Genomic DNA, 72,089 nt, shown 5'->3' on the forward strand with positions numbered 1-72,089 from the left:
CGGTGGAGTTAAGAAAAACCAACCCAGTGGCAACCAAGAAGCCAGTGTCAGAAGAAGAGGCTGAAGACTTCCTGAGGAAGATGAAAGTACAAGACTATTCTGTGGTTGAGCAGCTGAGAAAAACACCTGCCCAGATCTCACTATTGTCATTACTCCTCCATTCCGAGGAACATCGTCGGGCCCTGTTAAAGATATTGAACGAGGCCCATGTACCCAGTGAGATTTCTGTAAACCACCTGGAAACCATTGCTAGCAAGATTTTCGAGGTGAACAGAGTGACATTCTCAGATGATGACCTGCCGGTGGAAGGTACGGAGCATAACAAAGCTCTATACCTAGCTGTCAAATGTGAAGACTCGGTGGTAACCCGAGTATTGGTGGATAACGGCTCAAGCGCCAATATTTGTCCATTATCCACCCTGGACCAGTTAAAGATTGACCGTGGAAGAATCCGGGAGAATAGCATCTGTGTCCGGGGGTTTGACGGAAACGGAACCGCCACTGTGGGGGATGTTGTACTTGAATTAACCATCGGTCCGGTCCTATTTACCATGGAATTCCAGGTGTTGGACGCCACGGTATCTTACAACTTGCTGTTAGGACGACCTTGGATTCATGCAGCTAAAGCGGTGCCTTCCACCCTACATCAGACAGTGAAGTTCGAGTGGGAAAGACAAGAGGTCGTGTTGCACGGCGAGGATACGACATGCACCATGGGCGGAACCATTGTGCCTTTCATAGAGACCACTGATGACAAGGGTCCCTGGGTCTACCAGATTCTCGATACAGGGTCGGCCAACAAAATTTCTGAAGGAGAAATCATCCCGCACCCTAGGGTGACTGCCGCAACAGTAATGATGGTATCAGAAATGCTGGGTAATGGGTTTGTGCCGGGAAAAGGCCTGGGAGTTGAACTTCAAGGGATAGTCCAACCTGTCTCCCTTCCTAAGAATCTGGAAACTTTCGGGTTGGGGTTCAAACCAACCGCAGCAGACAGGAAGCAAGCGCGAAAAATGAAGAAGATAGTCTGGTCCCTGCCTAAACCAGTGCCACGCCTCTCAAGGTCTTTTGTTAAAGCAAGTGCCAAGGGGTCAGCGATCCCAAAGATTCGAGGACCTTTGATTGGTATAAATGAAGACCTGAATCAGAGTTTTGAGAGGCTATTTGTGGATGTCAGTATGGTGGAAGCTGGAGAAGGTTCCAGCCGAGCAGAGATACAATTTGTGGGGCCTGAGGCCAAGACCAACAATTGGACGGTTACTCCTCTTCCTGTCCGAGGGGAGTCTTGGTAGTAGGCTTTGATTAATGTTTTGTTTGTTTGTTTGATCGGATTATTCAAGGGTGTAATCCCAATTTTACTTTCGTTTTGTAAAAGTGTGAACCCTTTTTATCCTGCAAATTTAATAAAGTTCTTTTCTTTTGTCCCATTTTAATTTCTTGTTTTGTTCCTTTTTTTTTTCTGAACAGTTCTCTTTTTACTGGTCCTAATGACATGGCATACACAGCGGATCTTCGACCTAGTCTAATAAATCAATCTGAATCTGACTCAATGATGCAAGAGGTCGTTTGTGATAATGAATCCGAATGTGACGAAGGGGAAGCCTTCGAAGAAATAAATCGAGAACTGTGCCAATTTGAAGAGAAACCCAAGCCTAACCTAAATGACACTGAGGCTGTGAACCTAGGAGACGCTGATAACATCCAAGAGACCAAAATTAGCATCCACATTGAGCCGAATGTCAAAGCAGAATTGATCGAAACTCTCAGGGAATTCAAAGATGTTTTTGCATGGTCATATGATGATATGCCTGGATTGAGCACCGATTTAGTGGTTCACAAATTGCCCACTGACCCGGCATACCCTCCGGTCAAGCAAAAACTAAGGAAATTTAAAACAGAAATGAGTGTAAAGATCAAAGAAGAAGTGATTAAGCAATTACAATCGAAGGTCATTCGGGTCACTCGGTATCCCGAGTGGTTGGCCAATGTGGTACCAGTCCCAAAGAAGGATGGAAAAATCAGGGTGTGCGTCGACTACCGCAACCTCAACAAAGCAAGTCCCAATGACAATTTCCCGTTACCCAATATTCATATCCTGATCGATAATTGCGCTGGGCGCGAGATCGGATCCTTTGTGGATTGCTATGCGGGCTATCATCAGATCCTAATGGACGAAGAGGATGCTGAGAAGACAGCATTTATTACGCCATGGGGAACCTACTGCTATCGGGTAATGCCGTTCGGTTTAAAGAACGCTGGGGCAACGTACATGCGAGCAATGACTGCTGTGTTTCATGACATGATACACAAAGAAATAGAGGTGTACGTCGATGATGTGATCATCAAATCTTGGCGTCAGGAGGACCATGTGGCAGACCTAAGGAGATTTTTCCAAAGACTCCGGAGGTATGATATCAAGCTTAACCCGGCCAAATGCGCATTCGGGGTTCCATCAGGAAAGTTGCTAGGATTCATCGTCAGTCGACGGGGGATTGAGTTAGACCCATCCAAAATTGAATCCATCCGAGACTTGCCACCGCCAAGGAACAAAACAGAGGTAATGAGTTTGCTGGGTAGACTCAATTACATCAGCAGGTTCATCGCTCAACTCACGGCAACTTGTGAGCCCATATTTCGGCTACTGAGAAAGGATGCTGCAGTAGGTTGGACAGTAGAGTGTCAGGAGGCCTTCGACCAAATCAAAGGGTATCTGTCTAATCCACCCGTATTGGTCCCACCTAAGCCCAGGAAACCCCTAATCCTTTACCTGACGGTCTTGGAAAATTCATTTGGTTGTGTACTGGGGCAACATGATGACACAGGGAGGAAGGAGCAGGCCATCTACTATCTTAGCAAGAAATTCACAGTGCATGAGGTCAAGTACACTCAACTCGAGAAAACATGTTGCGCCCTAACTTGGGTAGCTCAGAAGTTGAAGCACTACCTGTCTTCATACACTACTTATCTCATATCCCGTTTGGACCCGTTGAAGTATATCTTTCAGAAACCTATGCCCACGGGAAGGTTGGCAAAATGGCAAATTCTGCTCACAGAATTTGATATCATCTACGTGACAAGGACGGCCATGAAAGCCCAGGCACTGGCAGACCATTTGGCAGAGAATCCCGTTGATGAGAAATACGAGCCCTTAAGAACGTATTTTCCTGACGAAGAGGTGATGCATACGAATGAGTTGGAATTACCCGAGGAACCGGGTTGGAAGCTTTTCTTCGATGGAGCGGCAAACGCAAAAGGGGTTGGAATAGGAGCAGTACTCATTTCTGAAACAGGACGGCATTATCCTGTTACGGCTCAACTACGCTTCTATTGCACCAACAATATGGCCGAATATGAAGCTTGCATTCTGGGTCTGCGCTTGGCTGCTGACATGGGTGTCCAAGACGTCTTGGTCTTGGGAGACTCGGACCTCTTGGTACATCAAATTCAGGGTGAATAGGAAACACGAGATCTAAAGCTCATACCATACCGACAATGCTTGCATGATCTGAGCAAGAAATTTCGATCGGTAAAGTTCAAACATATCCCGAGAGTTCACAATGAGGTTTCGGATGCCTTAGCCACCTTAGCATCAATGTTGCACCACCCTGACAAAATGTATGTTGATCCTCTACACATCCAGGTCCGTGATCAGCACGCCTACTGCAATGCCGTAGAAGAAGAAGCAGATGGCGAACCCTGGTTTCATGATATCAAGGAATACCTCAGGATGGGGATATATCCAGAACATGCTTTTGGGGACCAAAAAAGAGCCCTTCGGCGTTTGTCGAATGGTTTCTTCCTCAGTGGAGGAGTATTGTACAAAAGAACCCCGGATTTGGGATTGTTGAGATGCATAGATGTCGGGCAGGCAACGACGGTTATGGCGGAAGTACATGCCGGAGTTTGTGGGCCACACATGAGCGGATATATATTGGCAAGAAAGATCCTTCGAACAGGGTGTTATTGGCTAACCATGGAACACGACTGTATCACTTTCGTAAGGAAATGCCATCAGTGCCAGATACATGGAGATTTGATTCATTCTCCGCCAACAGAGTTACATACGATGTCAGCACCCTGGCCGTTTGTAGCATGGGGCATGGATGTCATTGGGCCCATCGAGCCAGCAGCGTCCAACGGTCATAGGTTCATTCTAGTGACCATTGATTACTTCACCAAATGGGTTGAGGCTAAAACCTTCAAATCAGTAACTAAGAAGGCAGTGGTGGACTTTGTTCACTCCCATATCATCTGCAGATTTGGGATCCCAAAAGTGATCATCACGGATAACGGTGCGAATCTTAATAGCAGCTTGATGAGAGAGGTATGCCAACAATTCAAGATTACACACCGCAATTCCACCCCATATCGTCCTAAGGCAAATGGAGCAGTCGAAGCAGCCAATAAGAATATCAAGAAGATACTGCGAAAAATGGTGGAAGGGTCCAGACAGTGGCACGAGAAATTACCCTTTGCTTTATTGGGGTACCGCACTACCGTCCAGACCTCCATAGGCACAACTCCTTACTTGTTGGTATACGGAACTGAGGCCGTGATACCAGCGGAGGTCGAAATTCCGTCCCTCCGAATTGTCACTGAAGCCGGGATTGATGATGATGAATGGGTAAAAGCTCGATTGGAACAGTTGAGCCTGATAGATGAGAAAAGATTGGCAGCAGTGTGCCATGGTCAACTGTATCAGAAGAGAATGGCAAGAGCATATAACAAGAAGGTGCGCCCCAGGAAGTTTGAGGTAGGGCAGCAGGTGTTAAAGAAGATCCTCCCACATCAGGTCGAAGCAAAAGGCAAATTCGCCCCAAATTGGCAAGGGCCTTATATCGTGACCAGAGTATTGTCCAACGGCGCTCTGTGTTTGACAGATATCGAGGGTAGATGTGTCGACATGGCTATCAATTCAGATGCAGTCAAGAGATATTATGTGTAATTTCTTTAAATTATGGCAATTTTGGTTTATTCGTTTGTATTTGGCATTTATCGAATAATGAGATGACAGAGGCAATTCTTTCTTCTATCCAAACACTTTTAACCCTCGCTTCCCCCTTTGAGCCTTAAGCAAATTCTTTCAATACCCCTCTTTTGGAATCACTAATGGGAAAGATATGAAAAAAAAGAGAAAGAAAAGAAAAGAAAAGAAAAAAGACATGAAAAATGAAAAGAAGGAAAAGAAAAAGGAAGAAGATAAAATCACAAATGACAAAACCGTGGGAACTACGTTTGACCTGATTCCTCAAAGAGGATACGTAGGCGCCTCACGGCTCGGTCATAGTATGCATCATAATAAATATAGGATGCATAATGTACATAGTGTGCATAATAGACACAGCGTGCGTAACGCACGTAGCACAACATAAGAGTAAAAAATAAATAAATTCCCCAAGCAAGAAAACTGGGGCAGAAGTTATGTTTTAAAAAATTCCAACAAAGGTTTGATTCCAAAAGTTGTAGCACATCACCCATCAAATGATTTTCATTTTTTCATAGCCTTTCTTTAACTCCACACTAGAACCAACATCAACATCAAAAAGTCCTCCCGATCAATGTTCGAGAGATGCCAAATCCGGCAAATAAGGCCAAGAGTAATACACTGATCCCCAGCAAAGAAGAGGATCGTAAGACTAGGAATGAGTTGATAGTCAAAGGAATCCCCGGAAGAGAGGGTCGTATCTACAACACCCCAGATCCTCGAAAGAAATAAAATGAGAGAGTCTTATTGGTGAAAACCTTCACAGGCACCATAAGGCGCCGGGAGATGAGAGAAAAGAGAGAGTCTCATTAGTGAAAACCCCTCGAAGGGCACTATGGGGCGACAAGACAGATCAGCAAAGCTACCACATTCGAAACGAAGTGAACACTCCTTTATCATCCCCAGCAAGTCAAACCATCGAGCAGATCAATCGATACAAATAGACTGGGTCGGAATCTATGGTGCACGCCATGATCACGGGGACCAGTTTTGTCCTCCAGATAAGTTCTGTGGATTGTCTCCTCCCACAAAATATTGGTTCAGGAAGTTTTTCTCTTTTCCATATCTTTATTTCTTTTCCTAAAAAAGTGTCTTTAAAGGATTTTTCAAAGCTTACTACCAGGAACCAAAGGGGAATTCATCCAGTGCAGGATAATACAAACAGTCTTAAAGGCTGGTCCCGGGCAATGCAGTGATTGTGCCCTGAAATTTTGGAAGAAGTAAGCTCCAAAAGGGAGTGGTTTCAGGAGTTAGAAGCAGACTCCCACATCATGTGTTTAAAGAGAAAGCAGAGTAGGGGATAAACTGAAAGCCAATCCCCAGCAGGCTAGAGACCCCCAACAGGCAACTTTGCCCGCCAACCAATTATGGGGACAAAGAGCAAGAAAAGAGGAAGAGAGAAAAATTGCTCGCCAGGAAGGCACCCTCTACCACCACGATAAAAACTAATTAAATCCTTTTGTCTGTTGCAGGGGAACAGAGGATTGATGAGGGCAGCAAGATGCAATGCCATGGAAGTCACCAAAAACCGGGGCAGAAAATTTTCTGCCGATTGTCGAAAATTTTCTCGGAAGAACGGGGAAACAATTTCAATACATTTAAGTTCTAGGTCGTCCACCAGTATAATGCGGGAATACATTTAAGTTCTAGGTCGCCCACCAGTATAATGCGGGAGTACATTTAAGTTCTAGGTCGCCCACCAGTATAATGCGGGAATACATTTAAGTTCTAGGTCGCCCACCAGTATAATGCGGGAATACATTTAAGTTCTAGGTCGCCCACCAGTATAATGCGGGAATACATTTAAGTTCTAGGTCGCCCACCAGTATAATGCGGGAATACGTTTAAGTTCTAGGTCGCCCACCAGTATAATGCGGGAATACTTTTAAGTTCTAGGTCGCCCACCAGTATAATGCGGGAATACATTTAAGTTCTAGGTCGCCCACCAGTATAATGCGGGAATACATTTAAGTTCTAGGTCGCCCACCAGTATAATGCGGGAATACATTTAAGTTCTAGGTCGCCCACCAGTATAATGCGGGAATACATTTAAGTTCTAGGTCGCCCACCAGTATAATGCGGGAATACGTTTAAGTTCTAGGTCGCCCACCAGTATAATGCGGGAATACTTTTAAGTTCTAGGTCGCCCACCAGTATAATGCGGGAATACATTTAAGTTCTAGGTCGCCCACCAGTATAATGCGGGAATACATTTAAGTTCTAGGTCGCCCACCAGTATAATGCGGGAATACTTTTAAGTTCTAGGTCACCCACCAGTATAATGCGGGAATACATTTTAAGTTCTAGGTCGCCCACCAGTATAATGCGGGAATACATTTTAAGTTCTAGGTCGCCCACCAGTATAATGCGGGAATACATTCAGCTCTAGATTTTGGAATCAGTCACCCCACCTGAAGACAGAAGGTTACAACAGAGATCCCCAAACGGGAAAACAATAAAATCCCCAGCACCAAGAAGCAGACAACTGCAGAGGCAAGCGCGCAATTCAAAAGGAAAAGGAACGCATCTCAAAAGAAGCAGTTTGGGAGCGTTGTAGCATGCCCAGTATGGCAATACTGATGAAGAGCCATACCACTGAAGAAACCAGTGGAAGATTTAAAGAAGAAGGCCATGTTCCCAGCGGACCAGGCGAAGTGGTGAAAACTGGCATTCAAATGTCAGCAAAGGACCAACATCCTCTCCCAAAGTCACAAGATAAAGCCATAAGAGGAAAGCGTTAGCCGACAAGAAAGCAAGGCAACAAAAACAAGGGGAAGATGGATAAGATCTCATGATCCTCAGTCTAGCTTAGCTTCTTGTTTTTCCCTTTTAGAGCAATGTAACAGGGAGATCGGTTGAGCAGTAGCATCCTACATCAGCATACAACAGCGCACAACAACAACAAGCACTACAGTCACACGGTAGTCCCAGCTACCAAATTTCCCGAACTACATTGACCTGATTCCTGTTTTCAGCCCAGGATATGTAGGAAACCTCTGAAGCAAAGGTTCGGTCAAATCTTTTTCAAAAATGCTTCACACGGAGTATTCGGACGGGCAAAAATCGCTCGCTTATCTTTGCGCGAAAACCCTTCGTGTCTTCGTGCAAAGAGGGACAGCTGTAAGCACGTGATTTTTGCTTTACGAGCAATCACTCCAAAAGAAAATAAAAATAGTGACAAATGATTTCGCTGTACAATTGTTCGAGTTTTTCGTGACATGTGTTGTTAATCATTTGTGGATCTGTCCATTTTGCATTTAATCATTAACAAACAAAATACAAAATATGCATGTCAGGGTGATTAAACCATAATTCGGTCAGTAAAAGAAAATTCAAAAAAATATATGTGCGTCGTTCGTTCTAGGTTGTGATTTAACTTACTTAAATATTTTGTGATAATTATGTGGAAATGTCACAGTGTTGTTGATTTTAATTTCACTATTTTATTTATTATTAGAAAAAAAAAAGAGAAAAAAAGAAAAGTAAAAGAGTGAGGGAAAACCGGTTTGGGCCCAAAAGAAATGAAATAAAACAGGCCCAAACCAGCACTCTGATCCAGTCCAAAACAAGCCTGCCCAAACACAGACTCAAACGACGCCGTATCGGCATCCCTGCCAAAGCCGTTGATCTGATTCAAACGAACGGTCCAGATCAGGCTGTTCAACTCGCCTCAACGACGTCGTTTCAGGCAAGATGATCTAAGCCGTCCAACCCCATTGATCCAACGGATCCAGGCCCTCCTCTAAACCCGTCAACATGGCCCGATCCATGCCCTTTACCCGGTCTCACCCACCATCACGCCCAAACGACACCGTCTTTCCTAAGTGGATGGATCCTGGCCATAGATCTCACTTGATCCAACGGCCAGGATCTAAATCCTCAATACATATATAAGTTCTCCATTACACCCCACACCCCCCAAACCAAACCCCACCTTCCCCACTGTACACCCTCGTCCTAAACACAGCCCCTTCTCATCCTCGAACCCTAGCAGCCGCCCCAGTATCCCTCGCCATTAAAACCGGCGGCATGGATGCCGGTGGCCACCTCCTGAACACCCTAGGACCACCTCACTGTCCTGAACACAAATCCACTAACCACGAGCCTCGAATCACTTCCGTTCGTCTCGAATCTTCATTTGAAGATTTGAGTCGAACCCGGATCTATGCCAAACCATCCCATCTTCATACCAGACACTCCCCTGACCTTCCTCGTGACCAAACCAAGCTTGGTTTGGTCCGAATCTACCCACAACTCCTAAAAATCCAGATCTGGAAATCCAGAACTTGAAACACATGCACCTGGGGAACCCGGCCAGTTTTGACATGGGTTTGAGGTCTAATAGACCTTAATCAAGGTGTTCTCATGTGAGAACACCCTGATTAAAGTTTGTTCGGCCTCAAAAATTCGAAGTTGAATCAGATTTGGGTCTGTTTGATTTAAACATTTTGGTAAGTTTTCCTTTCTTTTGTTTTATTTCTAAATAAGTTGTCAGCATATCTCTTTGTGTTTGGTTGTTATTTTGTTATTTTTTGGATTTCTTTCATCTCTGTAAAGACCTTTTATTTGGTCGATTGTCTTCTGTTTGTGTTCTGAATACACTCTGTGAAAAGCATGTCCGATTAGTATAGTCGTCGCATAAATAATTCATATAGGCCCCAGTAATTGAACAAAAGTTGTCTGATACCCTTTAGGTCCCTGAACGTATTATTTATATGAGCGACTGATTATTACCTGTTATAATTAGTATAGTCGACTCGATAAATGTCGTCGATTAGTTTGCTATAACTAATGAATCGAATGAGCTAGTATTTTCACGTAACTAATTGAACTCGGCCACTGACTGAATGCCCCAGTAATGTTTGAAATGGTTTGTTGGCATTGTAAAAATGACTAAAAGGATTCAGTCGAGGCAGTCTTGAATTTGAACTTTCATCAGTTCAACAATGCCATGATGCTGCAATAGGTAGGGGCAGTAATAATCAAGGTTGACAGGGGTAGTCTGGGGTTTGCAAAGAACAAAAATGATTAGTTTAAATGAACTGACAAGTAGGGTACTAATTTGGGATTAAAATAATGTCAATGGGGGGACAAGACATAAGAGTATGGGGCTTAAAATGAATAAATAAAACGAGCCCATAACTCTTGATTAAACAAAGACCAGGCGTGGGGAACAAAGGGGCTGGCACCAAAGATGCTTAGGCATGGGCTTAAAGAGTATGGGCATTCTGCCAATTGGCAAGGCAGGCAGCTCAGCTGTACTGTTTCATTTGGCCTATAAATAGGCCATTTGATAACTTAAACAGGGCTGGACATGTTTTAGTCTTCAGAAAAGAAAAACAAGAAACATAAAGTCTCGGAATATTGTAACCAAATACTGTCTGAAAATTACATAAGAGTTTATGTTGGTTTAGCTGTCTTGGCCAATTACTGTTGTTTGCCTGTTTGAGCCACTTGTAGTTATTGAATTGCTGGGGTGTTTACATTGAATACTCTGCTGTCTCTGTTGGTTCCTACTCTGTTTCTGGGATTTGTTGTTTGTTGCTCGACTACTCGGGAGCTTCATCTTTGTTGGTTGATTTTGTTGCTGTGTTGTTGCTGTGTGTCTGCTGCTGCTATATTCGTGCATACTACTCAACTGATCACTTTCTTTCTTCCTTTCCTTCCTATACCAGGTACACACCCAATACACTGTCAGATGTAGCTGGAAATTTGAGCATGAATGTAAATGAAAGACCTGAAGAATTTTGTTTATATACATAGTTTGCCCTTTTAAATATCATGTAATGTAGGAAATTTTATGCCTGTTTTGGATGTTGGAGATAGCCTTCAGGCCTGATAACTATCAATGAATGATAGTTGAATGTTAGATTGTGCATATAGGATGGTGATAAGAGTATGCTTAAGGCAACAGGTTGTATCTCAGATTTAGTGCAATAGTGTAGTATAAGCATGTAATGCATGCCAAGCCTAAAATTCGTACACTAAATGAGTTCTTTCCTTTCCAGTAAATTGCTATATATAACTCTTAAAACCATGTCTTAAGATCAGGAACACAAATTCAGGGCCTCAACCTCACAAGGGTCGAGTTCAGGCCAAGCCAGCCTGCTTCGAACAAGCAGTGGTCCAGGTCTGGCCAATCACACTGGGCTGGATTTGGGCCTGTGATTACTTGTTCGGACAGCCTCGTTTCTGATTTTAGGCATTTCTGAATGTTGTTACAAACAACTTGCAAGCATGTAATTAATTAGGACTATCTACTGTTTTCAATTGATAAGGACGAACGCGATAAGAAACGTAGTTGCTATAGGATATCCTTTTAAAATAAGAACGAGATGAGCCTCGATGAAAATAAACAAAACGTGCAAATGCGGGGCCCTTGTTAAATGTATATTATTGAAGCATTTAGTTTCCAGGACGGGTTGCTTAGCAAATCTCACAACCCTCCTAAAATAACAACACGTTAGTCTCTTTAGGATACGCTTTAATAAACCTTACCTTCTTAAACTCGGGTGCACATTTATGTGACCCAAATCCAAATCTCGACGGATTCGAAATGTATTTCTAATCACGGGTACATTGATTGTGACGTGGTTCGAGATGCGTGTCCATGACGTTGCAAATTCATTTTAAAAAATAAGAATGAGATGAGCCTCGCCAAATAAAATACAAATTGCGGGGCCCTCAGTAAATATTTGCTTTAAAAATTATTTGGACTTCGGGATGGACCGTTTAGTAAAATTCCACGGTCTTACCCAAAATAAATACGCTAGTCGCTTTAGGCGCGCCTTTAATAATTTAATTTCCTTAAACTCGGGTGCACATTGATGTGACCCAAATCCAAATCTCAACGGAGTCAAAGTGTGTCGACGACCACGGGTACATTGATTGTAACGTGGTTCGAGATATATTTTTATAACGTTGCAATTCTTGATAAAAATAACAGTAAATGATAAAAGCGGTTGAAAGATAAAATTTGCACATAAGTTCATATTGTATTTAAAATCAGATAAATAAGCCAAATATAACAGTTGAGCGACCGTGCTAGAACCACGGAACTCGGGAATGCCTAACACCTTCTCCCGGGTTAACAGAATTCCTTATCCGGATTTCTGGTACGCAGACTGTAATATAGAGTCATTCTTTTCCTCGATTCGGGATTAAAATTGGTGACTTGAGACACCCTAAATCTTCCAAGTGGCGACTCTGAAATAAATAAACCAATCCCGTTTCGATTGTCCTTTAATTGGAAAAAACTCCCCTGCGCCCCCGCGGGCGCGAAAAAAGGAGGTGTGACAACGACCTGATTGTTTCAATCCGTATAAAGATTTCTGAAGCTTTATTGAGCAAGTTTCTCGAAAACCTTTATATGCTTCTGGCACTTTAAATCCCTCAGGTACTTTCATAAAAAATTTGTTGTCTAATGATCCATACAAATAGGCTGTGCCTCCGGCAAGCTAAAGCAGGCACCAAGAACCAGTTACGTCGATTGCTGAACCTGACTTTACTTTGACGCGTTGGCAGCTCGACGGGGAGCTTGCCCGCCCGCCCGGTTTTAACATCCATTAGATGCATATCAAGTTTTTCTTGCACTGCCATATTTATGAGATACCTGAAGGTGATAGCATCCACTACAGGCTAATATGTCTCCATATAATCAATTCCAGGCCTTTGGGAAAACCCTTGTGCCACAATTCGCGCTTTATATCTAACGACTTCATTTTTATCATTTCGTTTTCGCACAAAAACCCATTTATACCCTACTGGCTTTATGCCTTCAGATGTTCGAACTATGGGTCCGAAGACTTCACGTTTTCCAAGTGAAGTTAACTCTGCCTGGATAGCGTCTTTCCATTTTGGCCAAACATTTCTCTGTCTACATTCATTGACAGATTTTGGTTCAAGATCCTCATCTTGTTGCATTATTTCAACAGCAACATTATAAGCAAAAATGTTATCGATAACAATATTATTTCGGTTCCATCTTTTCCCGATTGAGACATAACTTATTGATATCTCTTCATTTTCATTATTTTCAGGTATCAGGACCTCTCCTAAGGTCTTATCATTTGTTACGTCTTGGGACTCTTCTTGAGCCACTACCTCTGTGTTATGTTCACTTTGATCACTTGCTCCTTTTCTTCTTCGAAGATTTTTATCTTTAGAACTGATTGGTCTACCACGTTTCAAGCATGGCTTAGACTCATTTGCTTTAATTAATTGTCCTGCCGGGATATCAACACGAATTGGAGCATTAGCAGTTGGAATATGTGACTTAGTCACCCTTGGTAGGTCAGTGAATGCATCTGGCAATTGATTTGCAATATTTTGTAAATGAATAGTCTTTTGAACCTCTTGTTCACATTGATTTGTTCGAGGATCTAAATGAGACAGTGATAATGCATTCCAATCTATCTTCTTTTTCAGCTGCTTATTTTTCTCCCCCTAATGTTGGATATATTGATTCATCAAAATGACAATCAGAAAATCTTGCCGTAAATAAATCTTCAATCATCGGCTCTAGATATTTTATAATAGAAGGAGATTCATATCCAACATATATCCCCAACCTTCTTTGAGGACCCATCTTTGTGCGTTGTGGTGGAGCAATTGGAACATATATCGCACAACCAAAGATCCTAAGATGGGAAATATTTGGCTCCTGACCAAAAGCCAATTGCAATGGGGAGACTTTATGATAACTTGTGGGCCTTATCCGCACAAGTGTTGCTGCGTGCAAAATAGCATGACCCCATACTGAAATGGGAAGTTTTGTTCGCATAAGCATTGGTCTAGCAATTAATTGGAGGCGTTTGATCAATGATTCTGCTAGACCATTTTGTGTATGAACATGAGCAACCGGATGCTCAATTGTTATCCCAGTTGAAATACAATAATCATTAAAGGCTTGGGATGTAAACTCCCCAGCATTATCAAGACGAATTGTCTTAATTGCATAATCTGGAAATTGTTCTCTTAGCTTTATTATTTGAGCCAATAATCTCGCAAATGCCATATTGCGAGTTGATAGTAAGCACACATGTGACCATCTTGTAGATGCATCTACCAAAACCATATAATATTTGAATGGTCCACATGGAGGGTGAATGGGCCCACATATATCACCCTGTATACGTTCCAGAAATGCAGGGGATTCCATCTTAACTTTAATAGTTGATGGTCTAATAATTAATTTTCCTTGAGAACATGCAGCACAAGAGAATTCCTTAAATTGAAGAATCTTCTGATTCTTAATTGCATGTCCATGTGAATTCTCAATTATTTTAGGCATCATATTAGAACCAGGATGGCCCAACCGGTCATGACAAATAATAAAATTATCTTGATTAGTAAACTTCTCGTTTACTATGGCATGTGTTTCAATCCTGCTAATACTTGTGTAGTATAAGCCGGAGGAAAGAGCAGATAACATTTCAAGCACATATTTCTTACCGGACATTATTGTAGTAATATAAAGATATTCAATCTTTTCATCATTTGTAGTCTCAATATGATAGCCATTTTGGCGAATATCTTTGAAACTTAATAAGTTTCTTTGAGATTTACTACAATATATTGCTTCATCAATAGCCAAATTTGTTCCTCCTGGTAGTAATAAATTGGCTCTTCCAGAACCTTCAATTAATCTTGTACTACCGGATATTGTATTAACATTCGCTTCTTTCATTACCAAATAAGAGAAATATCTCTTATCTTTTAAAATAGTGTGTGTTGTAGCACTATCCACAAGACATATATCATCTTTATTAATCTTGAGTCCAACTGAAGACTGAGGAATTTTCATATTCTTCATAAAAAAACAAATAATACATCATAAGAAATATGAAAGACAAGCGGAAAAAAACATTAAGAAATACATTAGGAATGTAGAAACTAGCAACACATGATGCATTAGGAAAATACACTCAAGAAAAATAAACTAGTTGCAAACATAAAAATAACAACTTTTATAGCTTCATTCCCCAGTAAGATGATTAGTTCTTCAGTCAATATCCTCAAAGAAGTCTCCAACTTCTAAATGAGTAATATTTGTTAGGCCTTCAAAATCATCATCTTTATATGCAAGATGTGCCTTTGAATCATATTTATTTGAGGGACCTGCTTCATCATCATTATTTTGAAAGGTCAAGTGTGTCTCCACATTATTTTCTTTTTTCTTGAGGGAGGCTTAATAAAGTTAGACAAAATATTTTGGCGTACGACAAATGCATGCCCAATGACCTCTCATACCACATCGGTGACACATACTAGCTTTACCTTTTGAATGATTAATTTGAGAACCCTTATTGTTCTCCAATTTATTTCCACCATAATGACGATAATTGTTTCGCCCCTGCCACGTCCACGTTTACAACCATGTCCACGACCACGATAATTATTTTGTTTTCTTTCAAACTTATCATATGTTGCTACAGCATTCACTTCCGAAAATAGAGCTGACCCAGTGGGACGAGCTTCATGATTTTTCATTAATAGAGTATTATTCTGCTCAGCCACAAGTAGGCATGTGGTTAACTCAGAGTATTTCTTAAAACCTTTTTCACGGTATTGTTGTTGTAGCACCACATTTGAAGCGTGTAAAGTAGAAAATATTTTTTCCAATAAGTCCTCATCTATGATGGTGTCTCCACATAATTTTAATAGAGAACTTACTTTAAAGATAGCAAAATTATACTCACTTACGATTTTAAAGTCTTGCAACCTTAAATGTATCCACTCATACCGAGCTTTCGGTAATACCATAAGTTTTAGGTGGTCATATCGATCCTTCAAATTAATCCATAATTCAAGTGGATCTTTTACGGTTAAATATTCAGTTTTAACCCTTCATGTAGATGATGACGAAGGAAAATCATGGCCTTCGCTTTATCCTGATTTGATGCTTCATTTTCTTGTATAATAGTATTTCCAAGACCTTTAGCGTCAAGGTGAATTTCAGCATCAAGAACTCATGATAAATAGTTCCTTCCGGTGATGTCAAGTGCCACAAATTCAAGTTTTGATAAATTTGACATAGTGAAAACTATCATAAAAGATGAATAAGTTAGAGAAATAATTATAATAATAAACAATTAATGAAAACAAAACAATTAAGGTAAAAGAAATGAAAATAGAGTTATATCATGTTAACAATCTACTATTTCATTTTATTCTTGCCATAAAGTAGAAATTACATACTTGTTTCATTTTACTTTATATTATTCATATATATGTGTTAATAGAATTGAACGTGACTAACATTATTTATATGTTCCAATAAATATAAAGTAATTAAAAAATTATTGCTTGTCAATTCATTTCACACAGTTCTTCAAAATGCCTTAAAGATATGTTTTGATCCAGGGAGTCCATGACATTAGTGCATAGCTAGTTTGATGACTTTGAGGTCCTCTAAGAGTTGAGCACGGAAGGAAGTAGTTATTTAATCACTGCAATGTACTTAAACTATTTAAGATGCCCAAGCGCACAAGTAATCTGCAAACAGTGAGCATATGATATGTACTGCCATAAATAAGATGATTATAATGATACATACCTTAATAAAATATGGTTCAACTTAGCGGGAGTTAAGAATAAAATTAGAGCTTCGTGCTGATACGTGTTATAAAATAAAAGTAATGCAATAAAATGTAAATAAGAAGAGATAGAAAGAAGGGAGAAGTGTTTTCTTCTTTCACTTTGGTGTATTTTTCCATTGCAATTACATGACCTTTTATAGGCATAAAAAGTAAAGATGGTGGACATAAAGTAGGAAATTTAATCTTTAAGTTATTCACAACATGAGCATCCAATTTAGCATCCAATGTAGTATCCAAAGTAGTATCCAATGTATAAACTATTCATAACAAAAACAACCAAAAAAATCACTTATTACAAACCGAAAGAAGTATATATTTACTGAATTAATGTAAACATTCTATGTAATTAGTGAGTATTGCTCCTTGATATTTTGGGAATGCATTTAAAAGCGTCCGGTTTGAAATGAATGCTTGGTATGACCAAGATTTGAATCGATTCATATCTTATCCAATACAGTAATAAGAGGGTGTCGGAATTGATTTTTAAGCCGGTCAAATTAGTTTTTAAGTTTTTTTTTCTTTAATGTTTGGCAAAGATATAAAGTACTTAAAATAAATTTAAAACTATTTAAAATAATTCAAAAGTAATAAACTGAGCAATCCTAATTTATTATTTTTTGGCTTAAAAATAATTTCTACTGAAAAAATACTTTTTTAAGCCAACCCAAACGTACTCTAAATTGGTCAAGTTGTTGTAAATTGTAATGATAGCTCTTGCCTCTTTGTTCATCCCTTTTTGCCTGTTTTTTCTTCTTTACCTTTTTTCAAAAGTTTCATATCATTTATTTTTATTATTTTTGGAAGTTTTTAGGATTGGGAGTGAGTCATGAATAATATGGTTGAGAAGAATAAAAATGTTTTTAAGCGAAATTAGATTGATACACTCTATTAGTGACATAAAGTGAAGTTCTCACTATACACTGAAACTCTTAATTTGATTGATGGTATTTTATATAAAATAATAATTAAGGGTTTAGTTTGTTTGAATACGAAAAATTGATTGACGTTCAACTAGTGTTGCATTTGGTCGGCCGTATTAAATAAGTGTACGCATATAAATTTTATTAGAATTAAATTCTTGGATTATATTTTAAAATTCAAGATATATTGGTCCAAATAAATATTATGAGCTAATATAATTGGATTAATTATATAAGTCCAATATTATTAGGCTAGCTCATTTAATTGGGCTACAAATGATGAGCCCATCTCATTAGGCCGAAGATATCATCTTCCTAGAGGCCCAGTTTGGTGCCACATGTCAAATGACGCGGCACGGCAAGTCAAACGGAAAAACCAATATGATCATGCCACATGTCAAAATAACAAGGCATGTCAAGTCAAATTAAAAGGTCAATGGTCACGCCACATGTACAAGTGACATATTCTGGCCAATCAAATGCGGTCTTATCACGCTTCAATCTGATTGGTCGGGAAGAGTTTGTTCTCATCATAACTCTTCCCTTCCACAACTATAAATATGGGTCTTCATAACCCAGAAAAGACACCAGAAGTTATAACAAGAAGCAAGAGAGAGAGCTCATGGATCAAACGCTGCAGATTTCTCTAAAAGCTACAAGCATTCAAGTGTTCTAAGGATTAAAAGATTAAGACAAAGATTCAAGAACAAGCTGCAAGCTCTTGGATTAAAAATACGTCAAGATCAAGATCAGACCTCAAGCACTTGGATTAAAATAAAATAAAATTCAAGATCAAGCTCGAAGGCTCTTTCATTTACTGTTGAAAGGTAGAATCAGTGGATTCATAGAGATTGTAACACTCAAATATTTGAAATAAAAATACTACGATTGTTGTGATATTTTTCGGTCTTGATTTTATTTTCTCGACGCAATTTTATTATCTACAAATTCTGGCACGCCCAGTGGGACAATCTCTACCTCTCATATCAAGTTTTCAATCACCAAAGTTCTAGAACATCGAAATGGCTTCAAAGAAAATCAACTCCAGATCAACTTCCACTAAAGCTGCTAATTTCAAGCTCTATGGTGACGTGGAAAACATCCTCAATATTACCTTTGAAAGCTTTGGGCCAGTCACAAGGAGCAAAGTAAGCTCTTTGGGACAACAAACACTTCAAGTGTCATCCGCATCAAGCCCTATTGTCGGATCTTCATCCTCAAAAGGAACAAGATCCTCTACAAGCGCGACCCAAAAAGGGAACGATGTCGCCAAAAGGATCGAAGAGGTTCTTGCTCAATTTAGTTTATCTAAGTCCAAGAAACCTTTCATGCAAGCCGATGATGTTGACTTGAGTATTGGAACTCCTCATGTGACCTCTAAGCTGTATTCCTACAATGATCCATATTATTCTTCATCCTCTATGGCCATCATGCAAGCAATGGTTATTGAAACTTCTACTGTAGAAGAACAACTTGCAAATTTGATGAAAGAAATTGAAAGCTTATCAAAGCACATGCAAGATCAAGATGCTAAACTTTCCAAGTTAACAAATACATTGGATAGCATAGTAGGGGGAGAATCCGCAGAAACACCTTTAAATCTTCAAAATCACAAGAGAAAGAAGACTCATTCGAAAAGCAAGTAACGACAACCAAAGAGAATCAAGTCTCGACTGAAGGTCTGATTCCCGTTGAAAGATTAAAGGACTTCATCGTGGAGACTATCAAAGATAAGCCCGAGTCATCCAAATTATCTCTCACATATGCAAAGCCGTATACACGAAGAATTGATAACTTGATGATGCATGTTGGTTATCAACCTCCTAAGTTGCAACATGACGGCAAGGGAAATCAGAGAGAACATGTAGCACACTTTGTTGAAACATGCAACAATGCTTAAGCATGATTGAACTTACAAACACTCATCAAAGAAAGGGTGATCCAATTATTGACTTTATCAACCGTTTGAGGAGCTTAAGCCTCAACTGCAAAGATCGCCTTAGCGAAACCTCTAGCATATAAATATGCATTCAAGACATGTGTTGGGATCTTCGCTATATCTTACAAGGCATAAAGCCCAAAACATTTGAAGAACTAGCAACTCGTGCACATGATATGGAACTAAGTATGGCCACAAGTGGAGACCAAGATCTATATGTCTTTGAGCCTTACGATGAAGAAGAAGAACAAGAAGACGAGGATGGGGGCAAGTATTCATCCGAAGATGAAGCTGAAGAGTCCATGCATGTTGTAATGCTCCTTAACGCACGAGCCTAAACTGCAAGTTATAATTCTCCTCGACGCATGAGCCTAAATTGCAAGTCGTAACGCTCCTTAATGCACGAGACTAAACTGAAAGTTATATTACTCCTCGATGCACGAGCCTAAAATTGCAAGTTTCAATGCTTCTTGGTACATGAGTATATATTGTATGTCACGATGCTCACCAATTTTGAACTAAATCTTTAAGGTGTAAAGCTCTTCGAATTCGAGCAAAGTCTTCAAGTTGTAAAGCTCTTCAAATTTGGGCAAAGTGTTCAAGTCGCATAGCTCTTCAAATACGAGCAAAGACTCAAGTCGAAAGCTCTTCAAAGTCGAGCAAGGACTTCAAATCATAAAGTTTTTCAAATTTGATCCAAACTTCAAGACATAAAACTCTTCAAATTCGGCAAAGTCTTCAGTTGTAAAGCTCTTCAAAAATCGAGCAAAGTCTTCAAGTCGGAAAGCTCTTTAAATTCGAGCAAAGACTAAAGTCAAATGCTATTCGAATTCGAGCAAAGACTTCGAGTCGCAAAGCTCTTCAAATTCGAACCAAACTTCAAGTTGCAAAGCTCTTCAAATTTGAGCTAAATCTTCAATTCACAAAGCTCTTCAAATTGGAGCCAAACTTCAAGTTGCAAAGGTCTTCAAAAATTGAGCAAGTCTTCAAGTTATGAAGCATTTCGAAATGTAAGCTAAATATTCAAATTACTATGCTCCTGGACGTACGAGCCTAAACTGTATGTCATGAAGCTCTTCAGATTTGAGCAAAATCTTCAAATTGCAAAGCTCCTTAAAATACGAACTTAAACTGCAAGTCACTATGCTCCTTAACGGAAGAGCATAAACTGTATGTTACTCCTAGCCCCAAGAGTATAAACTATGTACGACCCAAAAAATAAAAAAAGAAAAAGAAAAAACTTACCCATTCTGAACTATGATTGATGGTTCAACTGGGGCAAGCCTTCATAGGAGATTGGCGTCTCCAATGGGATGGTTGTAGTCTTCTAGTAGGAGACCAAGTCTTTAAGTTAAAGTATTCAAGGCCTTCTAGTCTTCAAGTTGATCGGTCTTTAAGTTGAAGTCTTCATGTTCGTCGGTCTTCAAGTTCGTCGGTCTTCAAGTTGAAGTCTTAAAGTTTACCTCTCTTCGAGTTGAAGTTTTCAAGTTCACCGCTCTTCGAGTTGAACTCTTCAAATTCACCGCTCTTTGAGATAAAGTGTCAAAGTCAGCCTAATCTTCAAGTTCGTTGATCTTCAAGTTTGACGCTCTTCAAGTTGAGGCATTTAAGCCCTCCAATTCTTCAAGTTCGCCAATTCTTGAAGTTGAAGTGTGCAAATTCGTCGGTCTTCAATTTGAAGTCCTCAAATTCGCTGGTCTTTAAGTTGAATTATTTAACCCTCCAAGTCTTCAAGTTGAAGTCTGTAAGTCTGCTAATTTTTCAAGTTGATCTAAAAATCCACTGCTCTTCACGTTGAAGGCATCAAAGTCCACCAAATTTTTAAGTCCGTCAAATCTTCAAATTTGTTGGTCTTCAAGTTGAAATCTGCAAAGTCCGCCAAGTCTTCAAGTTGAAGTTTTCTAATTTGCCAATCTTAAGGTGGACATGTTAGTCCCTTTGCACCTTAAGTTGGCCTCTTCGAGGGTTTGTCTTTAAAAGGAACTATGAGTTTCCAATCTTAAAGTGGAAGTTTAAATCTCTTTGCACCTTAAGTTGGCCTCTTCGCGGGTTTGTCCTTAAAAGAAACTATAATTCTAGTCTTAAGGTGGACATTTAAGTCCCTTTGCACCTTAAGCTGGTCTCATCACGGATTTGATCCTTCTATATGTTGTGGTGGATTTCTCCTTCTATAGGTTGCCATGGATTTATTCTTCTATATGTTGTTGCAGTTTGATCCTTCTATATGTTGTTAAGAATTTGTTCTTCCATATGTTGCCTAGTTGTGTCCTTCCGCATGAACCTTTGTGCCCCAAGATTACCTTTCCGATACTCGGGCGGGATGAGTATTTATCCCTTCATGCTCTAACATTACATTCTTCATGTGTGGATCATCTCGTCAAACAAAATCATATCTTTCTTGCTTGTGGATCATCTCATCAAACAAGAACATACCGTTCTTGCTTGACCAAAAAAAATACGATGAAAGAATGTTCTTACCTCGCGGGTGCTGGCAAGTTGAACCCAAAATTGCATGCAAAGACTGCTTTTTAATAATGAAACCAAAGAGCATGGTGCTATATATAACAGTGAATGGCGGCTGTCCAAAATAGTTTACCACGATGTGGGACACGGTTACTACTCCTATTGGAAATAGATTATCATTAGGCGGCGAGAAATTAGCTAAACCTACTTGGAGATGTGACGCAGACGTGGCAGGGGTGATGGTTGATTCTAATCTAAACTTCAAAAGGAGGAAAGGAGGAAAGTAAATTCTATCGGTGTTTCAATTTCCAAGGAAGTGCTAGCAGTTTGGTGCATACTTATACTATTAAGAGCTATTGGTCATTTATGAATTTGAAGTATATGAGATGACACCAAATAAGTGGTACAAAATATATTTGGACCAAGAAATGCATGTGATGCTACGTGTTTATCCCCATGAAGATGCTTGGTATGAAATTTGCCAACTCCTAATACTGTGTAGCGTCATAAATGTTGTTTTAAACATTTCAAGTGAACAATCAAATGATTAAAGGGATATGCTATTCCACAAGTACTTGGAATTTAAAGACCACGGTACGATGGAAAATAAATGATGTCGTGCCAATACTTCAATCCTTGCCTAGGTTCTAACAAAATTATCCACACGATAAGTTTTGAAGCAAGAGGCATTTGTAGGTATATAAATTTTATTAGAATTAAATCCATAAAATAATTTGGATTATATTTTAAAATTCAAGATATATTGATCCAAATAAATATTATGGACTAATATAATTGCATTAATTATATAAATCCAATATTATTAGGCCAGCTCATTTAATTGGGATGAGCTCATCTTATTAGGCCGAAGATATCATCTTCCTAGAGGGTCAATTTGGTGCCACATGTCAAATGACGTGGCACGACAAGTCAAACGAAAAAGCCAATAGGATCATATCACATGTCAAAATAACAAGGCATGCCAAGTCAAATTAAAAGGTCAATGATTGCGCCACATGTGCAAGTGACATATTATGGCCAATCAAATGTGGCCTTATCACGCTTCAATCTGATTGGTCGGGAAGAGTTTGTTCTCATCATAACTCTTCCCTTCCACAACTATAAATAGGGGTCTTCATAACCCAGAAAAGACACCAGAAGTTATAACAAGAAGCAAGAGAGAGCTCGTGGATCAAACGCTGCAGATTTCTCTAAAAGCTACAAACATTCAAGTGTTCTAAGGATTAAAAGATTAAGACGAAGATTCAAGAACAAGCTGCAAGATCTTGGATTAAAAATACGTCAAGATCAAGATCAGGCCTCAAGCACTTGGATTAAAATAAAATAAAATTCAAGATCAAGCTCGAAGGCTCTTTCATTTACTGTTGAAAAGTAGAATCAGGGGATTCATAGAGATTGTAACACTCAAATATTTGAAATAAAAATACTATGATTGTTGCGATATTTTTCGGTCTTGATTTTATTTTCTCGACGCAATTTATGTCTACAATAACATTCACGTTAAATTATTTAAAAATTAATATGTACTTTTAAAGTAAGTAACTCATATATAACGATCATGAAACTCTTATGTAGCACTTTATTCATGATTAACCATTACATAATAATTTGTTATAGTTAATTATCAAATAAACAATCTCTGCATTATAATTTTAATTCCCATATAACTAGTGTGAGCGCGTAGAATTTTTGAAGGAAAAAAAAAAGCTTCCAATTCCTAAAAAAAGGAATTCAATTTCGGTTTAAAAAATGGGACCATTTACTAATTTGAATGTAACAAACAAAAAGAGGCTGATGAACTCTACCTTGATAAGAATTTTTTTTTTGGTTTCCCACCCAGTGTCCGGTACCCGTATTGGAGCCCGACTATATCCGGATTCGCGCAGCGTAGGACTCCATTCGGGGGAAAGCACACTCCTTACTAAGAACTCGAGACGTCTAGTTAAGGGGGGCAGTCCCACCTTGATAAGAAGTTGAAGCGCAGAGATTGCAAAGTCTGCAGTTTAGTTATTACTTATTATGTCTCTCTCATAATTGGGTTATTTGTACGTTTATCTTTTATGGAACTAAAAAGAAAAGTATATAATGAAAGTAACAAAATTGACAATGGCGTAAAACCCATGTGTTGACAGACCAGGACGTGTTTACGTAAAAAAAAATTTTATAGCAGTGACGTCCGGATTAGTTTACGCACACCTCAACTAATTTTATTGAATACTTGCTACCTTCCACCAATGTATGATCTTAGCACTTAAAAGTCTTAAAACTCTATACTCGAAGTAGAATAAAGAAACAAGTTTTGTTTTGGCTTAAGGAAAATAAGGCTACATTGTTTTATACTTTTAGACTGTAGAAAGCAATCATTTATTTATTTATTTATTTATTTATTTATTATTTCAGTTTATTTTCAACCTCCTGCCAATTCTGGCTATGAGGGTTATAAACTTATTATGCAATCTTCTTTAGATGTAAACTGCCAAATCATTCTTCAATTTTTCGCTCAATCTAGTGTTGTACTGTTTCCTTAATGGAGCCAAACAATGTACAAACAGTCATCACAAGTCTAATGAATCCTCTATAGTTTTTTTTTTTTTTTTAAATGACGGTGGATCTACACCAGTTTGAACGTACCTCAACCAGAGACAAATTCTGAATTTCAAATTTATAAATTTCTTTAATAAACTCAAATTAATACAATAATAATAACTAAGTTCATAGTTTTATTTATAAATATTTAGTAAATTATTTAATATATATACAAGGTTTGTGTTAAAATTACTTTAACTACTAGGTCCACGTAAACTCATAACCAACACAATAGATCCCCTGACCTTGATTATTCCACCGGGCATTACCTCCCACCAGCACAGAAATGAATCATCTACCTAATTTTTACAGCCAAACAAGGAAAAGGAAGTAACGAATTTCAGCTCAAAATTGAAAATTGACGTCGCAAACAAAAGGACGGAATCTTTATATATAGATTACATTAAGCTACAAAGTACAAGTAGCTTCCATATTGCAGGATAAATACATAATAAAACTTAACACAGGCAGTAAGGATTTCTTTAAAATGGGACTAACTCCATCAGATGACTTAAAAATAGAAATTTTATTCCCCAAAAAAAAAAAAAAGATGGCGTGCAATTCATTGCTAAAGATTAGCTTTGACAGTGGTTACTGAAGTAACAAAAATAACCTTGCCCAACAACAGGGACATTAAAAGTTTCAAATCCATTATTCCCTTATCAAGTTTCGCCGTTGAGAGACTATTTTCTTTCTTCTTTATCCCCTTTCCACAACTAAGCAACTGTCTGATAAAGGTAGCTAAGTAACCAATGTGGTCTTTCATTGCTGGATCAACTGTCGAATGACGTACGGGAGAATACCTCCATGGTTGAAATAAGCCAATTCCACCTGTAAATGGAAATCAAACCGCCGATACAGAGTTAAAGACCTAATATTATAGCAAAAGGAAGACTGAACAGGAGATCTCTACTAGAGGAACATTCTCCTGTAAAAGCTTCTTTAAATTTGAATGTGTGAAATACATGCAGGAGCCTATTGAGACCATCTCTCAATCTGCATTATCTCTTTGTGTTCTTTGAGTATATATAGCAGACGTTAAGAGACTCAAGCTACTTTTAATTCTTAAAACGATAATATATATTATCTTCTTTCTAGATCGTGATGAAACTTTCTTCATGCCCCCTAAATAACTGCATGTAAAGATTCTAATAAGTTTAATTCTGACATTTCTTTTTTGTTGTGTCCAGTAAAAACATGTATGATTTTAGTTGCACAAGAAATATTCAAAACCCTCCTGTAAATTTAACTTCGGAACACACAAGACTAAATTACTTGTAAAGACACAAGTATTATTTTAGGCACACAACAAATTTGCGATATTTGTGTAAATTTAACTATGGAATACACAAGTACCAAAGTACTAGACAGTCATCCCCACTTTTAACGTTCTACATTTTTGGTTGCAAAGGGAGGAGGAAGGTAAAAGGAGAGAGGAACTCACTTTGTACTTTTTCACATAAAATACTATTGATTCATTTTGGTCATTTGGTATGGTGGGCATGAGAAATAAAGACACAGGGGAGACAACTATGGGCATGCGTGAGACGTCTTATGCCTACATTATTTCATATACACTTGATCAATGTGGGAAACTTATAAGTACAGTACTACACCTTCTAACTATTTACACTAGGACTATGGTATTGACTTTTTCCATTAAAATATTCATGGCGTTGGAAAAGCTTTTGGATAACCTCCATATTTACTTATCAAAGTAAGGGTAAAACCTTATCACTCCAATTCGTATTTCCCTGCCTCCGAAACTCTCCCTTCTCACCCCAACCAAATGTAATATAGCCCAGGCTTAACCCACAGTGAATACAAGGATAGGATAGGATAAGATGTAAAATAAGTACCTCATCTCAAGATTTTTAAGCTTATACTGTGGTGCCTCGAACATCGTGTACTATTAACATATGTGGATTCAAGATTTTAAGTTTATGGGTTCTAGACGACAACCTTTTTTGCTTACAGGATTTTGGATAGATTATTTGAACATATTAAGTGAATCTTTTATCGCCGACCCCAACTTGATTAGGACTGTAGCATAGTTGAACATATTAAGTGAATTTTGGATAGGTTATTAAGTGAATTTTTTAACACAAACACAAAGTCTAGGCCAAAGCTACTACGTTCTGCCGAACCCATAACTTCATCGGTAAATTCGCTCCTGATACTATATGAAGAGAATATAATTATCACGTCTCATTCAATCATGTGTATCTAAGTTGGCATTTACAATATATTTAATTCCTAATTTTATGCTCACTAAGTGGTTTACCCATTTTTTCCTCGTCTATTCATGAGCCATTCCTTGTTCTTTTTTTTCCTCAATACATTTTTTATAGTACCACTATTTAACTTCCGATCCAGTAAAGTGTACAAGAAAGTCATACGGACAGCAACATCTTCAAATTAAATTGTCACATCGGCATCTTTCACATGATCAAATCCCGCAAGAACATATAACTATAAAAAAAATAGAAAGTGGAATTACCTCAGTGTCGAAGCGCACTATGCAAGTGAAAGATTTTCCAGTATCTGTTCGTACAGTAACATCTTGACCTGGGTGGATCTCACTAATTTTTTCGGGGAGATCAATGGTATATCGCTCATGACCTGTCAACCCAAGTGTTTCTGCATCCTCACCAGCCTTGAAACATAGAGGCACAATACCCATTCCTACCAAGTTGCTACGGTGAATCCTCTCAAAGCTTTTAGCAATTACAGCTTTAACTCCCTATCAAACAGTTTTTTTCGTTAGAAATCCTATATGATAGAAACAGGAAGAGATCAACAAAAATCAAGCAGAAATGTTGAAAACACACCAACAACATGGGGCCCTTAGCAGCCCAATCTCGGGAGCTTCCACTTCCATATTCTGCTCCAGCCAAGATTATGGTGTCTTGTCCAGCAGACTTGTATTTCTAAAAGTATCATGTATTAGGAAATGTTAGCATAACCTAACAAATCTCTGAATCGTCAACTATGCTGTCACTAATTTTGAAATGTGTTATGGGGATTAATCTCAATGTAAACAGAATCTGTATAGGGAAGGCACAATAGTAACATAAAAAGGAAAGTACCATTGCAGCATCAAACACAGAGAGTTTCTCTCCTGTGGGAATGTGAATTGTCTTCGGGCCAACTTCCCCATTTAACAGCTTGTTTACAATGCGGATGTTGGCAAAAGTACCCCTAGCCATAATTTCATCATTACCACGACGGCTACCATATGAGTTGAAGTCCCTGCGATCAACCCCCCGTTCAGTAAGGTACTTAGCGGCAGGACTATCTTTGTGGATGCTTCCAGCTGGTGAAATATGATCTGTGGTAATACTATCACCAAAATTCAGCAAGCAGAAAGCATCCTTCACTCCGTGGGGCCCTGGAGGATCCATCGTCATATCCTTGAAATACGGTGGCTCGTGAATGTATGTAGAACTAGTATCCCATGAGTAGAGCTTAGCAGCTGGTACTGATAATTGATTCCACATATTATTCCCCTTTGTAATAGCTTCATAGGTACTCTTGAACATGTCTGGCAATACACTTGATTGAACAACCTAACAAGGAAAGATCACATGCTCAGTTTACTATCTTCTTCATCAATTGTAGGTATACAAGGACATAAGTAAACTACATACCTCAGCAATTTCTTCAGTTGATGGCCAAATATCCTTGAAGTAGACATTCTTACCATCATTTCCCACTCCAATTGGCTCTTTCTCAAAGTCGATATCAACCTGCCCATTTACAATTTTCAGTCAGTTTCCAGTAGCATGGGATGTATATGATGACAGCATATGATAGTGTTTCATAATCTTTTTAGATCAACAATGAAGTCATAAGTGCAAGTAATCATTCCATAATCTAGAGTCTACCTTTTGAATCCCTTCCCCAACAGATTAGTGCTGGACCCGAACAGCTTGGGCAAGCTGTGTCAGGGACTAAACACATTTAGCCATTGTGATCGATAGTCCAACTTATGTGAGATGCTCATGACAGAGACAGTGCCAAGATTGATCAATTAGTACAACATGCCAAAAGAGGGCTCTAATGCGTAAATACCAAAATTGCTCACCTTCAAGTTTCACGATTCCTATTTGGCACCAACCTAGTTCCTTAAGTAGTTGCGCTTAACACGATTTTACAATGATACCTCATTTATCTTATATTTCCATCATTTTGACAGCTTTTCTCAAACATGGCTAACGTGATAAAAACTCAGCATATACTAATTGTAACTAAACATAAACTGACATTCCACCTCAGCTTGTCTAATTTGACTTATCTGAGTCGACATTTCCAATATCAGGATTTTCATCTTATTAGTTCTATTAGAAGTATGGCTTCACTCTTCACTACCTTTTTACATCAATAAAGTATATAATATATGCCAGAGGCAAACCCCAGGATAAACAATAAAATTTTGTGCATTTACTTACAGTGCCAGCGAGTGCATAGGCAACCACCAAAGGAGGTGAAGCAAGGTAGTTCGCTCTCGTCAAGGGATGAACACGCCCCTCAAAGTTTCGATTTCCAGAGAGTACAGCAGCAGCAACAATGTCTACAGATAAAACAATAAGTCAAATAATCACCTGGAAGAGAGACTAGACAACGCCGTTGCTAAATAGAAGCGATCGTAAGGAGTTACCATTTTCTGATATAGCAGACGCAACCGATTCATCCAAATCCCCCGAATTCCCAATACAAGTTGTGCAGCCATATCCAACAATATGGAAACCTTGCTGATTCAAATACTTCTGCAGCCCACTGTTTCACAACAAATACCACATAATCACATATATAGTCAGCACACAAAGGGATGGATAAGTAGGAACTTCCTCTGAGAAATTACAAAGAATACCTCTGGAGTAAATATTTTGTAACTACGCCGGAACCAGGAGCAAGACTTGTTTTAACCCATGGCTTAATCTGGATATCAACAAGGAATGACATTAACAAAATATGAAGAAACCATTGAAGAAAAACAAGTATATAGACCAAAACTGACATGTAGACCCAGGTCGCAAGCCTTTTTTGCAACAAGGGCTGCTCCTAGCATAACACTGGGATTTGATGTATTAGTGCAACTAGTGATAGCAGCAATCACAACACTTCCATGCTTGAGCTCTGCATCTTGTCCATGGAAAGAAAACTTTACCACTTTTTCCTGTGCATCTTTTGGCACAGCAAATCCCTACAGTGAATAGAGCCAGCCAAATTAGCATTTCCGATACTCAAAGGTTGACCTTGTAATTCAGTAGTCTATATTAGTTTGAATTGCAAGTTCACAAATCATGACGAGAGTCGATGGTTAAAGTAGAACAGAGTACTTGCTCACCTTGAATCCAACCTTGTTATCAAGGCAAGAGTGCCAGTCAGACTTCATTTCTTTCAAAGGCACACGGTCATGAGGTCTACCAAGGAAAAGGAAATATATGTCACATGGTTGTAACAATGTTTCTCACATTTAATAGGTTATTTGCCAAAGACTGCATATATACCTTTTTGGCCCTGACACACATGGCTCAACACCAGCAAGGTCTAGGTGCAAGCAAGAAGAGTACACTTTCTCATGTTGAGGCTGAAATCAGGAGCGTGATAAGTTCTTTAGAATTTGTAAAAGGAAAAAAGACAACTTGTAGATCGTGTTTTCTTTCTGACTAGTGGTAAAAGAAGGATAATTATATCTAGCCAAAATCTTTTTATTATCCCCTAAGAGAGATTCTCGTACTTAAATAAAAGACACTCGCAGCTTCAGGTAGCAAAGAAGACCAACCTCATCATAGTCGACAAACATCTTATTCGCGCGCAGATATGCTTCAATCATTTCCACCTAAAATTTTAGGGGTTAGAAAATATAATTGCAATTTACATCTCATCTTCACGTGTAATGCTTGCAAGTATCCAAGCACTTACTGTTTCGTCACTTCTCCCTGTTAATTTCAGATACTGCAACGTAACATGATCTACAGGAAAGAAACCCATTGTAGCACCATATTCAGGAGACATGTTTGCAATGGTAGCCCTGTCAGCCAATGATAGTTCACTCATTCCATCACCTAAAGAAAAATTAACAAACAGTGAAGTCTTTCTCTGGTGAACCTATTCGCCATCTTGGAATAACAAGTAAATAATTTGTCCACTTTCCCCATATTTACCATAGAATTCAACAAACTTTCCAACAACACCATGCTTCCTCAGCATCTGAGTGACTGTCAAGACCAAGTCAGTGGCAGTTACACCGCTGCGCAATTTTCCAGATAACTTGAACCCAACAACTCCAGGCAACACCATGCTCATTGGCTGTAAGTATCAAGACAGTAGCATTGGAAATAAAAAGACTATTGAAAATGAAAAATTCATCAGCATAAATATCATATTCAGTATAATTAGTGTTGATTAGTTAGACAAAACTTGACATACGGATATTGTATTTTAAAAAAGAAAACTAAAGAACAAACAAGCATGGCAGAGCCACAAGAAAGGAGCATATGTCTTCTCTTAGAGTCAAAGGGCACAGACCACATGTTATTCGAAAGACGTAAACGAACATGCGAACGCATGAGCCTCCTTTCCAGCTTGATGAGAACTTAACGAAGAGAGCTATACTATTCTCCACCTAAATAAAAGTGTTTTGTTAGCGGAAGAATTCAAAATCGAATCATTGGCCTAACCTACATATCACGCGCTGAATTCTTACCGCTGAACCCCGGGGCATCTCTTTGAATTTGTTTTGCTTGGGAAAGAATACATTGCCTTCTTCCTTTTCTGGTGCATAATATAAGTTCGCTTCAACTTAAATCTAAAAGCAATCTGAAACAAGTGCAATATATCTGGGTTTTTTTTTTTTTTTTAAAACTCCTCCCAAATTAGAAGGATCTATAGTGTTTCCACACTTCCCCTCCAGCGTGACTCGAACCCACGAATCCAAGACCTAACAGTCGTGGGTGGAGGTGCTTTACCTAACGGTCTTGTTTTATATATATATATATATATATATACTAATTTTTGGATACGTGCGTTGCACGTGAGTCCCATGCAAATAGTGCAAACAATTTTTTTTCTTATCTAATTCTGCAATCTAAAATGGTACAATTACACTATTAATTTAGTTCGATTGGAAAAGCGAGCAATTTCAACCGCTAACATGTACGACTATCTTAATCATTTTCTTTAAAAAAGTAATTGTAAAGGTATGGAATTGTCACTAATTTTGTGATGCAACTATCCAAGTAAAGTGTATCTATAATTAAAAAGTTATACATTAATTTCAGTTAGTACAATTATCAGCAAGGCTCCTAAATCACAATTCTTATAACACCGTCTTATCAGAACATAACTCTAAAATCTTCATAACAAAAGGAAATATGACTGGTCGCTTGGTCCGGACACCACGGTTATCAAAAAGAAAAAAAAGAAATATATATATATATATATATATATATATATATATATATATATATATATACACACACACAAAAAACCTCCCAAATTAGAAGGATCTATAGTGTTTCCACACTTCCCCTCCAGCGTGACTCGAACCCACGAATCCAAGACCTAACAGTCGTGGGTGGAGGTGCTTTACCTAACGGTCTTGTTTTATATATATATATATATATATATACTAATTTTTGGATACGTGCGTTGCACGTGAGTCCCATGCAAATAGTGCAAACAATTTTTTTTCTTATCTAATTCTGCAATCTAAAATGGTACAATTACACTATTAATTTAGTTCGATTGGAAAAGCGAGCAATTTCAACCGCTAACATGTACGACTATCTTAATCATTTTCTTTAAAAAAGTAATTGTAAAGGTATGGAATTGTCACTAATTTTGTGATGCAACTATCCAAGTAAAGTGTATCTATAATTAAAAAGTTATACATTAATTTCAGTTAGTACAATTATCAGCAAGGCTCCTAAATCACAATTCTTATAACACCGTCTTATCAGAACATAACTCTAAAATCTTCATAACAAAAGGAAATATGACTGGTCGCTTGGTCCGGACACCACGGTTATCAAAAAGAAAAAAAAAAGAATATATATATATATATATATATATATATATATATATATATATATATTTGTGTGTGTGTGTGTGTGTGTGTTTTTTAAAACTCCTCCCAAATTAGAAGGATCTATAGTGTTTCCACACTTCCCCTCCAGCGTGACTCGAACCCACGAATCCAAGACCTAACAGTCGTGGGTGGAGGTGCTTTACCTAACGGTCTTGTTTTATATATATATATATATATATATACTAATTTTTGGATACGTGCGTTGCACGTGAGTCCCATGCAAATAGTGCAAACAATTTTTTTTCTTATCTAATTCTGCAATCTAAAATGGTACAATTACACTATTAATTTAGTTCGATTGGAAAAGCGAGCAATTTCAACCGCTAACATGTACGACTATCTTAATCATTTTCTTTAAAAAAGTAATTGTAAAGGTATGGAATTGTCACTAATTTTGTGATGCAACTATCCAAGTAAAGTGTATCTATAATTAAAAAGTTATACATTAATTTCAGTTAGTACAATTATCAGCAAGGCTCCTAAATCACAATTCTTATAACACCGTCTTATCAGAACATAACTCTAAAATCTTCATAACAAAAGGAAATATGACCGGTGGTATTTCCTTTTATATTAAATCATATTAAAGGATTTATTAGCGTCCTCCATATTAGCAGAAACAAACAAAGGGGAACTTCTTAATAGCTAAAACCAAGTCGTAAACACATGTCTCACATAATCAAATTTAAAAGAACCCCATAAATTAAATTTTAAACTTAAAGGATGACATCTATAGGACTAAAACATAATTCTGCTGATCATAGAAGAAAAACGCCGAGGCAAACAGAAGCACATTTTCAACATACTAAGTAGTGAACAAGATGCTAAACATGGAATTCGTTAAACAGTAGTCTATAGGCGCAAAACATCTTTGTAAATAAAGTTCCAGGTGTAGAGTCAAATAGAAAATAGCTTAAATTTCTAATCATTCATCATAGCAAAAATGATTAATAACAGTCGAGAGTATTGCTTAGTAAAAATTAGCAAGAACCAAAGTATAGAATTTCATGAATACTTATAAGTAACAAAGGGAAAAAAGTTTACCTAGTAAATATGCATATTTCCTCTACTGTTTCTTCTAATTGTGATGGTTATGCATATTATATTATTGATTTATAATTCATTTATATAAGGTCATCATATAATTATTTTTAGCAAATAAACTAATTAATTAGCAATTAAATTTGATAATAATTAACTTTATTAATGTTTCAGCCAAATCACTATTGAATATTGAGAAAGCATGGGAAAACCAAAAGTTTACAAACACCACTTTATAACTAACATTAATGGTGGGAGTTGAAAATGCTAGGTGGTGATTAGAAATTCTTTTCAGTTCCAACTTTTTGTACCCATTATTTACCATGTAGTAAGATCCAAATTAATTAACCAACTTTATTGTGTATTTATCCTTGTAGGAGTTAAAAACGCTCGGATGGTGATAAGAAAATCATTTCAATTCTCACGTTTTGTAGCCATTATTTACCATTTAATAGTATCCAAATTAATTAGCTAACTTCATTGTGCATGAATGAATAGACCACTAAATGCTTGGCAGATAGATACATGGAACTTCATGCCACTTCTCATTAAATTTGATTTATTTATCACTTATTGGAAGGTAAATTTACTATTTGGTACAAAAATATTATAGGAGTAATATATAGATGAGGGGTAAAAATGTCGTTCAGTTTTTTATGGATATTTTAGTAAATCAACTTTACAACTTAGAGTCTTCCCATTTTTAGTATAGTAAATATAATAATATAGATTAGTCATGAGATATGAGATCATGATGATATATACATATATATAACAAGATTACAGGAAGAATCATGTAAGGTAAAATTTCAAATTCAGGAATGTACAATTTCAGAACAGACCAAAATAAAAGTAGTTAGATTTCGATCAAGGAGGACAATGAAAAATTGTTCATTGAAAGAAGTAATATGAGGTCAGTTGATCAGGAAAGAGGGAAGCCTAACTTCCAAATACATCACTAACTGAAGCACAGAAGAATATTCCAAATTTCAGTAAAATACACAAATTTTCCTTATGGCATTCATGGTATCATACCTGACCAAGCATCGTAGCTTCTGCTTCAATACCTCCAACACCCCAGCCAGCAACTCCAAGCCCATCAATCATAGTGGTGTGTGAATCTGTTCCGACGACACTATCAGGATAGAGCAAGCCTTCCCTGTTAAAGACGACTCTTCCGAGGTATTCAAGATTCACCTAATAAAATTATGGCACCAAAAACTACTATCAGTTCTGGAATATCATCTTCTTTCTTGTTTCATAGAGGTAAATAAGATTGTAAATCCAGGTGTGTCAATGCATTGCCTATACAGATGAAGGATAACAAATGGACAAAACATAAAGAATGAAGCTTGAAAAGAGATCCAAGCTAGCACAGATGTGGCATTCAATATGCACAACAGTACAACTAGTCCCTTTCAAGTTTTCAGGTACAATACCTGATGAACAATACCAGAACCTGGTGGAACAACAAGCATGTTGCGAAAAGCATTAGAACCCCACTTGAGAAAGGCGAACCTCTCCTTGTTCCTTTGGAATTCCAGTTCCATATTAGCCTGGACAGCATTTTCTGACCTTGCCACGTCAACTTGAACTGAATGATCAATTACCAGATCTACTGGGACCTGAAAATATGCCCAATGAAAAAAAGAATAAGATACATTGCCATGAAATGGAAATTATTCAAGGACCAACAGAAGAACTGATGATAAATCTTCACGATATAGAAAAACAATAGAACTGTTCCTTGATTCATAAGCATTAAAAACAAAATAAGAAAATAGCATTTCAATCATTATATATCCAAATTATAAAAGCCATGGCTGCATATTAGGTGTAGTTTGCTTCAAAATATTGAAAAACTTGTTTTGGAAAAAGTTTTCAATTTTTTTGCAAAAACACTTTTTCGAACAAACACCAAGAAAGACAGTTCTTGCAAAAGAATTGAGTAAGATTTTGGTTGAATCCTCTTCAAACTTTTGAAGGAAACACCACCTTAGTTGTTTAGACATTTACCATTAAAGGTGACTAACCATGCTGTTTAAGAAACTTTGCCAACATCAGCTAAACTTAAAAGGAATAAATACCAATGGATTAATCTTGTCAGAATCGCTGCCAAGCTTGTTCATGGCATCACGCATGCAAGCAAGGTCCACAACAGCTGGTACACCAGTAAAATCCTGCAAAAAACAGTTAAGATTTAAGCTGCTATATCTCCAATTGCATCTTTTCCTTTTTTATTATAGAAACATGCCAAAGGCCAGTACTTGCAGCAGGACTCGGGCTGGCTTGAATGGTATCTCCACCAGCTTCGGTGCAGTATTTTCCCAGTCAATAATCTTCTCAACATCTTCCTTTTTCACTTGAAAGTTGTCACAATTACGAATTGCTGATTCAAGAAGAATTCTAATAGAATATGGCAGCTTGTCTGTCACAACGACGAAACCAAGAAAAAGTCAAAAAGTAAGAAAACATAGATTTACTGAGGACACAAGAATGTCAAATCAAGCACTTCAATAATGCAAAATATAATTCTAAAAGAAAGAAATGGGAGGAAAAAGAACAATATGTCGAATGAATTAACCATAATTCTCAAATAAGGAATACAACTCTCGTCATCAAATAAAATACATTAATCTAGAAGTAAGATTTATAACATGCGCCAACATTCAGTACAACAAAATTCAAGCAACGGAACAAGTCAGTTATTCACATCACGAAAAATACAAAAGTAGTTTATTATACATAAATACAAAAGCAGTTTATTATATATATAAGAAACATCAGGGTCTGATGAAATTACCAATTCGGGGATCATTCAGAGCAGGTAGGCTATAGTACTTCCCGAATTCGCCACCTCCAGGCTTGGGAAGAACAGTAAGGATTCCCTTAAATGGGTTCTCTGCAGCTGAATCCATTGACACACAGTATTAGATTCTTGATTTTCTTTTGGGATCAAGAGTCTAGCAAGTCATCCAGTAACAGCAGCTCTTGACAATTATCAGAAACATTCTTAACCATTTAATAAATACCCAACACAAAATACAAACATTAATAAATGAATAAATATCTTGAGTCAACTTCAACATCTGCCATTCAATTGTCCACCTACCTTGGTCTCATTGAAAAGTATTTCTAAATAAAAAGGACATTATTTAGTTCACACTTTTTCTATTTTAATAAGAATCCAAAAGATTTAATTATTTCTAGCTTGTGGTGGATATATCCTTAACAAAAATATGATCATGAGGATCCATGTGCAGATGTAAAGTATGAGCTACAGTTCAGCCTTTGGCTCATACACTATATTAAATGTCAAAGTCAGTAATCAAATGATCGGTGGGGTCAGAAACCCATAAAGTTCAAATCTTGGATCCTAAACAACAAAAGACTGAATATTCACAACAATCCAATGAATGATCTTTTTGTACTTTTTTACAACTTGGACAGTTGGACTCAGGACATTAAATCAAGGCTCAATTAACAAACAACATTATGCTTAGGATTCATATATGCATCGGAACAATAATGAATGTATTGTTGGCGGAAAATCCAATGAAATGTTTTTTTACAACATTAACATATAAATAATATTAGGAGGAGGATAATCTCAGCAGCAAATCCAATGAAAACAGTGAAATGACATAATTACCCATGGTCGAGAGCTTTCGATGGGAACTGTTGAGAACAGGAGTAGTAGCAGTAGTTCTGATCTGAGCTTTCAAACTGATCGGAGATTTCCAATTCCACCGCAGCGATCGCACGGCGGAGGAGAAGCTCAAAGAACGGTGCTGCTGATTAGAGAAAAAACAAGAAGAAGAGCAACTAGGGCGATAATAAGTAGTAGAAGAAGAGGAAGAAAGAGTTGTAGAGATGGACGAAGCGGAAAATCTCGGCTTGGAGAGAGCAGCAGAAGAAGAAATGTACATTACCGTCTATGGCTACTATATATATTGGTATAATGGGTATATACACCAGATCAGATTCAAATAATAATGACAAGTTAGGTAGGTGGGGGCAAATGGGTATTGGTGGAAAGATGTTTGGGTTGGGTGGGGCGAGGGTTACTGTTGTGCTTGGGTAGTAGGGGTAGGCGTGTGGAGACGGGCTTAGGGTCGTGTGCCGTTATTCTTGAACAAGAAAACAGCTAAATTTGCTGTTAGAAAATATGGAAGAGTGAGGACTCGTGTGAAGAGATGAGGATGAAGATGATGAGTTTGTATAATTTGACGGGAAAAAAAGATTAAAAAATAGTAGAATATATGGAGATTTTTGTAGTACATGAAAATTATTATCCTTCTACACGAGACTATTTTTGAATTTTCTTTTGTTTTATGAATCAGTATTATAAAACAAAGTATTGGGAGGGGCAAATGAGGTGTTGGTAGTAGCCAGTAGCGATAGGCGTGTGGACTTGGACCGTCTCCAACCTTACTCTAAAATATTACACTAAATTCTATTTTGACGTACTATTTGCTACTTTGGTATTCGACACAATTTCTTATGCTTTTTAGTGTGTGAATAATTTTACACATATTCATTACCATCATTACTATTTATTAATATTTTTTTCTTATATAATATTTTAACTTAACATATTATAAATTGTACTTTTTCATTTAAATCCTTAATACATCTAATTATTTTTTATGTAATATCTTTATAATATTAAATTTATATCTTATTTTTGGTGTATAATTTTTACAAATTAATTTACGTATATATTATTTTTATATAAAATTATAGGTTAATTTTATTATGAGTTATAATTGAATAAAAAATATAACCATCACAAAAATAAAAAGTACAAATATAAGATATAATACGTTGTTAATAAATAACACAAAGTTAATTAAATAGCACAAAAATAAATATTTAATAAATTAGCGACTGACATAGATTAAAATTGAAAATATATTAAATAGCATAATAATTTAAAAAATTATAAATAATTTAGTACACTGGTAGGTCGACTCCATATCTACCAATATCATTAAAATATTGAAGGTATAGGGCATAGGATTGATGTGATTGTGGTTGTTGAAATTATTGACTCCTTTTATCCATTATTCATTTTTGTTATTGTCGAATAAATTCACAAATATTTGGATCTTCAATAGAACCTAAATTCGACAATAAAATTTTATTTAAATTCTTTTAGTTTCAAAGCTCTATCTTTTATCTCCACATCTCGCTGCCTGACTGCACTTGACTTTTCCAACAACTCAACAAGCCGATTATTTTTTGATAGGACCAATTTCATAGCAGACGAAAAACCTTCACCGATTTTTCTCTTCATTTTTGCTTTCTTCATCCCGATATGGCATTCTAGTGATGTGGAATCACATACAACATCCTCATTCAAATTTAGTGAAAATGATGATAAGTTAGGAGATGGAGGTGAATTGAGATTAGGAGTCTCAAACTTCGATGATATAAAAGATGAGCTTGCTTTCGAACTTTTTTTCTTCCAGCATTGACATCTTTAAGCTTCTCAAAATCCTTCAACATATCCCATACATGATTTTAAAACTTTTTTTGTAGTCTGAATCTTGCATAAATAAATATTTTGCTTGATTAATCTGTAATATTTTTTAAAAATTGAACGAAAACTGTAAGTAATATATACAAAAAAGTATAAGTAACTATAAAATAAATACTCACTTTTATTTGAATTATTTTACCCTAATATACCATTTATGTGATTATGTTTTATAGATGATTTCACTTTTATTTGAATTATCCATTAAGATGTATAATGTATAATGTTTGCTTACAATTTATGTTATTTAAAAATTTAGGTATAAAATAATTATATATTAAATGGTTATATAATAAAAGAATATGAATTATATGGGATGATTATGTAAAAAAGGATTTATTTTATGAAATAAAAAAATATAATTTAAATAAAATAAAATATAATATAGAAGAAAGAAAAGAACATAAAGGGGATATTCTTTTTTTTGGTGTAACAAATAGCATAATGGGTTGGAGTTAATTTCCATAATTTTAGTGTAAAATAATGTTTAAGATTGGAGAAGCCTTAGTGTTTTTTTCTTTTTATGTGAAAATGGTTTTCGATTTAGTATAAAAATGTATAGTTTATTATTTTTTAATTATTATATATAATATCAAAAGCAAAGATAATAAAGTGTACTCGTACCTGCCTTAAAATAATGTGAGCAATAATTATAGAGTGTTATAAAATAACGACTGTAAAGTAAATAAACTAAAGACAATATAGAGAGAAACTGATATATTATTCAACTTTCAAACTGATGTACATAATGAACTGAAATCTTCTTTATTTATATAAGTTGCTACTGCAAGCTGCTTGTAAGCTGGTAATGCAAGTTGATATGTAAGGTGCTATTGCAAGTTGTTACTACAAGCTGCTATGTAAGATGCTTGTAAGCTGTTACTGCAAGCTGTTGTGTAAGTTGCTACTGTACCAGATATAGATAATCTTCTATCAGGGGTAATATTTATCCATAGCGGAGTACTGAAATGATAAGCTTCTTCAGGAGGCTTATTTCTAATAGAGTACTAAATAGATAAACATATTTACGGCGGAGTCCCATATGGATAAGCTTCTTCAGGAAGCTTTTTTACAATGGAGTACTAAATGAACATCCATAATATATTATATATTTATAACACTCCCACTTGGATATTCATTAAAAGATAATGTGCCTCATTAAAACCTTATTAGGAAAAATCCTATGGAAAAAAATCCCAGTAAAGGAAAAAGAGTACACATATTTAGTAATACGCATTGCTAAGTACCTCATTAAAAATCTTATAAGGAAAACCCCGTGGAAAAAAATCTTAGTAAGGAAAAAAGAGTGCATCGCGTATTTTACTCCCCCTAATAAAAAAATTGTTTCAAATATTTGAGTCTCCGCATTCTAATCTTGTATATCATCTTTTCAAAAGTTGAAGTTGGCAGAGATTTAGTGAATAAATCTGCTGGATTGTCACTTGAACGGATTTGTTGCACATCAATGTCACCATTTTTCTAAAGATCGTGTGTGTAGAATAATTTTGGTAAAATATGCTTTGTTCTATCTCCTTTTATAAATCCTCCCTTCAAATGGGCATTGCATGCAGCATTGTCTTCGTATAAAATTATGGTCTTTTCTCACATGTCAAACCATATTTTTCTCAAATAAAATAAATTATTGATCTCAACCATACGCATTCCCTACTTGCTTCATGAATAGCTATTATCTCAGCTTGATTTGAAGAAGTAGTAATAATAGATTGCTTTGTGGAGCGCCATGATATGACAGTACCTCCACATGTAAACACGTACCCGGTTTGAGATCTAGCTTTATGTGTCACGACCCAAAATTCACTAAGGGTCGTGATGGCTCCGGACACCACTGCCAGGCAAGCCAACACCAAGAAGTTAATTAAATTCTCATTTTAGCATTTATTGAAATCATTCCTTTTATACATTAAACAATAAATAATGAAATTCACTTAATAAATAATGATGCCTTTAACAAACTTAATATTGAATAATCACATAGTAATCCCAGAACCCGGTGTCATAAGTGTAAGAGCAATTTCTAGGAAATAATGTAATACAATAACCGTCCGAAATACAAATTGAACAGTAGAGAAAATACAATACAGTACTCTGAAGGAGACTCTGCTAGTTGTGGGTCGTCTCGAGAAGTGCAGCTCACCTAAGTCTCCGTATCAACCATGCCGATGTGCCAAACTAGGCCACTAGATATACATGTGCTTGTGCAACAAAAATGCACAACAAGTGTAGTATGAGTACAAAAACAATGTGTACCCAGTAAGTATCCCGTCTAATCTCGAAGAAGTAGTGACGAGAGGTCGACTTCGACACTTACTAGTGGTCCAATAATATACCGATAATATAGTAAATCGAGGATTTTTATAAAAACAGCTGTAACTCAATAGCATGAAACAAGTAAACAATTCTTTCATTAATAGGGAATTTCTAAATCCATTTTCATCATTTATACATTTATCTCAAGCCGTGGAGGCAACATCATCATTTATATATTTGCAAATCAAGCAATACAAGCATGCGCAAATCATGTCGAGGTCGTACGACCCGATCCAACAAATATTTAAACTATGCACTGCTAGAGGGTCGAATGGCGCAAACCATAGATGCATCTATTACCCGCTCGCAAATCATACATGTTACGCATTAAAATATAAATAAACACATCAAACAATCAATCAAGAATTCATCACAGAAACAATTACCCAAAGAAATGGTAACTTCTCTTTAACAGTCAAGAAAAATGGTGTTTAATTTCTTTAGAAATTCATTTACCAATTCGATATGATTTAAACAAATTAAATTGTCAATAAGGTTACAAATGTTTCAAGTATAGCATGCTTTCGGGTCCTAGACTACCCGGACTTAAGCATAATAGTAGCTATGTAAGGACTCTCGTCACCTCGTGCGTACGTAGCCCCTACAAATAGAAGCACATAACCAATTAATTCACCTATGGGGACAATTCCCTCTTACAAGGTTAGAAAAGAGACTCACCTCGCTCTGAAGTTCCATAACCGGCTTCCAACATCCAATGACCCAAATCGATGCACAACGCTCCAAAACTAGCCAATAATCATACAAACCTATTAATATATGCTCAATCACTCATTATAATCCAATTTATAATAATTTCTAACCCCGATCAAAAAGTCGATAAAATCACCCTCGGGCCCACGTTTCCGGATTCTGAAATTTTTCATAACCTCACGAACTCAAATATATAATATACCCTCAATTTCATGTCCAAAATCGTGGTCAAAATCCAAGAATACCAATTTTTTAGGTTTTCCTCAAATTCCCAAAATTTTCACTAATTTCCATGTCCAAATCCATATATAATCATGTATTTAACTCAAAACTAGTATAAATCACTTACCTCATGCTTGGTGGTGAAAATGGCACTCTCAAGTTGCTCCAAAAATCGGCTCCCATGAAAGATTTGAGATAAAATGAGCCAAAACCCAATTTTTCAAACACTTCGCTGCCCAGCGACCTTCGCACATGCGGTCACACGATCGCTTCTACGGTCCTGCAAGTGCGGACCAAATTCTGCTTATGCGGTCCAGGGCTCCCAGCCCATTCCCGCGTCTGCGCCTTCTCTTCTGCAGGTGCGGTCCCGCTTCTGCGGCGAGATGACCGCATCTGCGGTCCCAGCTCTCCCCCACCAAAACCGCATATGCGACCATAGGGCCGCTTCTATGGATTCGTACCTGCGGTCCAAGCCTCGCAGGTGCGGTTACACCAAAAGGCAGCTGCTCAATTCTTCTTCTAACTCCAAATTCGACCCGTTAATCACCCGAAATCCACCCGAGGCCCCCGGGGCCTCATCCAATCACACAAATCAGTCCCACAACATAACACGAACCTGCTCAAGGCCTCAAATCACATCAAACAATGCTAAAATCACAAATCACACTCCATTTCAAATTTGATGAACTTTAGAACTTCGAACTTCGTCATTCGATGCCGAAACATGTCAAATCACATCCGATTGACCTCAAATTTTGCACACAAGTCATATTCGACATTACATACCTACTCCAACTTCCAAAATAGGAATCTGACCCCGATATCAAAAAGTCCACTTCCGGTCAAACTTCTCAAAAACCTTCAAATTTTTAACTTAAGCCAAATGACCCAAAATGACCTATGGACCTCCGAATTTACTTCTGACCGTGCTCCCAAAACCAGGATCACCATACGGAGCTATTCCCAGACTTGAAATGCCAAACAGACATCGATTACACTGAGATGCACTTCAACCCAAACTTGTAAAACTCTTCCAAAATGCTAACTTACACAATAGGCTCTGAAATGCTCTTGGATCATCCAAAACCCAATCCGGACATACGCCCAAGTCCAAAATTATCATAAGAACCTAATGGAACCTTCAAATCCTAATTTTGAGGTCGTTTACTAAAAAATTCAATCTTAGTCAATTCTGCCAACTTAAAGCTTTCGGAATGAGAATTTTCTTCCAAATCAACTCCGAAATTCAATTTCGACCACGCGTACAAGTCCTAATACCTGAAGTGAAGCTGATCATAGCCTCAAACTGTTGAATGACGCGCTAGGGCTCAAAACGACCGGTCAGATCGTTACATTCTCTCCTACTTAAACATACGTTCGTCCTCGAACTTGCTAAGAACTGCGCTGGAGTTGTCTGAAATCACAGTTAAACACCTCATGCACCTACCCGTGCACGAGTTTAACTATTGAATGACACGCTAGGGCTCAAAACGACTGGTCGGATCGTTACATTCTCTCCTACTTAAACATACGTCCGTCCTCGAACTTGCTAAGAACTGCGTTGGAGTTGTCTGAAATCACAGTTAAACACCTCGTGCACTTACCCGTGCTACCACAACTCAGTTGAGCGCATTAGCTCAATTAAATCTGAAGATATCATCTTTTATTTAGTCAAATAAGCCTTAGAGCCCAGTTCCAACATCCAGATTTCTCTTCCAGGCATGTTTCCAACGTACGAAAATTGAATCAATCACCACACGATGTACCAGAACATGACTGCATACCTTTGCTGAATTCACACTATGCACTGCACAACTCACTTGACCATAATAACATCCTCTGATGACAATCGCCGAGATTCCACAAATTTGATGCTCCCAATGCACTTCATGACATATATAAATCTTGTCCTAACCTTTGCAATACCGCCACGACGGAAGAGATGTGTAGAAATTCATAACCAACTGCTGAATCAACAAATCGTTATGTCTATACTCCTAACGAGAATCATTACCTTATTTTGAACCAATAATGGTATTTGCTCTTTAATATACTTCATATAATTCAATTGCACTGATCCTAGATTCAATAATCTTGTTTCACCCACTATGAATTGCTCAGGCAATAATCCACCCCAAACATGACCAAAAGTCTCATATGATGCCACAATGTGCCAATAGGCGACCAACTCGAACATGATATATAAGGAAAACGAACTCTGGAAGGGACTACTCAACTCACGCAACTAATATGAACTTTCCTCAGAAAATGGGAAATAAAACACACAAAAATTAGAATACAAAAAACTATACTCAACATCATACTGTTGCGGCGTGCAACCCGATCCAAACAACACACCCGTGGAGGCGTACCACCCGATCCACATATAGAACTCACATAAGGAGATACGCACCAAGCTAAATTGCTTATTACTACTAAATACCGAATATCGACCACAAGCATGCTAAGTGCATAATACCATCCCTGGGGAGACATATAGCGCCATAAGCTACAAAACTCAAGCACAACAGAGGTGCGATATATGATCTGAATCTCAAGAGCCATCCTTCTCACCTAACATCATCGCTACACTGAACCTCAACACATAAGAAATTTATCAAGCCGTTTCGCAACTCATACGGCATAATATAGTATTACATGAAATAGCCGACGATGAGATAACATCTAACGTTCGAATACTCCTCAATAAGGAGTGTTATGCTAAAACAAACACATCCGGCCTGATGTAGATCCCATATTCTTATTTAAGTCCATCCACATACCTCAAGCCGATTTTGATCGCCTGAACTAAGCTAATAACCTTCATATGTCCATAATAACCTCATTTTTCTCATAACACGCAAGAACAACCATCATAACCGGAGTAAACCTCCACAGTCCAGAGCCCAATAAACCGAGTGCCCTCCAGGCATAAATTCTCAAATTAATGATATTACTACAATCTTCATACTTGGTTTAAATTTTCAATCAATCAAGTGACTACATGTCACACTTATACAATCTTCCCATGAGATATGCTTCCATGATCTCATGCACCAGGTAACAAGTCCGCACTTCCATATCACCGGCCACACTAATGTTGTAAAGCAAATCCAGAATTCGTAACCAGGAGGCAAAGCCTCCTACACAAACACCGATTTCAGGTGACGCTGAAGACAATACCAGCTTACTCTAAGCATCCAAATCCCTTTTCTACTCATCCGAGCTCGTGGTATACTTGTCAACACCGAACCGCAATCTTGATCCTCACTTCCAAATTTCATACCGCTCACTACACCTAACATGCCAATATGCGATAGTGCCCGAATTTCATCATAATTCCTGAACCACTAATAGGGTAAAAAACTTCATCATATAAAAACTTTTTAATTAACTCCTTCCAGGAAAACCATAGCAACACACAAGTGAATTTTTCATAATCGTCGAACATGCAAATCCTCAAGTAGTGGTCTAAACCACTATAACTCTTCTGGGATCCACCTAGACCTAACATGCCATAATACTTGAAAACTGCCATAAAAAACCAATTATGGCGGCTGTCAAGCCTCGCACGTACCACCACAAATATCATGCATAACTTAATCACGCTGAAGGTACTAATTACTACCATCAGTATGCCAATACAACCATGGCTAACCAATCCGACTTCTTCTAACTTATCCTTAACTTGCCTTAGAGATAATTATAGCGCTGGTCAACATATGGCAACTCAATCCGCACTCATCCTGAGTGGCCTTGTATCACGAGACCATGCTGTCTCAAATCCCATGAACCATCTCATACCTTCCTTGTGCGCATATTCGCATCCTCAACTGATACACTCATTCCGATAATCCCTCTACGAATCCGAAGGTTATTTCTCTTATTCACCCAAATGCTACATTGCAAGCCGAAAATATCATAGAACATTTGGAGCCTCCTATCACGACCTACTGCAAAAGCTCAATTCTTAACCACGTCGCGGGCTTGAAATCCTAAAACACCGCATTTTAACCTTTGAATTCACTAGGATCGTTGTTGAGAGTCACCCACTCTGGCTTGATCCCGAATATAATCAACTCCAAGGCTCCCCTGGCACATGAATACCTATCTCCATGGAGCACTCGATTGAATCACTTCCTTGTAAACCACCTCTGTACGAAAAACAAATCCTGAATCTTCCTAAAGCCCGAAAAAGAATCGATAAAGCCATTTATGGCACACATCTCTCAAATCATTTGCTCAAAATACCACTTATATTCTTTTCCCTTAGCTGAAATAACACACAATTATGTTGATAGCCGAAACCTTATAAGTAGATAACTATGCAACCAATTCGTAGGCGGAGGGACTCCCCCACTTAGCTTGGAGCCATATGTTATATAACTTTGGAACCTACCAAGATTCTTTATCTCTTATTGACATCACCTTGCGCAATCAAACCGCGAAATTCCTCGAAATCCTTCTGTTGGCATTTCATGAACGTTCTAAATCTCTAGCAACATCCAATATTCGACTTCTTACTAGATAGCCAGTAGAATTCTTCGCAGAAGCCTTGCCAATCACGCAACCGCTGACCTGCTCATATGAGATAACCACCTGTGGGAATTATATGCCGACATCTCCCAACAATGTTGTAATGCACAATTACTATGAAATCAGTAACCCATCCTGAGCCCATGCTCATTCACTAGCTGCACAAGTCCGTTCCTTCCTTGTGGACATCAACTAAATACACGCTAATATCTCCCAATTCAAAGTTATGTTGCATCCTTCCTCATGTCAAGCAACTCATTTCTATTGCATCTAATCTCCCGCCGTATAATAGCCAATATTTCAAATTAAGCCCATGGACCCAATCGTCGTCCGCTAAAATTCTCAATTCACTCTAAACTTTTCCTCAATGTGTGTAGTTATCCTGCTACTGAACCCATATGCTACTCTGCCACTCTTCCACTTTGGGCAAACTCATTTCTTTAAGCAGTTACTCGACTTTTGCTTCTTACACCTAGCCTTCTAGAAGTTTAACCACCGCATGCCGCTCCCCGCATGTCCTTCCTCATCCTTTGCTGCCCAGTTATTGCCTTAAATCAATATCTATCTCACATATCCTGCCCCAAATGCGAATTGTAGAAGATCATAACACCGTCGAGCTTAACATATTCTAACGAGGACGATGATACCACGTCGAAGATATAAATTCCACCACACTTGAAAACACTAAGTCTCGTTACTCTTTCAACCCAAACCTAAACATTTATAGTCCGATTGACTTTACTCCACCGGAAATACAATATCGAATCTCTGAATCATGCACTGAGTAAACCTCCTTTCAAGTCATTCACTGTCCCGACACATGGGCAAGTATCCTACCATCACATCAACACTGTGCGATAACCAATCATGAGCATCATAGCAACCTGTGCATAGCCTCAAGCTCTCAGAAGTGCAGCTACCAAGCTAAAATGACATAATATCCTTCCACAAGGCAACGACAATAGCCCACCAACTATGTCGGGAGAAACATCCCGCACCACATCTGTAGTACCATTAAAATTCCTCAATTCCCGATTTATAATAAGCGCTTCACGTCGCATAAGATCGAGTAGGAAGGAAACAAAGGCATAAGCCTCAAAGGAATCAAATTGCACTATGAGAAATCAAGAAGGGAAGCGCTCCTAACAGCCCTGTAGCCTCTCGAAGATAAGTACAGATGTCTCCGTACCGGTCCACAAGACTTTACTAGACTTGATCATGACTCGTGAGACCTACGTGAACCTAGTGATCTAATACCATGTTGTTACGACCCAAAATCCACTAAGGGTCGTGATGGCGCCAGACACCACTATCAGACAATCCAACAACAAGAAGTTAATTAAATCTTCATTTTAATATTTATTGAAATCATTTCTTTTATACATTAAACAATAAATAATGAAATTCACTAAATAAATAATGATGTCTTTAAAAAACATAATATTGAATAATCCCATAATCATCCCAGAATCCGGTGTCACAAGTGTAAGAGCAATTTCTAGGAAACAATACAATATAATAACCGTCCGAAACACAAATTGGACAATAGAGAAAATATAATACAGTACTCTGAAGGAGACTCTACATGCTGCAGGTCGTCTCGAGAAGTGCAGCTCACCTAAGTCTCTGTATCAACCATGTCGTTGCGCCAAACTAGGCCACTAGACATACATGTGCATGTGCAACAAAAATGCACAACAAGTGTAGTATGAGTATAAAAATAACGTGTACCCAGTAAGTATCCCATCTAATCTCGAAGAAGTAGTGACGAGAGGTCGACGTCGACACCTACTAGTGGTCAAATAATATACCGATAATATAGTAAATCGAGGATTTTTATGAAAATGGTTGTAACTCAATAGCATGAAGCAAGTAAACAATTCTTTCATTAATAGAAATTTTCCAAATTCATTTTCACCATTTATACATTTATCTCAAGCCAGGGAGACAACATCATCATTTATAAACTTGCAAGTCAAGCAATACAAGCATGCGCAAATCATGTCGAGATCGTACAACTCGATCCAACAAATATTTAAACTGTGCAGTACCAGAGGGTCGAATGGCATGAATCATAGATGCATTTATTACCCTGCTCACGAATCATACATGCGACGCGGTCAAATATAAATAAACACATCAAACAATCAATCAAGAATTCATCAGGGAAACAATTACCCAAAGAATTGGCAACTTCTCTTTAACGGTCAAGAAAAATGATGTTTAATTTCTATAGAAATTCATTTACCAATTCGATATGATTTAAGCAATTTAAATTGTCAATAAGGTTACAAATATTTCAAGTATAGCATGCTTTCGGGTCCTAGACTACCCAGACTTAAGAATAATACTAGCTATGCATGGACTCTCATCACCTCATGCGTACATGGCCCCCACAAATAGAAGCACATAACCAATTAATTCACCTATGGGGACAATTCACTCTTACAAGGTTAGAAAGGAGACTCACCTCGCTCCGAAGTTCCATAACCGGCTTCCAAGCCCTTACGATGACCCAAATCGATGCACAACGCTCCAAAACTAGTCAATAATCATGCAAACCCATTAATATATGCTCAAACACTCATTATAATCCAATTTATAATAATTTCTAACCCCGATCGAAAAGTCGATAAAATCACCCTTGGTCCTACGTTCCCGGATTTTGAAATTTTTCGAAGATAAAGTTTACCCATAACCTCACGAACTCAAATATATAATTTACTCTCAATTTCATATCCAAAATCGTGGTCAAAATCCAAGAATACCAATTTTCTAGGTTTTCCTCAAATTTCCGAAATTTCCACTAATTTCCATGTCCAAATCCGTATATAATCATGTATTTAACTCAAAATTAGTATAAATCACTTACATCATGCTTGGTGGTGAAAATGGCACTCCCAAGTTGCTCCAAAAACTGACTCCCATAAAAGATTTGAGATAAAATGAGCCAAAACCCATTTTTTAAAACACTTCACTGCTAAGTGACCTTCGCACCTGCGGTCACGTGACCATTTCTATGGTCTTGCAAGTGTGCACCATATATTGCTTCTGCAGTCCAGGGCTTCTAGCCCATTCCTGCTTCTGCGCCCTCTCTTTTGCAGATGCGGTCCCGCTTCTTCGGCGAGATGACCACATTTGCGGTCCCAGCTCTCCCCCACCAAAACCACATATGCGACCACAGGGGCGCTTCTACGGTTCCGCACCTGTGGTCCAAGCCTCGCAGGTGCAGTTACACCAGAAGGCAGCTACTCAATTCTTCTTCTAAATCCAAATTTGATTCGTTAATCACCCTGAATCCATCCGAGGACTCCAGGACCTCATCTAATCATACAAACCAGTCCCATAACATAACACGAACCTGCTCGAGGCCTCAAATCACATCAAACAATGCTAAAATAACAAATCACACTCCATTTCAAACTTGATGAATTTTAGAACTTCGAACTTCTTCATTTTATGGCGAAACATGTCAAATCACATCCGATTGACCTCAAATTTTGTACACAAGTCATATTCGACAATACGAACCTAATCCAACTTCCGAAATCGGAATCCGACCCCGATATAAAAAAGTCCACTTCCGATCAAACTTTTCAAAAACCTTCAAATTTCTAACTTTAGCCAAATGACTCCAAAATGACTTAGGGACCTCCGAATTTACTTCTCACCGCGCTCCTAATACCAGAATCACCATACAGAGCTATTCCCAGACTCAAAATCCCAAATGAACATCGATAACACTAAGATGCACTTCAAACCCGAACTTGTGAAACTCCCAAAATGCTAACTTACACAATAGGCGCCGAAACGCTCCCCGGTCATCGGAACCTTGATCCAGACATACACCTAAGTCCAAAATCATCATACGAACCTGCTAGAACCTTCAAATCTTGATTCCGAGGTCGTTTAGTCAAAAAACCAATCTTAGTCAACTCTGCCAACTTAAAGCTTTCGAAATGAGAATTTTCTTCCAAATCAACTCCGAACTTCCCGAAATTCAATTTCGACCACACATACAAGTCCTAATAACTAAAGTGAAGCTGCTCATGGTCTCAAACTATTGAACAATGCGCTAGGGCTCAAAACGACAGGTCGGGTCGTTATATTATGGGGATAAGATAAATAACCTGCATCAGCATAACCAACAAGATCTGCATTATCTTTATTAGCATAAAACAAACCCATATCAAGAGTTTATTTTAAATATCACCATATATGCTTAATCCCATTCCAATGTTTTTGTGTAGGAGAAGAACTATATCTTGCTAGTAAATTAACAGAAAATGCTATATCAGACCTTGTAGCATTAGCAAGATACATTAGTGCACCAATTGCATTGAGGTAGGGTACTTCGGGACCGAGGAGTTCCTCATCCTCTTTTGGAGGTCAGAATAAATCCTTATTCACTTCAAGTGATCGAACAACCATTGGTGTACTGATAACTAGGGATTTTGACGTGTTTCATGCTCCTTCATGCTTACGCTTTGATTATAAATTCTTACAAAATAGTCCCAAAAGGCTCATAAGTTGTGCTTGATTGCAGGTTTGATCAACAAAGTGACGAGACATCAAATATCGGCTCAAAAAGAGTGAAACCTACACAAGTACCAAAGACAAGACAACTCAGGACAAACAGGCCTAGTGCGGCCGCACTACACTTTGTGCGGTCCGCACTAGGGAGATTTAGAGAGCTGGATTTGAAGGCATCAAAATAGTGCGGACACAGTACATATTGTGTGGTCTGCACTGAAGACACCGCGACCGCACCACCATTTCGTGCGGTCCGCAGAAGCAATGTTCAGAGAGATGTCAAGTGCTAGGGTTCAAGCCTGTACGATCCGCAGTCCATTCTGCGCGGACCGCATTGGAAGCCTCTGCGGCCGCAGTCCATTCTGCGCGGTCCGCAGAGCCTGGGTTCAGAGAGTTGAAATTGCAGAGTCAAGAGCCTAGTGCGGTCGCACACCATTTGTGCGGTCCGCACTGACCCCGCAGGGGCATTTTTGTCCAGTTTTTCTAGCTTCTTATAAATAGAACCTTTTTCAATTTTTAGGGTATCAGCTATTTTCTGAACTGAGTTGCGCTCGTGAGAAAACCATATGTAGCCATTTTGGGCATTTTAACTTAGTTTTAACGATAGAATCTCTGTATTTACTTTAGTGTTTAATTAATATGTCTTTATCTTCATCTATTTCTCTATTTTTCTCTTCAAGCATGAGTAGCTAAACCCATTAGCTAGGGTTGTAGCTCAACCTGAGGGTGGATAATTGATGGGTATTGTGATTTAGGGCTAGATTGACTATGAGTGTTTGTTATTTGGGTCAATTTTATTGTTTAATTTATGAATTAGTGGTTTCAAACACTGGTTTGTGCTAAGTTGACTTGGCTCTTCTTGAGAAAGAGAGCTTAAGTCTCCAAAATTGACCCAACAAGAAATTAGGATGGACTCAAGAGAATTGATAGTCTCAATTAAAGGGTTAAACCTCGAAAGAGTAATTACCCGACTTGAACCCTATTTGCTTAAGCAAATTTGCCTACCCATTTGGTCTTGAGAAAGTCAATTGGGCAAAATCACTCTCTCTACCGAGAGGTGTGAGAGTGGGTAAAATCGTGCAACTGTTGTAGCATATTTCCCCAATCATGTCAATCGTGCCTTAGAAGCAATTACCCGTCAATTAGCCACCTAGGTGAAAATCACTACCCTAGTGCCTTTTTATTCATTAGATACAACTTTTAGCAATTCTCGTTTAGCATAATTTAGTTGCATTTATAATTAGTAGTTGATAATAGTAGTTTGTTAAAGAAAAACCAAAAATGATTGGAAGTGATATTTGGAACAAATACATAATTCCACTCTAAATAGATACTCGACTCCATTCCTAGCTTCCTATGGAAATCGATCCCGACCCACAAATCGGGTAAAAGCTATTGTGACCCTCTCTTCCTACTTTTTAGTAGTGTGGAGTAGGCTGCGATCAACTTTTTGGCGCCGTTGCCGGGGAGCTAACGGTTTTGGCTATCTATTTAGTTAGTTTTGTGTACTATTCTTTTTTCCTTCTTTGTTACTTACTTGTTTGTGTCATTACTCAGGTACCAACATGGTTTTAAACAACGCTAATGACCCTCTTGGAAACATGATAGCGGGGGAGGAGGTAGATGATCTTGGGCAAGGTGAGGTGCCTCTTGCACCTCAAGGTCAACGGAGAGGCTGGAATGCCAATGCTAATCCAAATAACAATATTCCAGACTCTCCCTCGGTTCCTCCAAGAGTGGCTCCCAGAGTATTATCGAACCAGCGCTATGCAAGTGCTATTGTCCCACCTCGTATCCGGGCGGGCAACTTTCAGATAACCAATGTGATGTTGACCTTACTTGAGCAGCGTGTGTATTTCACGGGCGCTGCAAATCAAAATGCCTACAAACATCTCAAGGGGTTCGTAGATACATGCTAGGGGAGCAAGCAGATGTATGTGTCCGAGGATGCGTTGAGATTGAGACTTTTCCCGTTCTCACTTCGGGGAAAGGTATTAGATTGGCTCGAGAGACTCCCCAACCATTCCATCACAACTTGGGATGAGTTGGCGGATACGTTTATTGCCAAATTCTTCTCTCCTAGTCATATGGCGGCACTTCGAGATGAAATATTGGCCTTCAAGCAAGAGCCAACGGAACCTTTGCATGAAATTTGGGAGCGGTATAGGACGATGGTGAAGGAATGCCCAAATAATAATATGATTGAGGCCATGATCCAACAAACCTTCTACCGAGGCATAAATACTACAAATCAATGCATTGTTAACCAATTGGCCGGGGGCAATTTTATGAAGCTTTCTTATGATGAGGCATGTGATGTACTTGATGAAATGGCGGACACTTCTTCAGCATGGCAGAGTAGAGCAAATGTGCCTCAAGGTGACCCTACGGTTATCCATTTGCACAAGGAATTACATGATCACGGGCAAGTGATAGTTGAGCTTACAACTACTATGAACCAATTGGCTAAGGCGCAGTTGCAACAAGTTCAGAATCCTCACCAAGTGAATGCCATGGAGGGTGTTAGTATGCTTGTCAACAAGAGAAGGCAAAAGAGGCAACAAAATTAAGGGAATTCTGAGCAATATGATGATACATATGATGGATTTCAAAATGATGGTTATGATGATCAAAGTGAAGAGGTACAATATGTCAACAACTATCAGGGCAATAAAGGCAACTCTTCAAACCAACAATGGCGACCCCAAGGAAATTGGGGCAATCAACAACAAGGTGGTGGTAATTGGAACAACAACAACCAAAACAACAATTGGGGTAATCAAAACAACAACCAAGGCAATTGGAATGGAAACAACAACAATTGGGGAAACAATAACAATCAAGGCGGGTTTAACAACAATGGAAACCAAGGCAACCAGGGGCAAGGCTTTCAAAGGCCCCCAATGTACCAACAACCGAACAATCTACCCCCTTTCCCTTTTCAAGGTCCTAGTTCTTCTGGTAATGATATGAGTAGAATTGAAATGATGTTCGAGTAGATGATGAAGATGAATGCAGAATCGGATGCACAGTTAGCTTCTCACAATACTTTTATCCGAAACTTGGAGGTGCAATTAGGCCAAATCTCTCAGTCATTGAATACTCGCCCGAATGATGCTCTATGAAGTGATATGGTAGTGAAACCGAAGGGTGGGAACAATCATGTTATGGCGGTCACAACAAGAAGTGGGAGAGGCGGTGATGTGAATGCCTCTAAGTAAAAGCAACTCGTGGATGATGATGTTGAGTTGCAAGATGACGAAGTCCCTTTGGTAGTTGAAGATGTGGTTGATGAAAATGTGAACAGTGAAGTGAGGATTGATATTCAAGAAGTCGAGGTGGAAACCCAAAATGATGTGAACTCGTCTAGGGAACACATAATTGACATGCCGGAGCCTGTTGTGCCAAAAGCCAAGGCTCCTTTTCCAAGGCCACCTCCACCTTATCCTCAAAGGATCGCGAAGCAGAAGAATGATAATCAGTTTAAAAAGTTCATTGACATGATGAAGAGCTTATCTATTAATGTGCCTTTGGTGGAGGCACTTGAACAAATGTCGGGTTATGCAAAATTCATGAAAAACTTGGTTACAAAGAAGCGTTCTATGAACTGTGAAACTATAAATATGACTCACCAAGTTAGTGCTATAGTGCATTCAATGGCCCCGAAGCTTGAAGATCCCGGTGCTTTCACCATTCCTTGCACCATTGGGAATGCAGATTTTGCTAAAGTTCTATGTGACTTGGGAGCTAGTATCAATTTGATGCCATACTCGGTTTTCAAAACTTTGGGTATCAGGCAACCTAGACCAACTTCAATGAGACTTCAAATGGTGGATAGATCGATGAAGCGACCTTTGGGCATTATTGATGATGTGCTTGTTCGGGTGGACAAATTCATTTTGCCGGCCGACTTTGTCATTCTGGATTGTGAAGTGGACTATGAGGTTCCTATTATCTTGGGTAGACCTTTCCTTGAAACGGGGAAGGCATTGGTTGATTCTGAAGCGGGTGAGCTCACTTTCCGAGTGTGTGATGAAAAGGTCGTTTTCCATGTTTGCAAGTCTATGAAGCAACCCAATAGCACCGAAGTGTGCTCATTTGTAGACTTTGTCACAACTGTGATTGTGGATGATACCAGTGCTATGATCAATGTGGAGGATCCTCTTGAGGCCGTGCTATTAAATCTTGATGTCAATGAGGATGCAAGTAGAGTGGAGTGCGTGAATGCCTTACATGGGATGGGCTCTTATTCTTATGAGCCTAGAAAATTGTCTTTGGATCTTGAAAACCGGAAAACTCCACCAACAAAACCATCAATTGAGGAGCCACCAGTGTTGGAGTTGAAACCACTTCCTCCATACCTCAGGTATGAATTCTTGGACTCAAACTCTACTTTACCAGTTATTCTTTCTTCTTGACTTACTAACATGCAGGTTGAGGCCACTTTGGCGGTGCTTCAAAAGCGGAAAAGGGCAATTGGATGGACTCTAGCTGACATTCGAGGAATAAGCCCCGTATTTTGTATGCACAAAATTATCTTGGATGATGATGCAAAGCCTTCCTTGGAGCATCAAAGAAGATTGAACGAGGCTATGCAAGAAGTGGTGAAGAAAGAAGTGATCAAATGGTTGGATGCCAGGGTTGTGTACCCCATTTCTGATAGCTCATGGACTTCTCCGGTCCAATGCGTACCGAAGAAGGGTGGTATGACTGTGGTGACCAATGACAACAATGAACTTATTCCTACTCGGACAGTCATAGGTTGGAGGGTATGTATGGATTACCGAAAGCTAAACAAGGTGACCCGAAAGGACCATTTCCCATTGCCATTCCTTGACCAAATGTTAGATCATCTTGCTTGGCGTGCTTTTTATTGCTTTTTGGATGGATACTCGGGGTATAATCAAATCTTAATTGCTCTTGAGGATCAAGAGAAGACCAATTTTACCTGTCCGTATGGCACATTCGCTTTCTCTCGGATGCCGTTCGGATTATGTAATGCTTCGGCGACCTTCCAACGATGCATGATGTCTATTTTCACTAATATGGTAGAAGATATCTTGGAGGTTTTCATGGATGATTTCAGTGTGGTTGGGGATTCCTTTGAAGAGTGTTTGGGTAATTTGGATAGAGTGTTGGCCCAGTGTGAAGACACAAACCTCGTACTCAATTGGGAAAAATGTCATTTCATGGTTGAAGAGGGTATAGTGTTGGGTCACAAAATTTCAAAGCGAGGGATTGAAGTTGACAAAGCCAAGATAGAGGTGATTTCAATGCTTCCTCCCCCCATTTCTATCAAATTGGTGAGGAGTTTTCTAGGGCACCGGGTCAAGCATTATCTTGGAAAGTTTGATGACAGCCACATGGTGGCGCTCCTTCATCTCAAGTGATGTGGTAGTAACATGCGTCGTGCCACAACGTTAAATCAGGCGCTTCTTGGGAGGCAACCCATACATTTTTCTTCTTGTTTTCTTTGATTTTCTTTGTAGTATAGGATTAATTTTTGAGCTAACTAGTTGTGAGATGTTGCAGGGATTGTGTTGAGGCAGTGCAAGACATAGTAAGAAAATGTTCTGTCTCTGAAGTTGCCAGTACGACCGCACTACACTTTGTGCGGTCCGCACTGGTGAAGGCCAAAATGATACCTCTCTGAAGTTTGCCACTGCGGCCGCACTACACTTTGTGCGGTCCATGGTGGACCACTGCAACCGCGGTCTGTTTTGTGCGGACCACAGTGGGATACTAGGCCAAGCTTGATCATAACTGTCCAGTGCGGACTGCGGTCCATTTTGTGCGGTCCACACTGGTATGACTGGGCCCTAGGGGCTTTTCTATAAATAGACCCTGGGGACCCCCTTTTATCCTTTTCGCAATTTTAACTCTCAGAAGAATAGAGCACTGTTCATCTTCCTATCTTCTTGTAATTAACTACTTACATCGATCAGTCTTCACTTTATCTAACAATTGTAATATAATTTTCCATTTTCTTGTTTCAATTCTGTCAATTTCATTTTATTTTCAATTTTTCTTAGCTTATAATTCTTGTTCCTCTCGTAATTAGTTCACTAGCTGGGGTATATTGGTTGTAATGCTGATTCATGAGGACTTAATGAGTTTTATGGACTGGGTAAATATGTAGGGACATAAATTAGCATAAGTTGAACTTAAAAGCAAAATCTAAGAACCCTAACTCAGTGCCACTACTGGGCACCCTGTGCAGACCGCGGTCACTTTTGTGCGGTCCGCGGTGACCTAGTACGGTCTGCAGTACCACTTTGTGTGGACCGCGTTGACAAACTTCAGAAAGATTACTCTTGGTCAATGCGGCCGCACTACATGCTGTGCGACCGCGGTACCATTTTGTGCGGGCCGCGCTGGTCAGATTCAGAGGAAGGGTAGTCTGAACCCCATCCATGTGCGGACCGCGGTTGTTATTGTGCGGTTTGTGGTGGCCCCTGTGTGGCCACACTCCATTTTGTGCAGTCCACACTGGGCTATTTCTGGAACTTGGCTGCAACTTTTCAATTCTGTCTGCAATTCTTTCTGTAGAAATATTGCTCATTGCTTCTATTGATACTAACAATGTGAGATGATTGTGTTTGTAGATAATGGTTAAGTAAAGAGGAAAAGGCTCCAAACAACACGACAGAGGTGATTCCTCCTGGGGAGGGAAGCAGAGATTGGTTAAACTCACTCCCCAGGCTCGTCAAAACATAAAGAAGATAAGAAAGGCAATTAAGGCAGCTGATAGAGCCTTTGATTAGTCGAGGAGTGAGTATCTGCCCTCCCAAGATATCTCCTCAGACTCAGCACCAACACATTTCTACTCAAGTTTCAGATTGATAGATGACACTCCTCTACCATCACCCATTGCCCAAGCACTAGAGCATGTTCTCACTGAGTCGTCTAAGGGCTTAGCAGCCGACAGTGGTGAGTACTCCACCTCCCCCATAGCTTCATTATCCGAGGAGAGTGCAGACGGATGTGAAGAGGAGGTGCATGGGGATGAGGAGGTATTTGAGGGGGGTGAGCGCCCGAACTAGAAAACCTGAAGTTTGGGAGGATAGTTTCATGATCCAGGTGGCGTACCACAAATTTAGGGAGTGGTGGCCGGTGAGAAAATTGATACCGGAGCGGAGTTTCATTGATAGAGATCTTTTACCCCACAACCCTGACGTGCATAGACAGTTCAGAATGAGAGTGGGTTGGGAGCACTTCTTAGATGACTGCGTGGATGCCAATGAACACTTAGTCAAAGAGTTCTACTGTAATATAGCCCACATCGTAAAGGGTTCCAAAGTGTCCAAGGTTTGGAACCTCAAGGTGTTGTTTGACAGGAAGTCGCTCAACGAATACCTGGGTTTCAATGAGGAAGATAAGTCTCTTTATATGGCAAAGCTGGAGATGGGCGAGGAGGTCCGTCCATGGTTAGCTCAGTACTTGGCAATCCTAGGTACCGTTCCGGAGTGGTTGACTGCCGGGGTCAAAATACTACGGAGGACCTAAACTTTGAGGCGAGAGGCTGGGAGACATTTGTGTGCAGCCGGTTAGACCCTACTACCCATGACCAGACACTTCCTCTCCACCGGGTTGTTTTGGTTGCTTCCATTATGGTGGGGTACCCCATCAACATGGGGAATGTGATGTCGTGGATCATTTCTATAGTGGGTTCCGAGAGCGACCAGAACTATCATTTCCCCAACACCCTTACTATGTACTTTCGGGACTTGCAGGTGGACAAGAGGCCATATAACATCAAGGTCAAGGCGACAACCCCATTCTCCCGGTATAGCTTGAAAGGGAATGACAACCCCAAGGACAAGAACTACAAAGCCCCTGCTTCTGCCCTAACTGGCTAGTCTGAAGAGCCAGTTGTGGTAGACACCCCCGCTGAGCCTGACTCCACTCATGCTGAGATGCCTCCCGGACTTTCCACATCAGCAGGCCCAGAGATCCTATCTACCCGGGCCCATCCCATCACTGCCCACCGGCTGAGCCAGGCCCTTCTGAGTATAAACAACTGGATGCAGACTGCCTCATCCAAGTTGTCCACATTGACTACCACAGTAGAGGCTCAGTCGGCTCCTCCAGCCCCATAGGTGCCCCAGTCAATAGAGGATGCTTTGAAAGAGATACTTGAGAATCAGAAGAAAATCCTCACTACTCAGGAGACATTGACCAAGGCAGTCGATTCACACAGCAAGGCTCTCAAGGAGCTTACTCGGGAGCATAAGAAGCTTAGGAAGACACGGGCCTCCAAGGAGTCCGTGAAGGAGCTACGGGCAAATGTAGATAGACTGAGGGCAGTCTAGCTGCCTTTGGACCTGTTGCTCGATGACCCAGTCTCAACAGCTCATCCACAGTCGGAGCAGACCCAGAGGCCTCCGAAGATGGGGAAGATCCCTAGAGCAGATGATGCCATCATCCAGTTGGCGGACCCACCGGAGGCTTCCTCCAGTCAGCCACAAGATGTACCAATTCCACAGCCTGTCGAGGTCTAGGCCCAGGTCCCAGTAGTAGCAGAGCAGACCATCGGGAACCAGTCTGAGGTTCCCAAGCACACAGAGGACCCAGGGACCATCCATGATCCTATGCTGACCGACAGGGCTTAGGGAGTTTTCATATCTTTTCTCTATTATTTTTTATGCTTATTTGGACTAGTTAGCATTGGAGACAATGTCAGCTTTTATTTGAGGGGGTGCGCCCTACATTTTTTGATGACTGCATATATTGATTCATTTTATGCTTTCTTGATTTTCACATTTGGTGTGTATATAATTTGATAATTAGTTACTTTTATCACATTTTTCATCTTTCTTTGGGTCTGTATATAAAGTTACATCATTGTACATATCCATCCCCGTTGTATATTCAAATCCCCTATTGTATATATTCGTTCTATTTTCGCAAAAAAATTCCGTTTTTAGCTTCTTATTTATGTTCGTAGCTTTTGGTTTTGTTTTGGACGTTTTCAATAAGCCTTTGGTTTTCTTAATGCCATAGTTCTTTCCAAAGGTGGAGTGTTGTGTGAACCGGGTGGATCTTCCCAATGATGGATGGTGTGACAACCTTCTTAAAGGTTTGAGTCCGTTTTTGTTTTTTCGTTTTTAGTAGTTTATAGTTAAGGATACCTCAAGCAAAGCTTCACTTGGGCCTAGCACATTTGCCTTTGATCCCATGGTCAAAGACAAAATATTGTGTTTAGGATGGTGAGAGTCGTGACCTTGAGACTCTTGTGTTGGCCGATAATCATCAAGTGGTTTTTCGGGACCATTGTGTGCTCAAATCGTATCTAAGGTCGTTGTGGGCCCCCGACTCTATGTCTTTAGCAATCCTTTAGCTTGTGTGGTGAGAAATTAAATTGCGAGTCCAAGTTCTGAGCCATTGGTCTAGAACTTGCCTTGAATGTTTGTTGAGGCGAAATCTTTAGTGAAATTTGACTTGACAAGTGATTATAGGCTCTCTTGATCCAAATGATAGTTTGAACAATTCCATAGCCTACCAATGATATGATCCCTAGTTAACCCTTTGAGCCTTAGACCTGTTTCTTTCAAGAACCATGATACAAGCCTATAGCCGTTCTAAAAGATACCCTCTCTTGGCACCCGATCTTTCCTTGAGCACATGACAAAAGTATAAGTTTGGGGGGAGAGATGAGGAATGGCAACAAAGTGGTGAAAGGCACAAAAATGAAGAAAAGGAAAGGCAATAAAAAAGAAAGAAAAGCAAAAGACAAAAAGAATGACCAATGTGAAAAAGAATAAAAAAGGATTCAAGAAAAGCAAAAGAAATAAAGATGTGGAAAGCTGAAAAAGGAGAAGAGGTTTTAATTGCACAAGAAAGAGTGATAACGTGTCTCTCTAACCCTTTAGAAAGAAGTGAGATGACTCAAATAGTCAAGAAAATGTGTGCCAAATGAATCAAAAGAAGTGCTTAAAGGAAGATGGAACCCACTTAGATCAAAACATTTCCTACCCTGAACCAAAAGCCTTCACAATGACTCCACAAAAGCCCTATAGGATCTTGAGTTGAATGAAGCTTACATTAGTGGATACTTACATAAGGGGCAAGCATATGGTTCTTAGAGCCGGACTTGCGACTTTTTCTTGAGAGAGATGAGTGAATTCCCATTAACCTCGGTTTGTGTGCCAATATTCTAAAAGGTGAGGTTTGCTTAGGGAGAGTTGAGAATGTGTGAGTTTGGGTTCCACAATGACCAAAGCAATTGAGAGAGTTCTTTGATGTGTTGAGTCAACTCTTGATGCTCTCGTGTCGCACTTGATCCATGTTTTTTTCAAAAGTTAAATGTTGTTAATGATTCATTTGTATTGAGGGCAATTGTTAGTCCCAATTGATACGAGTTGAGGTTACTTTAGGATAGCTGAAAATTCTTGGATTTTCCCTTAAAGGGTGGGTCTTATTTTGTTTGCTTGAGGACAAGCAAAAACTTAAGTTTGGGGGAGTTGATAACTAGGGATTTTGATGTGTTTCATGCTCCTTCTTGCGTACGCCTTGATTATAAATTCTTACAAAATAGTCCCAAAAGGCTCATACGTTATGCTTGATTGTAGGTTTGATCAACAAAGTGACGAGACATTAAAGATCGGCTCAAAAGGAGTGAAACCTGCACAAGTACCAAAGATAAAACAACTCAGGACAAACAGGCCTAGTGCAGCCGCACTACACTTTGTGCGGTCCGCACTAGGGAGATTCAGAGAGTTGGATTTGAAGGCATCAAAGCAGTGCAACTGCAGTACATATTGTGCGGTCCACACTGAAGACTCTGCAGCCGCACCACCATTTCATACGGTCCGCAGAAGCAATGTTCAGAGAGATGTCAGGTGCCAGGGTTCAAGCCTGTGCGGTCCGCAGTCCATTCTGCGCGGACCGCATTGGAAGCCTCCGCAGCCGCGGTCCATTCTGCGTGGTCCGCAGAGCCTGGGTTCAGAGAGTTGAAATTGCAGAGTCAAGAGCCTAGTGCGGCCGCACACCATTTTGTGCGGTCCGCACTGACCCCGTAGGGGCATTTTTGTCCAATTTTTCCAACTTAGTATAAATAGAACCTTTTTCCATTTTTAGGGTATCCGCTATTTTCTGAACTGAGCTGCGCTCGTGAGAAGACCATTTGTAGCCATTTTGGGCATTTTAACTTAGTTTTAACGATAGAATATCTGTATTTACTTTAATGTTTAATTAGTATGTCTTTATCTTCATCTATTTCTCTGTTTTTCTCTTCAAACACGAGTAGCTAAACACATTAGCTAGGGTTGTGGCTCAACTCTAGTATGGGTAATTGATGGGTATTGTGATTTAAGGCTAGATTGACTATGAGTGTTTGTTATTTGGGTCAATTTTATGGTTTAATTTATGAATTGGTGGCTGCAAACACTGGTTTGTGCTAAGTTGACTTGGCTCTTCTTGAGAAAGAGAGCCTAAGTCTCCAAAATTGACCCAACAAGGAATTGGGATGGACTCAAGAGAATTGATAGTCCCAATTAAAGGGTTAAACCTCGAGAGAGTAATTACCCGACTTGAACCCTAGTTACTTGAGCAAATTTACCTACCCATTTGGTCTTGAGAAAGTCAATTGGGCAAAATCACTCTCTCTACCGAGAGGTGTGAGAGTGGGTAAAATCGTGCAGCGGTTATAGCATATTTCCCCAATCATGTCAATCGTGCCTTAGAAGCAATTACCCGTCAATTAGCCACCTAGGTGAAAGTTACTACCCTAGTGCCTTTTTATCCATTAGATAAAACTTTTAGCAATTCTCGTTTAACATAATTTAGTTGCATTTATAATTATTAGTTGATAATAGTAGTTTGTTAAAGAAAAACCAAAAATGATTGGAAGTGATATTTGGAACAAATACACAATTCCACTCTAAATAGATATTCGACTCCATTCCTAGCTCCCTGTGGAAATCGATCCCGACTCACAAATTGGGGAAAAGCTATTGCGACCCTCTCTTCCTACTTTTTAGTAGTGCGGAGTAGGCTGCGATCATGTACTCAATGGGTATGTTTTGTCCATGTAAAAACATTTTAAGACCTTTTCTGTATAGGCAGATTGATGTATAAAGATCCCGTCTGCTAAATGTTCAATTTGCATACCAAGACAAAGTTTTATCTTCCCAAGATCTTTCATCTTAAATTCTTTCTTAAGATATTTAATTGCCTTTTGGAGCTCTTCTGGAGTTCCAACAAGATTTATGTCATCAACATAAACAACAAGTATAACAAATTCTGAAGTTATTTTCTTTATAAAAATACATGGGCAAATAACATCATTTATGTAACCCTCTTTCAGTAAATATTCACTGAGGCGATTATACCACATGCACCCAGATTGCTTTAAACCGTACAAAGATCTTTGTAATCTGATTAAGTACATTTCCTGAGGTTTTGAATATGCTTCAGGCATTTTAAATCCTTCAGGTATTTTCATGTAAATTTCATTATCAAGTGGCCCGTACATATAAGTTGTAACTACATCCATTAGATGTATTTCAAGATTTTCACGTAAGGCTAAACTGATGAGATATCGAAATGTTATGGCATCTATAACGGGTAAATATGTTTCTTCATAATCGACTCTAGGTCGTTATGAGAATCCTTATGCGACAAGGTGAGCCTTGTATCTTTCAACTTCATTTTTATCATTTCTTTTATGACCAACTGGCTTTATACCAGCAGGTGTTTGGACTACTGGTCCAGAGACCTCTCTTTTAGCAAGTGACTTCAATTCCGATTGAATTGCCTCTTGCCATTTTGGCCAATCAAATCTTTGTCGACATTCTTCGACAAATCGAGGTTCAAGATCCTCACTATTTTGCATAATGTATAGTGCAACATTATATGCAAAAATATTATCCACCACTATTTCAAATCGATTTAAATTAATCGCATAACCAGTAGAACTTATTAAAAATTCCTCACTCACTTAAGTCTCGGGTTCATTGATTTCTTTAGGAGTCTCAGAACTAATCAGATCTTGGGTCTCTTCAGGAGATCCGTTCATAGTATTATTTTGATCATTTGTCGATTTTCTTTTTCTAGGATTTTGATCCTTAGAACCTAAAGGCCTACCACGCTTCAGGCGTGATTTGGGTTCACTAACTCTCATGCAAGTAGATGGTCCTATTGGGACATCAATTCAGATAGGCACATTCTCTATAGGGATATGTACCTTAGTTATCCTTTTCAAATCAGTAAATGCATTTGGCATTTGATTTGTTATATTTTATAAATTGATGATCTTCTGGACCTCTTGATTACATATAGGCAAACGTGGACAAAAATGAGATAATGATGAAACTTTTCACACAATTTCTCTTTTGATTTCCTTTTTCTCTCCCCCTAATTATGGGAAATATGTTTCATCAAATCGACAATCTGCAAATCGAGCAGTAAATAAATCTCCCATCAATGGTTCAAGATAAAGAATAATAGAGGGTGATTCAAACCCAATATATATTCCTAACCTTCTCTGTGGGCCCATCTTACTACGCTGTGGTGGTGCTACTGGCACTATACAACGCATCCAAAAATTCGTAGATGGGCAATATTTGGTTCATGATCAAAAACTAGTTATGATGGAGAATATTTACTATAATGTGTCGATCTGAGATGAATAAGTGATGCTGCATGCAAGATAGCATGGCCCCAAATAGTAGTGAACAATCTTATTTGCTTCCCCCAAATCTATTTATGCTATTGTGAATTGGCGAGATGGTTCATCTTGAGTTTCGAAGTGTTTTGGGACACTTAGTCCCCAAATAAGAGTTTAAGCTTTAGAATTTGGAGCGTAATCAGAGCAGTGTGAAGACGGCTTCGAAATAAAATCTCCGTAAGCTTCGTCGGGTGAATTCTTTAAACCCTGAACCAATGGTTCTGGGTTAAGATAACACTCTGAAGTCCCCAGCAGAGTCGCCAGAGCTGTCGCACCTCCTCTTTTCCCGCGCCCGCGGGGCGCGTGGGGAGTTTTCTCCAATTAAAGGACAGTCGAGACGGGATTTGTTTATTTGTTTCAGAGTCGCCACCTGGGAATTTTGAGGCGTCCCAAGTCACCAATTATAATCCCTGAATCGAGGAGAATATGACTCTGTTTATTTTTTTCCGCGAACCAGAAATCCTGAGTAAGGAATTCTGTTAATCCGGAAGAAGGTGTTAGGCATTTCCGAATTCCGTGGTTCTAGCACGGTCGCTTAACTGTTTTTATTATTGGCTTAATCAACTTGATTTTATTAAATATTGATGTTTTCTGATTTTACTACTGCTTATACTTATTACGATTGAAACCTTCTTTGAATCGAATTACGCGTACGTATATTCGTGTTATAAATTAAAAATGCGGAATTGTGTCACGCGTACGTGTACACAATAAATTTTTATAATATATTAAGCAATCATTTCTCCGAGATTGTTTTGAATCAAGAATATTTATTTTTCTTGAATAGTGAACTGTACATCTCGGGTTTTTTATGAAATTGATTTAATGCCTTTAGAAAAATCCTTTTATTAAATATTCGCTCGAAATTGCGCGTACGCATAATCCGAAGTTTTGTTTCTTTAAAAAGTATAATCAGGGTACGCGAACGTATCCCTAATTGCGCAACATATTTGTAATGATATTATGAAATTTTGAAAAAAAATGTTTGTTATATCACGAAAAATCTTGTTTTAAGATATTCTTTAAATTTTTGGAAAATAATCCACAATTTATTAAATATCGACCATTGATTATAATTTCCGAATATAAATCATATTCATTCCAATTATTCAAATTCAAAAGACAGAATAAAAATGTGATTAGTACTAACTTTAAAACAAATGTGACATATATAAATATGCCAAAGAATAAATTGCATATGAAACCGAAAATAAATAATTCATAAAGGAAGGAAATATTTCCGGGAATTTTCATGATTATTTAATGCAAATTCTATTTTTAATTACCATTGATTTAAGAAGTTGCCATTTATGTATATACAAATCAACTTATTCTCATATGCTTGCTTTTAATCTAATAGGCCTAATTACTTGGTTAATTTATTTTAAGAAGGTAGATAGGCATTCGAGTTTATAAGAAAGGAATTATTATACAAGCCAATTCAATAAAATTACCTTATATGCAACTTAGTTATATGTTGTAAACCTTCATAATATTTTAAACATCGTAACAAGCTATACCATGTCACCTTTCACCAAAGTTTATACACACATCTATTATCTTATCGACATCATCATCTTAACCTTATGTAACAAAAAATATCACTACTATAGTTATCTTGGCCCTTCTACATCACTTCTTACTTAACCAACAACAAAATTTAAATAATGAACAACATTCATACCATATTTCCTACTTCGACAATTTAATATGATTAAACTAATGAGATAATGAGCTAATGTTATTACAAATCTTTATACGAACTTTCAAAGTAAGACAATTAGCTCATAGCTATCAAATTGAATTCACTACTAATTAACAAACATATATATAAAAAAACGAGATTTAAATTGATGAATTTGGACAGATAAAAACAGAATTTCAATTCAATCTTCATTTATCCACCATATTGAATCTCTTTCCAACATAGAATTTAAAAGGATATATATACCTGAAAATGAAGGTAGAAGAAGTAAGTTTCAGCAGTTGCAGCAGTAACAAAAACAGCGAAATACCAGTATTCCCTCGAATTTGAGCAATAAGAGGATCCGAAGAAAACAGATACACAGTACAGCTATTTTTTAAAGCTGGACACTTCAAATATTAATTGAATCAATGGAACCAAGTAAGGTTGAACAAATTCAACAAAAGAAACAATATTTCAAATTTCAATTCCTTTTCAGTTTCAAAATCCCATCTTTTCTGATTTTTGTTTTTCTGTTGTTGTATATCTGTGTGTGTGTGTGTGAATGCTCTTTTGTTCCTTTTCTGTTTCTTTTTCCTCTTTTAAAATCTCTCAAACTCTCCTCTTCTGAAAATTGATCCTAAAATCTGAAACTCCCTCTCAATTTTCCTAAAATTTCTTCAAAAGGAACTCTTAAACTTTCTTCCAGTTTTTCTGAAAATTTCTCAAAGACTCCTAAATTCTGCATGCAAAACTCTCTCTTAAAATTCTCTCTTTCTCACTCCAAAAATTCTGTCCTTAACTGTCTGTCCAGCTCCTGTATTTATACAGGGCTGGTCCTAGGCAATTTAAGTGCTTCTTGGACCCCCTTCTTTTTTTTAAAAAAAAAAACAGAAAATCCCATTATGTAAAACCTTTTCCCTGATTTTTAGCAGCCCATTATCCCTTGTTCCCCATTAGTATTATTAACTAATAGCAACTAACATTACATTATAATATACTAGTACTAACACCCTGTTTTTACTGTTTCATTCCCATAAGTGCCCCTGAAATCTTAATGTTATTACTGAAAAATCAGAACCTTCAGCAAAACATATTCTAAAATCTGTACAGACTCAGTTATCTTTCTGATTTACAGCTAAATCAATCCTATTAACCTCCTAAACACAATTGTATTTGACCAACTTTTGTAAACTGGAATTCAAACTGGACATTACAACATTGAATTCAGAACTAACATCATAACAGCATATTTCTGAAATTATCAAAATCATTCAGACTGGACTTAACATTAAACCAAAATCAAACAAACACAGGATCATTGTCAATACTGACAATGCCCTGAAACTTTTAATGTTCAGACAATAACATATACAACATACATTTGAATTCACTGATTCACAGACAATCATGATTTAATTGACGAGCATTAATCAACTGACTATTTACAACATTTGTCAATAACTAGTCTAAAATAATAGAATCAGACTGTTTCAGTCAACATTTTCAGAAATGAAAAATTCGTAATATAACTAATCGACGAACTTAATCGAGTCGATTACACACATTGTAAACAATCACAAACAATAGAAACTATTCACATTCGGATCAAGTAAATAGGTAGGAGACAGAAATGACAGAATTGATCAAAACAAATATGAAAAATTAAAAAGCTATTAAAACAGACAACAATACACGTAGAATACACAAAAGAAATAGAAAAAATACCTCTGAATCTTCACTCGAACTCAACTTGGATTTGGACCTTTTTGTTTGAAATCAAACTGACCTTAGTCGAAGTATTTTCTACTGAAAATACTTCGACTAAGGTCGATTAAACCTCAATCTTCATTTAATAGGCACAGAATTCGGAAGTTTGGTATTTTTTAGGGTTCTTAAAAACTCGATTTGGGATTTAACCATTTCTGGTCAGATTCGAGAAGAACCAAAGATATTCTAGGCACGAGGGAGGCCAGGAGGGTAACTGGTGTGAGTTTGAAACAGATCTGGGTAAATTTTTGTTTGGTCCGAATCTTCAAAAGAAGATTCGAGAAGTTCCGAACGGATTCGAACCTAACAACCAACGGATCCATACTTAGGATGACTAGGGGAAGCCATGGTGTTAATTTGGGGCTGATTGGTTTAGATCTGAACTTGGCTCGAATCTTCAAATGAAGATTCGAGAACCTCCAGGGAGATTCGAACCAAGCAGGTAACATATTCGGATAGAGGAGGCTCAGGGGGTTCTGGGGTGTTACTTTGGTGACCGGCGGCGTTGATGCCGCCGGGTTTCAGGCGAAGGGGAATAGGGGCGGCTAGGGTTAGGGGTCTGTTTGAGAAGATGATGAACAGGAGAGGATGGGGGGGGGTGTTTAGTTAGGGGCCGGGGTAAGGGTTTGGGATTTATATAGGGGTGGGATGGATCGATCTCGTCCGTCCGATCAAGCAAGATGAAAGGCCAGGATTAATTCATTAAACCAAACGACGTCGTTTGATTTGAAGTTGGGGTCGGATTGAATCGGGTTAATGGATCGGGTTATGGGTTGCGGGTAAGGGTGATGAGATCTTGGCCGTTGGTTGTATTTAATCCAACGGCCCTTGATTAGAGATGACCAAACGACGTCGTTTGGTATCAGCTTGGGACTGGGTCAGACTTGGCTGTTTGGATTGGGCTGTGGGGGGGGTTTTAACGTTAACGTTTTGGGCCTGGATTTTAATCCAGGTCCAATTTTGTATAACTTGTGCTATTTTTTTTATTTTTTTATTTTTATCATTATTTTCTAATTTCATTATTAATTAACAAAAATCTTAATTAAAAATTATAAAAACAAAATTACCATTACAAAGATATTAATTACCTTTTTAACAACTATTAACATATAGACAACATTAATCACACAGTGGAACATTAAAAATAGAACAAAATGCATATTTTTATGATTTTATTTAAATTATCTCTTAAATGCATAATTAAATCCTATATGCATGCAATATGTATTTTATTTTATTTTTATTTTATTATGACAAATATAAACATTTACGGACATAATACAAATATTTAACACCACGCAAATTCACAAATTACACAGTAAAAGAAATTTATTTTGATTTATTTTGGAGCAATTTTTCGTAATGCAAAAATCACGTGCTCACAGCTGCCCCTCTTTGTGCGGAAACTCGAAGAGTTTTCGTGCAAAGATAAAGTGAGCGGATACGAGCGATTTTTGCCCGTTCGAATACTCCGTGGGAAGCATTTTTAGAAAGATTTGACCGAACCTCTGCTTCAAAGGTTTCCTACATACCCTTGGCTATAAAGGAATCAGGTCAATGTAGTTCGGGAATTTTTGGTAGCTGGGACTACCGTGGGACTGTGATGTTACTGCTGTTTCGTGCTGTTTTTACTGCTTACTGACCTCCTTATTACACCTTACTTTAAAGGAAATACAAAAAGCTAAATTAGACTATGGTACATGAATTATAAAAATCTTATCTAGATCATGCCCTTGCGTTTCTTGTTGTCTTGATATCTTGGTGACTCTTGGGTATTTGGCTTATTCCGTATTCCTTTTGGAACTCTTGTTGTTTCTTGCTGGGGATCCTCATTCTCCAGGTGGACGCCTGATTTCTTTAATTCTCATCCTTATTCTCCAGGTGGACGCCTGATTTCTTCAATTCTTTGTCCTCATTCTCCAGGTGGACGCCTGATTTCTTCAATTCTCATCCTCATTCTCCAGGTGGACGCCTGATTTCTTCTTTTCTTTGTCCTCATTCTCCAGGTGGACGCCTGATTTTCTTTAATTCTCATCCTCATTCTCCAGGTGGACGCCTGATTTCTTCAATTCTTTGTCCTCATTCTCCAGGTGGACGCCTGATTTCTTTTTCTCATCCTCATTCTCCAGGTGGACGCCTGACTTCTTTAATTCTCATCCTCATTCTCCAGGTGGACGCCTGATTTCTTCAATTCTTTGTCCTCATTCTCCAGGTGGACGCCTGATTTCTTTTTCTCATCCTCATTCTCCAGGTGGACGCCTGACTTCTTTAATTCTCATCCTCATTCTCCAGGTGGACGCCTGATTTCTTTAATTCTCATCCTCATTCTCCAGGTGGACGCCTGATTTCTTCAATTCTTTGTCCTCATTCTCCAGGTGGACGCCTGATTTCTTCAACTCTCATCCTCATTCTCCAGGTGGACGCCTGATTTCTTTAATTCTCATCCTCATTATTCAGGTGGACGCCTGATTTCTTCAATTCTTTGTCCTCATTCTCCAGGTGGACGCCTGATTTCTTTTTCTTTCATCCTCATTCTCCAGGTGGACGCCTGATTTCTTTAATTCTCATCCTCATTCTTCAGGTGGACGCCTGATTTCTTCAATTCTTTGTCCTCATTCTCCAGGTGGACGCCTGATTTCTTTTTCTCATCCTCATTCTCCAGACACAAATATTGTATTTGCCCCTGTTTTAAATCAAAGAAAACTTCGTTAGTTTAAAGCAGGGTGGCTGGTTGTGGTATTCTTGCCGATGGTGATGTTTCTCTTCGTCTTTCTTTATTGCCTTGGAATGATTGAAAAGACTATTTTGTCTTTGTAATTGATCCTTGACTATAGGATTTCCTTCTGTATGTTTTCCTTTAAAACCTTTTAACTGTAATCAAATGCCTCTTCTGACTTTGCTGATCCACTTTTGATTTCCTCTTTCTTACACCCATATTTTATCTCCCACCTTTCGTGGCCGTATTTTGTAGCCTTGGATCTTGGTAGTATACCTTGACATTTTTTCTTATTTGTTTAGAATAAAATTTATCTCAAAGCTTGGAGAAAGTAAGATTACTAGTAGCGAAATACGCTGATTTTGACAATTATAGAATGAAAAGAAAAATCCAATTTTTGGATGACTGTTGGAAAAGGAATAAAAAGACTTATCTGATTGGAATTACTGGCACCAATGATCAGGGTATGCATTTCGGATTAATCAACCCAGTCTTTTAATCAATCTCCTTTCAATTGTCTCAAAGAGTTTTCATTGATCAATTTTCCTCATTTTTCACTTCTCCACTTCCCTTTCGCCTTATGGTGCCTGCGAAGGTTTTCACCAATAAGACTCTCATTTTACTTTTCTCTCAACTTCCCTTTCGCCTTATGGTGCCTGCGAAGGTTTTCACCAATAAGACTCTCTCATTTTACTTTTCTCTCAACTTCCGTCGCCTTATGGTGCCCGT

At 38.4% G+C, this 72,089-nt stretch overlaps 1 protein-coding gene across 1 annotated transcript; it reads right to left on the reverse strand.

Moving 5' to 3' along the window:
- Positions 1-24,877: 24,877 nt before the first annotated feature.
- On the reverse strand, positions 24,878-38,097 carry LOC107778837 (aconitate hydratase, cytoplasmic). Its single transcript, XM_016599156.2, has 20 exons — positions 37,302-38,097; positions 36,453-36,557; positions 35,917-36,077; positions 35,737-35,829; positions 35,089-35,274; positions 34,685-34,846; positions 30,684-30,828; positions 30,442-30,584; positions 30,302-30,358; positions 30,027-30,106; positions 29,864-29,939; positions 29,534-29,719; positions 29,387-29,454; positions 29,174-29,292; positions 28,965-29,086; positions 28,164-28,262; positions 27,603-28,082; positions 27,345-27,443; positions 27,014-27,256; positions 24,878-25,344 (listed from the first exon to the last, which is right to left on the reverse strand). The coding sequence occupies exons 1-20, from the start codon at positions 37,576-37,578 to the stop codon at positions 25,276-25,278; spliced, it is 2,970 nt and encodes a 989-aa protein (XP_016454642.2). The 5' UTR covers positions 37,579-38,097; the 3' UTR covers positions 24,878-25,275.
- Positions 38,098-72,089: the final 33,992 nt, after the last annotated feature.

This window comes from Nicotiana tabacum, chromosome 8, assembly GCF_000715075.1.
Source record: "Nicotiana tabacum cultivar K326 chromosome 8, ASM71507v2, whole genome shotgun sequence".
NCBI classification, from domain to species: domain Eukaryota; kingdom Viridiplantae; phylum Streptophyta; class Magnoliopsida; order Solanales; family Solanaceae; genus Nicotiana; species Nicotiana tabacum.

Coding starts and splice junctions, on each gene's coding strand:
- LOC107778837 (XM_016599156.2), bottom strand. CDS start 37,578: ATGTACATTTCTTCTTCTGCTGCTCTCTCCAAGCCGAGATTTTCCGCT. Junction 35,275..35,736: donor CTGACAAGATTAATCCATTG/GTATTTATTCCT, acceptor GCATATTTTCAG/GTCCCAGTAGATCTGGTAAT. Junction 28,263..28,964: donor CCTATGCACTCGCTGGCACT/GTAAGTAAATGC, acceptor GTAAATGGGCAG/GTTGATATCGACTTTGAGAA.